This window comes from Rhinatrema bivittatum, chromosome 1 (assembly GCF_901001135.1).
Source record: "Rhinatrema bivittatum chromosome 1, aRhiBiv1.1, whole genome shotgun sequence".
Classification (NCBI taxonomy): domain Eukaryota; kingdom Metazoa; phylum Chordata; class Amphibia; order Gymnophiona; family Rhinatrematidae; genus Rhinatrema; species Rhinatrema bivittatum.
The window spans coordinates 349641885-349702832 of NC_042615.1; the positions used below are offsets into that span (position 1 = coordinate 349641885).

The window sequence follows — 60948 nt, forward strand, 5'->3', positions numbered from 1 at the left end:
TAGTATTTTAGCCATACAACTATTAGCCCTTCTATGTACTTTTATAGAGTGCTATCTTGTAGAATGGATATTAAACCACATTACTGCTGCTTACTTCAAGAAATGGATTACAGTTATGCTGGTTAGACCAAAATTGCCCTAATGAATGTGAGAGGCTCTTATCAGAAATATACAGAGCAGCCTGCATTTCTTATTTTCTTTGGATATATGTAATATGTTTTGTTGACCCTTTTTTCCTATCCTCTCCTTTTTCATCTCTGCATTAGGCAGATGTGCTTCTTAGTCTGAATGTCTAATTAATACTGAGATCTCTCTACAAGAAACAGGCGATAAGATTGAAAGTGCATGGTCCTGATCAACTACAGCAAATTTCCCCATCAGACCAGAACATCTGCTACATAAGACCCATTGTGTTCATAAGTTTCTTCTTGTTTTCTATTCCTATTACTGTTTTTTATTTAGTGAAAGAACCTGATGTTATTGCAGAATAAGATGCAGGATATTTTCCTAGAAAGCTACAGAGAGAGACTATAAGTTTAGTGATATGGAGCTGCCTTAGTTATTGGATAGGTGGTGGAGGAATAAATTAATCTGATAATAGTTATGTTGAAAAAGTGTTTAGAGCATGTGCTTAGAATATTGAATAAACAAGCCATTAGGCCCGTTCAAACGGGCGAGATTCCGTCGGTCAGACCAGCACGTCGGTCAAAGCCGCTCTCTTCTCCACAACTTCTTACCCTTCCCACTTACTCACTCATATCCTCTTCCCTTTTCCTTCCATTCCCTCTCATCTTCGCTTTCCTTCCCCTCCCACCTCCTCCACAACCCCTTCCCTCTCCCTCAGCCCTCCTCCACTCCCTCTTTTTCTCTTGTGCACTTCTTACCCTTCCCACTTATGCACTCATATCCTCTTCCCTTTTCCTTCCATCTCCCCTCATCTTCCCTTTCCTTCCCCTCTCACCTCATCCACAACCCCTTTCCTCTCCCTCAGCCCTCCTCTACTCCCTCTTTTTCTCTTCTACGGTGCCGGCTGTTGTCTCTTTGCGTGCCAGTTAAAACGGGCGAGATTTAGCTCTGCTCCGGCCGTCCCATCTCCCTCCCCCTTCCCCGGCGGCGGACAGATAGGCTCAGCGACTCTTCTGCCCTTTCCTCCTCCTGTCCCTGAGTGTGACGGTCCAGCCGTCCCTACTCCCTCCCCCCTTCCCCGGCGACGGAGGAACGGGTTCAGGCTGTTAACATGTCGGAGGAGCCGTTTCTCGGAGCGGCGGCTCGTCTGCCCTTTCCTCCTCCCCTCTGTGACACCCTGTTCCGATCTCTCTTCTTTGGGGCGTAACGTCAGCACGTCGCTCAGATCTCTCTGTGCCACACATGCGCAGTAGAGCTGCTCTGTACTGCGCATTTGCGGCACGTCAGTCAAGCCTCATTTATCTAGATTGATGTAGATCAGTACCATGTACAAAGAAACTGTTAGTGCTAAAGTTTGGATTTTTCATTCTGTACTTTTATCCGTACTGCAGATGTTGCAAAAGTCACTGCTGAAAGATAATGGGACACACTGTGAATTACTTGCCTGTTTTGGCATCAGAATGAATGTTTCTCCAGAAGCCCTGATGCAAGCCCAGAAGTACAAAAGATCATCTATGCCGCATGTTCATTTCTACTTCTTAGGAGTATAACCATGATTACAGTTATGAACATTTTATATAAAAGACTGTGTTTTGTTTGCTTTAACCTTTTTGAGTTTGTTAGGTTCTTATTTTTATGTTACATTTTACATGCTTAGCATTAGAATCATTCACTAATGTCACCTGCTATGATAATTATGGTAACAAATGCCATAAATATAAAATAAATCAATCAATCTAAACAGAGGATATATTCAATGTATTTTATTCTATTTTTGTTACTATTTTAATGTTTTAATAACAAATTAACAGGAACAACACCATCAGTAATAGGGCAACTGTAGTCTAATCCACCGCCTCTCGCCACGCAATGGGCCGCAGGCAATTTCAGCAGTTTGTCAAGCACTCTGTTTTTTTATCATTTGATGTTGTTCCTCATTTTACTCATAACATTTTATTCAATTTAATTAAAAACAATTTTTTGTTTTTTACCCCAAAACCAAAAATACTATTGTGTACTGAATCCTAAAATTTATAATTTAATGTCACTAATAACACTACGTTTTGATATCATTCAATCCTAAGATTTATGTATTCAACAGCCCTATAGATTTTACTTCCCAAAAACTGTCACTATCACAATCGCTGTAGATTTTTATCATATCGTCTTAGTCCCGAAGTATGTATACTTAGCCCCACTGTAGTTGTTAATTCAAAACTGTCCCGACATGGGCCATGTTTCGACTGTTTCCAGTCTTCTTCAGGGGATGCCTTGTATCTTAATCTCAGTTTCAAATTTTATTTTGCCTTTCCAGCACTTTAATCAATCAATTTGACAAGTTAAGTTCTGCCAGTTTTACACTTTTGCAGTGATGGCGCCTCGGCGTTCAAATCTACTGAAGGTGTTGTTCCTGTTAATTTGTTATTAAAACATTAAAATAGTAACAAAAATAGGATAAAATACATTGAATATATCCTCTCTGTTTAGATTGATTTAATTATTGGGTGAGGATACAGAGCTTCTGTGTGGTGATAAATATAAAATAGTAATCCTTCAGAATTTAGCTTTAGAGATATCATTGGCCCCTCTTAATATTTCTAATTTTACCACCTCATGTTTGGTATATCATAGAATGTTCCCATACCATTAGACATAAATGCTAACTGTATACATAGTAACACTAATCCCATATTATTTGTTCTGTGCCCATAAGCTAGACCTATAATTAATAATACCTTTCACTCCTGATATGTCTCTCTTTCTTACTCAGTCACACTTTGTTTCTACTGAACCCTCATTAGTGACCACTCAAACCCAAACCCACAATTTAGCCCACAGTTTTATTTAAGAATATTTCACCCCTCTCATGACAAGCTGCAACCGCCAATATTTTTGCTGGTGTCGTGCAATATCATAACCAGATATTCCAGCAGTACCAGGTAATCAGTGATAACTTTAATATCAGTGTTTCATACTAGACTCCCATCCCATAACAATGCCTCATATTTGCATTTGTGGGAAGAGTGGTTTATTATTAAAATTATTATTTTGGATATTCAGTCCTCATAGCCTATTTCCCATCCTAACCATGTTTCAACCCTTGTGTATTCCTCTTGTCAAAAGGATATAAAATTAAAGCTACTCTGTCTGTTGTTTGCACTGGAAAATATACCCTTGTGTATGCTTATTTACCTATTTCTGCTTTCCCCTGCACAAGTAGATATACAAGTCCCGTCATAAATAACAAACCTTAGAAGAACTCCCCCTCCCTGGATATCTCTGATAAAGACAGTCAGAATGCCTTACAATATACTCCTATTACTGTTGAGGAATGCCACAGATTAATGGGTTCTGCATGGTTCCCATTTTCCAACATACATGCTATTGGCCATCTCTCTACTGCTGTTCTGTGCTTACAAGCCTTAGTAGAAACCCTTAAGAATGCTAACGAGGATAATCTCTGTGCTCTAGCATATCAATTAGCTGAAACATTGTTATCGTATGGCATTAGATTTAATCCTGGCAGAAAAAGGGGGTGTTTGCCAAGTACTAAATGATGAACTCTGTGCCCAATGTTGCACAGAAATTATTGATCATACCCCACAGATACCAAACAGCACTAAATAGTTAATTGAACATTATAATCTTCTCCCAGGATGGGCTAAAGAACCTGATTGGGCTATTAGCATGTATGAATTGTGGGAACAAATTAAGGCATGGGAAAAGAAAATACTGATTTATGTTTGCATTAGCCTTGCTATTATACTTGGAACTGCTATTTTGAAATGTATTGTGAAAGCTAGTATGATTCATGTGTTTACCCTTCCTCTGTGTAAGATGGAAGTACATATGAACAACTATTATTAGTGATTACTCTGCTTCAAGATCTGGCAGGTGGAATGTGTGAAAATATTTTAAGCAGCTAGCTAGCTTAGGTGAAGAATATTGTACCGCTATAGTATTGAAGCAGAGAATCACTGATATTATTAGTGTAATTATTTGATATAATGCCTATAAATTCTGTGAATAAATATTCCATTTTTCTTAGTTTACTTGTAACAAAAAACACATCATGAGATTAGATATATTAAAGAGCAGTTACTCAGGAGGCTAACTGTGCAGATATCAGAGGAAAACAGGACAGTAGCTACTTGGCCACACCTAAGTGCTTGTTGATGTGATAAGAACAGATAGTTGGGGTCTCAAGAATACATGGGAGTAACCCAGACAAAAACTGAAACTAGGACAAAGGTCGGCAGAATCAACATAAAAAGATCTACTTCAAGCTAACTGTTTGAAATCAGATAAAGAACAGCTCAGAAGAAAGCTTTTGGATATTCCCAGTGGTTAATGAAGTGCCTGATGAACTGTTGCTGGTTTCCCGGCATGCTGGATTCTTGTCCATCCAAAGATATATCATAATCACATTGGAGAACTGTGAGGGGAAATATTTTTGTGTGTATATTCTTTAACGCAAACTCTAATCTTGTATGCTTTTATTGCTTATTCTCAGATTTATAAGTATAACTTCTATACTTATAACTGTTTTGTGTAATTTATGACAAAATATTCATCAATTTTCCTACCCACTACATTGATATGTTGCCTATAAAAATTACACCCTATGATTTCTAGTCGGAGGTTCTCTTTGGCACAATGCAAGAACTAAAAAGGGCATTAGCAATAAATTTGAGAAACTGAAAAGATTCCTATCATGCCATGACTTAGGAACTAGGTTCATTCCTATCAGGGTATGCACAAAATAAACCCATTTGGAGAAACTGCCCTCGTAGAATTGGGTAGAACTTGTGTTGTGATCCAAAGGAGGGTGGCATAGAGAGGCTTCATGGGGCTTCTCATTGCATGAACACCCTTGGTTGCAGAGGAGAGAGACCAGGGCTCATTGTTGACTTGTGGTAATAGAAAAAATCAGGAGCTGTGTGTTGACTTGTGGATAGATCAACAAATTACATGTGAAGTAGAGAACTGAGGAGGTGACAGCTTTGATATGAGAGCATTTTTTGCTTGTTATTTTTGCATTTTTTACAATGTAGTATATCCTGTTAAAAAAAAAAATCATTACCCATAATAACATCCAGTTTTGTACTCCCTCAGCTTACCATTTTGCAGGTCCAGCACACAAACATCTTTCAAGTGGAAGATTGAGAAGAACTTGATAATTGAGTTTAAATTATAAAGTCGGGGTGAGGAGGGTGGGGAGAAGAAGGCGGTGAGCAACTCAAGGGAAGCTTGCCAAGTGCATGCAGCCCTCTTCTCTGATGGGATGTTGTTGCTCAGCTGGCTATGCAGCTGAATGCTGTATCAGAAAGAGGACTGCATGGACAGAACAGGCATCTTTCGATTGAGGCAGAGAGAGAGAGAGAGCCAAGAGCCAGCATTTTTGGAGGGGAATCCCTCTTACACCTCACCTCCGGGTAGAGTTGCCAACTTTCAAAAACAGGTAAAGCAGCCATCTTCTACTCCCCTTCAACTTCCCCTTTACAGTCAACAGCCCCCTCCTTCGCAGGCCTTTTCTTGCTAAAGCAAAGGCAGACCAAAGCCCAACACAGTGATGGCAGTAGCAGCAGCAGCACACTGTAAAGGCACAGACTGAAGACTAACGTCATTTGTTCATCATTCCCAGGCCCAGCTCCCATATGAAACCCAAGAGAAGGTAGGGCCATCACGAGGCCTGGGAGCAGAGTATGCACTGGCTCAATCCATAGCCAGCATGCCTCTAACAACATGCTGCTGGCACCGCTGCAGTTGGGCTTTTTTGAGTACCTAGCAACGCCTCTGCTGTGAGGTATCTGAATGTTTGGTTTGTGATTATGTAATGACTGCTTTAAGCACCAAGCTACCAAACACGCAGCAAAAATGAACATGCCTGAAGCAGAAACAGACATTGTCAAGCAAGCAAATTTGCACGTTGCCTTGCTGAGTAATAGAGAATAACTCTGCTTTTTCAAAAATGTATTATGTCTTCTTTATAATGGAATCTTTTCACAAAAATGTGGAGTTTAATTGTTATGATTCTTCAAAGTTCGTGCACAGATGAATATGTATTCCTGTCCCCTTTCCTGAATTTCAGTGCAGCACAGATAGATTTAGAGAAGAATGAAAGGACCAATTATGGGTACCACCTGGATCCATGTCATAAGGAACAGGCTAATCTAGTCCTGGCGTTACCCCATTGATTTTATTGGGTAAATCAATGGAACAATCAGAATTACAAGTCCCTGCCTGCAATAAAGTAAAGCCAGGACTGGATTAACCTGTTCCTTATGGCATGGAGCTAGATGGCAACCGTAGGGCCAATGTACTAAAGTGTGTTAAGGATAAAACAGCATACAGGGGCAAAAGATGACCTAAAGTCAGCCAGCACTACTTTGGATATTGGTGCTGATGAGCCAAGAGGGCCCATGGCCCCCTTGAACTTCACCTTTTGATATGGAGTAGGCTGAGTAGGGGATACTTACTCTTGTCAGGGAGAGACATGGGGGATTGTGACAGAGCATGTATCCAAGAGCCCCAGAACACCTTAAGGACCAACTCCAGGTATCTGACCTGGCCCACCTTAAAGCTGAGTGCAGCAAGGGATTATGGTCCCAGGGAGGATCCCATACCACGGAATAAGAGTGCAGGCCAACAAGGAGGAAGATAGGGCCCCTGAAACTCCAGGAAAACGTAGATCCTGTAAGATTGCTGACGTGATTATTTTGAAGTTGTAATTACGTGAGTACAGAGGGACTAGGCAGTCCATGACAACAGCTAACCTGAGACTGTGGTACTGGAAGAGTGAAGATAAACTATGTGAGTGAGCAGGGTAAGGAAGCCCCATGAAATATAGCTGGCCTATTTCGTTTGATTAGCTGTGAAACACTGATATTTTAACACTGTAAATGAAAGCGCTTAAAGGAGAAAACCATGGCTGCTCATGTTTGTGCCACAGGGATCTTGACCTTGCCTGGGGGAGCCTGTGGGAAGTAGGGGAAAAGGGCAGTTTCATGCTAAGGTCTGCAGGGGGGAACCAAATGACCAAGCTGCATGTACATTACCGGCCTCTTTTACGCTTCCTGCCTGGTGTCCAGCATAGGACACCTCTGGGTGACATTTGACACACATGCCCGAGACATCTCCTTCTTCTCCGGAACCAAGGACACACTAACAAGCTTTAGTTTTACCTCAGTAGTGCTAAAGCCCCATCTGTCCTGCTCCTTACTGCTTGGCATCATCTGTTCTTCTTTTGAACCAAGGGAAATGGTGATTAGGTTACATATTTGAATTGTGTTTGTTAAAATGTTTTACATATTATATTTCTCTGAATCATTGACTCAGTGAGACTTTGGGAACCAAATTGATGGTAACTGAGTTTTGGGTGCTACAGAATTGTACCACATAAGGATGATTTTGGCAATACCCAGAATCCCGTTTTGAAGTCAGTCAGTTATTGCTGTTTTATGGCAGACATGTTAACGAAACACAAAGTAAATTTAAAAAAAAAGTCAAAAGTCCAGGACCCTGGTTTTAATACAGTTCAGATCAAAGGTTAATATTGAACTACACCAGACAATGACTAGACATTAAATTTTCCCTTACCAGAAGGTCGGTGACTCTGTCTCCATTCGTCAGTACCAGATCCAGTGAAGTCTCCCCCCACCCCCTGCTTCCACCAGTTCCCTGAGGAATGCCCTCTGTAGGGCATCCAGGATTTCTCTACTTCTAGCTGACAGCTGGTAGGCTTCAGTCCACATACGGTAGACTAAAGTCACCTACAAACATGACCTTTCTTTTGTACGCCATCCTGGAGATGTCTCTTACCATCTCTGAATCCACTTCTTTTCCCCTGGAGATCTGTATAATGCTCCCATGTATACTAAGCAGAATGTCTCTTTGTTTATTTCCAGGGCAACCCACAGTAATTCAGCTGCTCTCCCTTTACCTCAGCGACTACTGTTGTGTTCCCAATATAAAGAGCGCTACTCCTCCCCCACTTTTCTCTTCTCTGACTCTTCTGAAGAGATTGGAATCTGGGATGATCACCTTCCCAAACCTGATTCCCATTGCAATGATATCCTAAGCTGCTTCCACCTCAATAGCCTCCAGCTTTGTGATTTTTATTTATTTTATTTACATTTATTTATTGCCACTTCCCAACACAGCTTACAGAGATTAACAGCCCGTAAAATCATCACAACATTTAATAAAACATGGCCTCTATAATAACCCCCAACCCATCAAAATCACCCTCATCACCCTGCCACAGTCGCACAATGTAAAATACAATCATTATAATTCTGTGTAATAACAGTTTCACATATAACTACCCCTCCACTAGTAAACACCCCCTCCCAAAAGATAATAAACATGCAACACAAATGGGAAATTAAACAGGATTGGCATATGCCCCACTAAATAGCTAAGTCTTTATTTCTTGTCGGAACTGATGATAGGCCTTCTGGTGGTGCAACAAAGTTGGTAGCTCGTTCCAAAGGGCTGGAGACATTAGTAAGAAGATGCATTTCCTAGTTCTTTGTAAACAGATTGCTTGGGAATACACAAATACACTTCTTGAGCCCAGCAAAGATCCCTAACTAGAAGATAAGCATTCAAACAACTAGCCAGATATGAAAGGCATCGTTCATTTCCTGCTTTACAAGTCAGCATCATGATTTTGAAACAACAGTTGACATTCACTGGCAAGCCAGTGAAGTTTCATCCCTATAAGCAAGGCCCCCAAGGCTTTTGACCACAGCGTTTTGTACTAGCTGAAGTCCCCCATACTACAGACTGGGGCAGTCTTACATACAAAGCATGACAGTAATCCAGTCTGGATACAATGAATGACTGAAACACTATGCCAAAAATGCCTTCAAACTGGTGAATCATATGTAAATGAACGATATCTTAAACAAGGGTTTGTTAAAGACTGCAAGAGGATACCCGCTCTCTCTTGCTCTTTTCTTTCTGTGCTGTTCTTATTTCTCCATGTTTTGACTCGGCAGCTACTGGTGTTCTCTTTCTCCTGATTTATTATGGGCTTTTTTTCCTTTGAAGGCTTTCATTGTTTGACATACCTGTGTTTATTTATGGGAAGAACAGCCTGTGCCTTCCCCGCTCACTTAACCGAAATGTCAGTCTGAGCAGCACTTGAATCAATGGGGAAGGAACAGACTGCTCTTCTTCGGTGGAGGTCACGAGCTGAGGCTCCAAGGAGGAAGACTAAGAACCAATGTCAGGAAGAATTTCTTCACGGAGAGAGTGGTGGATGCCTGGAATGCCCTTCCGGAGGAAGTGGTGAAGTCCAAAACTGTGAAGCACTTCAAAGGGGCATGGGATAAATATTGTGGATCCATCAGGTCCAGAGGACGCATATAAAGAGCAGGTAGTAAAATACTGCACGGAGCGGCAGTAGCCACAGAGGCATTCACGGAGCGGGATGCCAGTGGCCAGTGGTAGGTGTCCACCTTCATGGAGCGGAAGGATGTAGGGCTGTCATCTCCCAATTAAATAAAAAACAAAAACAAAAAACAAAACAGGGATGGGATCCATCAGGTCTAGAGGACACATATAAAGAGCAGGTAGTAAAATACTGCACGGAGCAGCAGTAGCCACAGAGGCATTCACGGAGCGGGATGCCAGTGGCCAGTGGTAGGTGTCCATATAAAGAGCAGGTAGTAAAATACTGCACAGAGCGGCAGTAGCCACAGAGGCATTCACGGAGCGGGATGCCAGTGGCCAGTGGTAGGTGTCCACCGGTGTCCACCTTCACGGAGCGGAAGGATGGAGGGCTGTCATCTCCCAATTAAATAAATAATAAAAAAACCCAGGGATGGGATCCATCAGTTCTAGAGGACGCATATAAAGAGCAGGTAGTAAAACACTGCATGGAGCGGCAGTAGCCACAGAGGCATTAACGGAGCGGGATGCCAGTGGCCGGTGGTAGGTGTCCACCTTCACAGAGTAGAAGGATGAAGGGCATCCATCTCCCAATTAAAAAAAGAAAAGAAAAAAAGAAAAAAAAACAGGGATGGGTTCATGGGCTTATAGGTATTACCAATTATTAGGCTTTTCAATATTTGATGATAGTTAATGTGACTTTCAAGGCATTCTTCACTTTCGGTGCATGTCCGGCATGACTCCTTGCTTCAATGACAGGGGAAAAGAAAAACTGATACTTCACACATTTCCAGCATTGCCCTCTGCTTCATGGCAGAGAGCTATGCTGCCGCTTACCCAACTAATCAAACTTAATATTTCACTTGGAAGCAGCTCCAGCACTGCTCTCTACATTAATGGTGGGGGTGAAAAGGGAATTAGAACATAAGGTTACTAAGAGCCAAGAGAAACAGTTAAGTATGAGAACAAATGTGTGAAGCTTGCTGGGCAGACTGGATGGACCGGTTGGTCTTCTTCTGCCGTCATTTCTATGTTTCTATGTTTCTATGGATGTGAGCTTTCCCATTTTTTGAGCATCCTTACCGTCCCAGGTACCTCCCCAGCCTCCAGTATAACCGAACCCTCTTTCCCTGCACCAGTTTTTGAGCCATGAGATAAAGTACTTTGTGAGGATAATTCCTTTTGCTCCAGTATTGTAGACAGGAAGCCCTCCTGAGAAGGTTAACTGGTTTTGTTATCTAACACCCTTCCCTAATTCCTTAAACTTCTTTTGAATATTTACTAATGGATCGTTTGCCAAGTCATACATACACAGGTGTACAGTGACATCCAGATTTTGCATTTATTTAACTAATTTCTGGACTTTCTGACTATCCCTGATGACTGAGGCACCTGCAAGTCAAATTAGTTGTCTAATTTGTTACATCTGAACTCAAATATCCATCACGGTGGAGTCCCTTATCTGAATTTTTATTTATTTTTTTCTTTTGGGAACCTCTGCAATCTATTGTAAGGTCCAGACTATATTTGTCACTCTCGCTTACTTTAATCACTGTTTTAGGTGCCCTCAGAGGTTGCTGCTATACCATAAGTATTTGATGAATTATCTTAGAATTGTATCTTTATTTGCTATATACACTGCTTTGTAGTATAGTTTGTAAACCACTTACATAAGTCTCACAGCCTGGATCACTGTTCTATAAATTTTTAAATTACGTTTTGTAGAGAACCAGGACATGGCAGGCACCTGAAATCCACAGTCCCAAGTTTAGTTTCCCTGTGTTTGTACAAATAAAAGAAAAAAAGCTCTAGATTTTAGTTTCCTCTGTATTTGTACACGTAAAAGCACAAAGCCTTCATATCCAGGGGCAGAGAAGGATGGTGGACATATGCTGACTTGGCTCCCATGTGCTGAATCTATCTGCTTTTGTGCAATGGTGAAACGTAAGGGTAGAATTCATACCTGCCCAGCTGCTGAATCCTTGATGCCATGAGTGGGAGCCACTGAATGCTTTGTCAGTTGGGATGCTGCTATACCTGGGGCAACAACAGTGGCATGTGTGCCATTGGACCTCCCAGCCATCAGATTTAACTCTTAGCCTAGAGCGGAGGGAGTTCCTGGTCAATCCGGCTCAGGAATGCGGGATTGACGCAGGCGCTCAGGCACCTAATGATGACTTGCTGTTATTAAGTGGAAGAGCTGTTCTTCTGGCACTAATAGGGTCAATCATCAAATGGCACGATAGATGCGTTAGATGCGCGATTTTTAGTGTGTGGCATGTTGGTATGCAAATATGATAATGAGTATACAAAAGCTCAAATATGATGGAACTTAGGGGTTCCTACCACATTTAGCGGTGAAATGACGCAGCAGAACACAAGTTTTAAGGTTAGAAATAACAACACCTTTTTTTTTTTGTGATAGAGGGCCAAAAACGTTTTTATTGCAGGACAGCAGCCATTATTGCGGAACACGGCTATTATCGTGTGCGATAAAATGAGGCCTTCTATCAGACATACCTACCAAGGACTCCTGGGTACCTTACCTGGCCTGTCTTCCTAAAGCTACAATGTTAGGGGGAAGTTTACATGAGGCGGGATACTGGCTGTTTTGGGCAGCTCGGCAATGACAACAGCAACAAGAACAAGAACCACAACAACAGGCAAGGGAGGTTCAAACCCCTCCTAGGGAAATCCCAGCACCGGAACCAGAGCCACCGGGCCTACTGGTCAAGCATCCCTGCCCTCGGCAGCACTGGTCATGAAGGAGGGCATGACTGCGATACAGGGAGCACATCTTTCATCCACGAACCACATTGCTGGGCTGTACAGGGAGCAGAAATGAGTCACCTTCCTGTTGCAGGGGAATGAAAACAAGTCCACGTCTGGGTTCCCCCAGAGGCGGAAGAGCCAATTCGTCACCCCCTGGACAAGCGACCATTTGTGGGGTCTAAAGCTCGACTCCGTCCGCTATTACCTTCTCCAATCCAGCCAGATATATGGCCCGGAGCAGCATCCTGTGGGACAGAGCCCAGGATATGATCTGGACCGCTTCCTGACACAGGAAGTACAATCCAGTGCCACCCTGTTTGTTGACATTCCACATTGCTACTTGGTTGTCTGTCTGGATCAGGACAACTTTGTTGGACAGCCAATCTCTGAAACCCCATAAAGCATACCTGATCACCCGGAGCTCCAAGAAACTGATTTGATATTGTGCTTCCTGGCTGGACCACAGACCCTGGGTATGGACCCCTTTTACTTGAGCACTCCACCCCAGAGGGACGCATCCGTAGTAAGGACAATTTGCATAGGGAGAGTTTTGAAAGATACTCTCTGCTCCAAATTCAAGAGTACCTGTAGGCAGGTCGGGGGTGCAGGGGTCTGCCTGCTACAAGACACTGCCAGCTTCCCTCCCACCTTCCTTGCAATCCTAAGTCAGGGAAAAAACCAAAGTGTATGCTCCTCGGAAATAGACATTTATTAATCAGATTTGGCAGGACATAGCATTTAGATAATAACAACAACTCCTATCTTTAACATCTTGGCTACTAAACACCAGTTTTCCCTAAAGAAAGTTCTGAGTCATGGGTGGTAGCAAAACATGCCACAAACCTTAGCCTGCTTGAAATACTAACACTTATGACTAACTTACTTACTCCTGATTTGAACTTTCAGACGATTCCTCTGTTCACCTCTGAAGCAGGTTCCGGCTGGAGTGCTGGAGAGCGGGGGCGGGGGTGAGGTTTGCTTCCTGGCTTGATGCGGGCCAAGCTGTCTGGGCTGGTTCTCACCCATCAGGATAGCATGGAGATCCGGTCAGTCTCGGACCCTCCTCTCGCTTCCCAGGATCCCTCAACACAGGTTCTCACTCTCAGGGTTTTCTCCCTGGGTTTGCATTCAGGATTTGGGACTCTTCTTCCTCCGGGGATCCGTGCCTTGCCTCTCTGCTCCTTTTTTTGGCTTCCGGGCTGCTCTGCCAGGAGGTTCTTTTTTTTTCCTTCTTTCTGGCCTTTCTTCTCCTCCTTGCCCTCCTGTCTTATACTTCCTAGCTGATAAACATGCGTAAGCTCATGCATACCCTTGTGGTGGGGTGGAGGGTCTCTTGCCGCATTGCAGGTTTTTTTCTTCCCCTCCCTCCAATTTCTTCGGGAAGGGGTCCTGCCACGTTGAGTATCAGTACTGTCTCAGGCTGCCCCGCCCGCCTTTTATTTCCAAGAGCGGCGGGTCTCTGCTTGAATGTCCCTGACACCTGCTTAGGATCTTAAGTTGTAGTGTCTCTTCTGTCTGGTTTCTTTAGTTGCACAGAAACTGGCAATCAAGCACATCTGATAAGGCCTCCTATACTGCTTTAAAACAAGGCCTCTAGTTTCCACTGATGCAATGTAGTTTAAAGCTCACCTGGGTAAAATTCCTTCTATTGCTGTAGCAGGGTTTGGGCCTGTCAGAATTTATCCTGTACATGGCTATTATAATTTATAATTGGTGCATCAGTGGTAACCAGGAGATATCGCCTTATAAACCCACCACCAGGACAAAGAGTCCCCGAGAAATGGAGAGATGCAGATGCAAGCCTGGAGGTCCTGGTGCCACTGTGACCTCAAGGTCCATTGAGGTCTGCGCATGTGTAAACATGCCAAGGAAGTAACATGGATGATTATGGCCTCAACATGTGCCGAACTGATACCTGTTTTCTCTGTTGAATCACCTCCGCTATGGACACCAAAGTGATCGCACTGGAGCGTGGCAGGAAGGCTTTTGCCTGAGCTATGTCTAGCAGGGCTGCTATGAAGTCCAATTGAGGTGACGGTCTGAGATGAGACTTCGGGTAATTGATGATGAACCCTAGTAACTCCAACACCCAGATGGTCAAATGTAAAAACCGATCTGCACCTGCCTGAGAAGTGCCCTTGACCAGCCAATTGCCCAGATAGGGGAAAACATGCACTCCCAGTCTGTGGAGGTATGCCCCCCACCATGGCCAGGCACATGGAGCTGATGCTAGCCTGAACCGCAACATTATGTTCTGGAAGTGCTGTTTTCCCACCACATATCTGAGATACTTCCTGTGACTTGGGAAAATCTCGATGTGGGTGTACACATCCTTTAAATCTAGGGCGCAAAGTCAGTCTTCTTTCTGCAAGAGGGGAATCAGGGTGCCTAGGGAAACCATCTAGAACTTTTCTCTTTTTAGAAACCTGTTCAAGGCCCTCAGGTCTAGGATGGGTCAGAGCCCCCTGTTCTCTTTGGAATCAGGAAGTATCAAGAGTAGAATCCCTGCCCCCTTTGCCTTGGTGGGACAGGTTTGAACGCTCTGGCCGTTAAGAGGGCAGAGAGTTCCCTTAACAGTAATTCCTGATGCACTAGTGGCCCCCATAATGGGCATGGAGGAGAATCTGGCGGGACACCCAATAGATTTAATTGGTACCCTTGATGCACGATGGACAGAATCCACTGGTTTATACTGGGCCACCAATTCGCAAAGAACTGTAGCCTGCTCCTGATTGGTGTCTGAGGTATGGGTGGCTGGCTTATGCTCCCTATGATCTAGTCAAAACCCCATCCCTGGATTTGGCTGGGGTACCAGCTGGGGCTTGGGAGCTCGCTGCTGTCTGGGATGTCCGCGGGAGCTCATCCTTTGTGAACAGGCGCGAAAGGCTGATGGATAATATTTCCTCAGGTGATAGAAAGACCTCCTCTGACCTTGTCTCACATATTTCCCAGCTGAGGAGGGCCACCAAATCCCTCACCTTGTCTCCAAAGAGATTCTCTCCAGTAAATGGCAGGTCAACGAGTCTTTCCTGTACCTCCGGTCAGAGATCCTAGGCCTGCAGCCATGCCATCCTATGGGCACAAATTCCCACTGCAGAGACTCACTGCCATTTGGAAAACATTGTAGGTGGAATGTACCTTGTGTTTTCTGCACTCCAGGCCCTGATGCACCAGCGATAGAAATGTTTCTTGCTGCTGTTGAGGCAGCCGCTTGGCCACCTCCTGCACCTGCTTATACAGGTTTCAACAGTACTGGCTCATATAAAGCTGGTAGGAAGCAATGTGGATTTTAAGCTTTGCCCCCTGAAAGACCTTCCTCCCAAGGGAGCACAGAGGCATGGATCCAAGAGCATCTGGCCTTCTTGAAAGCAGATTTGACCACTACCGATTGATGTGCCAGCTGATGCTTTTTGAATCTGGTAGCCTGTTGGACAAGGTACACCCCATCTGCCTTCCTATTTACAGGAGGTACTGCGAGGGGGTGCTCCCAAATCCTCAACAGCAATTCCTTAAAGATCTCATGCACCGGGGACAACCACGATCTCTTTAGGAGCCTCCACAAACTGGAGAATTTCCAGCATCTTGTGTCTGGCATCCTCCTCCATCATCAACTAAAATGGGATGGACTCAGCCATCGCCCATACAAACTCTGTGAAGTTCAGGTCTTCTGGGGGAGACCTCCTCTCCTCAGGAGGATTTGGTTCTGAGGGGAGACCCTCCGAGTTCTCTGTGGAGGATTCTGCAGTGTCCTCTCCCTCATATGGAGCCTTACCCTCACTGAAATCTGCAGGGGATGGGGCCTTTGTCCAGAGGCGTAGGCATTGGTGTCGGCCCCGGCAAAGCTGGACAGGGGGCTTTAGGCCACAGTCAGTGCCGGCCTTGACAGAGCACAAACATCCCATCGGGCGGGGGGCTCATTGGTGCCTCGCCGGTCATCAATGGCCCCTCGGGGAACCAGCACCAGCTGGGTCAGTAACACCCCGATGAGCACATTGAGATGCTCCAGCAGCAGTTCCAACAGGGAGATAGCGGGCACCAGTGCCATCAGTGCCACTGGCTCAATGCCCCACAGCGCCCAATCGACCACCAGCTGGACTCTGCACTCCAACTCCTCCTCAAAACTTTCCAATGCCAAAATGGACTGGAAGGCAGGAGGGTTGGCCAGGTCCTTCTCGAAGCCCCAAGGTGGATCGGTGACTGACACCAGGACCAGGACATGGACCCCCAGCATCGATGGAGGATAGGAGTGGTCGCTTCAGGGGCATCATGGCAAGTGCTGATGCCAACCTGAGCCTCACATTGTGCATTGAAGAAGACCGGTATTGATGCTTCCTCGGCTTCCCTCAGTGCTCAGCCCGGTCGAATAGGTGCCAAGGTCGAAGACAAGGAATTCGAAGTCCTCGACTTGGAAGAGACCAACAGGGGCCGGTCCCCTGTGACCCTATGCACTGGCGGCATCGACGTAGAGGATGGTCCCACTGATGCCAATGGCTCAATGTCCATCGGTGTGCCTTCACAGTCCTTCGGTGTTGATGCCACCGATGCTGATGTTAATGGCTCAGACTTTCTTGCCCCAAAGAGCTTCTCCATGTTCTCAAGGCGAATGCGACATCCCTTCAGGGTCATTTGGTCACAAGAGCAGCACCCCCAGATGTCGTGCAATGCCCCCAGGCAGAGGATACACACATCATGTGGGTCCATGATGGACATAGTCCTCGGCCACTGAGGAAAACATGACGAGACCATGACGATATGAAATGAAAGATCGAAAAATAACAATGGAGGCAGTGGGCGAGTGATGCCGGTGGGCACCAAGGCATCATCGCCACAGGGGAATGGAAGCGAAAGAAAACTTACCGAACCACTGAAAATCCTGACTAGAATACAAGGGAACCAAGAGGGACCCACACAGGGGAAAAATCTGAAAAAGATCTGTGGAAAGCTTTCCAGATATTTTATTTAGAAAAACTAACATGAGCTCAGTAACTGTGAGACAAAAACTCTGCAGAAATAAAGAAAATGAAGAGGGACCCCATGTGGATGTGAGGTATAGGGCATGCTCAGTGTACCTAGTCAAAGTTCTCAAAACTTTGATATAAGTTTTCCATGCCGGGCTCCATCCGATGATGTCACCCATGTGTGAGGACTACCATCCTGCTTGTTCTAGGAGAATAAATTTATCTCCACACTAACCTCTAAACAAACTGCACAGAGTTAAGAGTTATAGCAGGGTTAGAAGTTATAGACATAGAAAGAAAAACATGTATGCTGAGAATTGTAATAACCTTTGCTCTACTTCAACTAAAGCTAATGTCCTAAACTGGTTCAGACCAGAAATGTTTTTCAATTAATAGTAGCATTCTTACAGAACAGGAGATTTCTCACATTTTCTAAATTGTTATTCATGAAGTTACTAAATCTGTTGAGTTACTAATAATTAAGTGTTTTTATTGGTCATGTTGTAATTAAGACTACCTAGAAGTGCAAGCTCCAATTAGTATTTGAGTACTAACTAATGAGATGATGCTCTCTGTTTACTGAATGATCTAAAAGGATATAAGGTTCTGTAATGTCTGAAATAATTAATTAGCATATAGATGTTTTGCTCTTTCCTTACATGTAAGAAATAAACTAAAATATTACTGGAGCTACTAGGGGTGTTTACTTGCTAATAAACCTAGTTTCAGATGAATGGTAATACTCCACGGAGTGCCCTAATAGTAACAATCCCCACACTACTCTCTTAGCAACTTTAAATATTTAACAACTCAGCAACAATATTGGCATGCAGATAGCAGTCCATCAACGAGATGGAGGCTATCCAGTATTTTGCACTGAGTGCCACATGTATGATTTTCTACTAGTTGGTGAGAGATTGTATGTGTGCACCAGGTGCAAAGAACTCCTGTCTCTCAGATAATGAGTCTGATCTCCGATAGCTAGAGTGGCAGATGTGGAGGAGCAGGGGCAGATTTAAAGGTTCATAGAGAGCTACAGGGACATAGTACTAAAGTCCCAACTTCAGCCTGGTAGCCTGCTATGCTGCCTTGGTGGAGCAAAGTCACTTGAAGGAGAGGATTGCTTTGGTATAGCAGGAAGTGATCCTGTAGCTAGGACCTGCTCTCCAGGAATGCAGTATCCTTTTGCACTGAGGATAGGAGGGAAGGATTAGGACAGCCATCTTTGCTGACAATTGAATCATCAGGAATATAGACTGCTAAGTGAATAGTAGCCATGAGTATTGTTTGGTATCCTGCCTGACTGGTGTGAAGGTGGAAGACCTTACACATCACCTAGATAAGATTATTTATAATGCTGAGGAAGAGCCAGGGGTCCCCATTCCTTGCACAAGACTCCAGAGACAGGCATAGCTCCAGAGTTTTAATGTATGGATGAGACAATGGTGCAGAGAAGAGGGCTTTATATTTGTTATGAACTGGGCAGCATTTTCAGAAGTGAGGGCTAATCTGAAAGTATGGGCAGTACCTTAACCAGGATGGAACCTGGCTGCTAGCGCTAACATGTAAAAGGAGATGGAGGAACTCTTAACTAGAACATATGGGAAAGCTGACAGCGCATGATTTGGAGATATCTTTATAGGATACTAACAAAACAGGAAAGTTAACACATTCCAATAGAGAGGTTCCAATAAAGGTAAAAGAAGCCCAAGTGCCTTTAAGTAACTAGCAGACTGAGTTAAAAGATTCCAAATGTCTGTAGGTATCTGCCAGAAGCCTAAAAAATATGATGGGAGTTAGAATGTATAGCATTGAATGAATGAAGTCAGTATCTCACATGTCTGGGTAGGTACCCACATGGGCACCAGTGATCATCAGATAATATGGATGGAGGTAATGGTCATGAGGCAGGAAATTCACACAAAGATCAAGGTCCTGGATTTCAAGCACACAGACTTTGGTAAAATGGCAAGTATAACTGGAGGAGCTAGAAGGCTGGGAGGAAATGTGTGAAGTAGAACAACAGTAGGCCAAATTAAAAGAAGCTAGAACAAAGGCAACCAAAATTTATGTAAATAAAGGAAATAAAGGAAGAGAAAAAGAAAACCAATATGGTTCTTAAATGTGGTGGCTGAGAAAATAAAGGCAAAAAGATCAGCATTAAGAAAGTACAAAGGAATTCAAAAATAGGAAAAGAGGGAAGAATACCTGATGAAGCTGAAGAAAACAAGGAGGAAATTAGGATTGTGAAAGATCAAGTGAAAGAAAAGATCGCCAAAAAGATGATGCATGGTGACAAAATATTTTCAGATATATCAGAGAAAAAAGGAAGACCAGACATGGCATGGTACGAGTCAAAGGAGATAAGGAGCAAGGCATGGAGAAAGATAAAGAAATAGCAGAAATACATTTGGTTTTCACTAAGGAAGACTGGAGGAGGACCATTGCTGGCTAGCCTGATTATGGATGTCAATATGGTAGATACATCCCTAATTTACTGAGGAGAGTGGTTGAAATTATGAAAACTGAAAGTGGATAAGGCCATGGAGCTGGATGAAATACGTCCTAGACTACTTAGGGAGCTCCAAGAAGTGCTGACAGGTCTGCTGAAAGACCTGTCGATAGATACCTGAAGATCGGAGTAATGCTGCAGGACTGGAGAAGGGCAATTGTGGTCCTGCTTCACAAAAGCAGCAGCAGAGAGCAGGCTGGAAACTAAAGGCCGGTTAGCCTCACCTCGGTGGTGGGAAAATTAGCAGAGATTCTGCTAAAAGAAAGGGCAATGATCTATCTGCAATACAATGGGTTACAGGATCCAAAACATGATTTTATCAGAGGAAGGTCCTGTCAAACGAATGATTGATTTTTTTTTTTTGATTGGGTGACTAACGAATTGGATTAAGAAAGTGTGCTCAATATAGTTTACTTGGATTTCAGAAAGGCTTTTAATACAGACCCGAATAGGAAGCTCATAAATAAAGTGAGAAACCAGGGAGTGTATCACAAGGTAGTGGAATGGATAAAAAAAATTGGCTGACTGAAAGACCTCTGCAAGTAGTGGTAAATGGAACCTACTGTGATGAAAGAAGAGTAATAGGAGGAGTTCTTCGGGGATTGTTTCTGTTCAATATCATAGTGAGCGATATTGCAGAGAGATTAGAAGGTAAAATTTGTCATTTTGCAGATGATACTAAGATCTGCAATAGAATGGACGCACCTGAAGGAGTAGAGAAAATGAGAGGTGACCTAGAAAAACTTGGTAAGTGCTCAAAGGTTTAGCAGTTTGAATTCAGTACCAAGAAGTGCGGTCATGCATTTTGATACATCAAACCGAAGGAGCTGAATGTGTTGGGAGGCGAGAAATGGAAGAGAGACCTCGGGCTGATTGTGTGTGTGATCTGAAGGTGGCAAAACATATCCTTTTCATATCAGACTCCCCTCGACTGGAATTCTTTCCCTTTTGACATCCAAGCACAACTGAATTTTTAAACATTTTGTAAAGCAACCAAAACCTATTTTCTCAACCAGGCATTCATTAGCAACACATGGCTTTTGCAGTATTTACTTTTCCTCATTCCAGGCATTGTTTGTTTGTCTCATTGTGCCTTTTGTTTTGTTCCTGTTTTATAATGATTGATCATTTTTATTAATTGCATCTATGTTTAACTTAATTTGTAAACTGCCTGATTAAACCTACTTGTACAGTAAAATAAATAAATGGGATGCATCAAAAAGCAGCATAACCAGCAGGAAAAATGAGATAATGTCCCTGTATAGATTCTTGGTGAGTTATCACCCGGAATACTATGTTCAGTTCTGGAGACCTCAACTCAAAAAAAATAAATATAGGACAGAATGGAAGCAGTCCAGAGAAAGGTGACCAAAATGGTGTGGAGTCTCTACTGCAAGCCATATAAGATGAGACCAAAGAAGTTTCTTATGTCTTCCCTGAAAGAGATAAGAGACAGGGAAGATTTGATACAGACTTTCAAATACCTGAAAGGAATTAATGATGCCCAAAAATCAAACCTTTTCCAATGGAAAGGAAGCTGTAAAAGTAGGAATCACGATATGAAACTCCAAGAAGGAAGACTTGGGAACAATTTCATGAAATATTTCTTTACAGAAAGGGTGGTGCCTACATAGAATACCTTGCTAGAAGAGGTGGTGAAGATGAGAATAGTAATAGAATTCAAAGGGCATGGGACAAATAGAGGTTCCCTGCTGGCTAGAGAATGGAAATTAAATGGAATAAGGTTTCTATTACATCTTGGGGTTAGCCTACACAGAGTGATGATTGCTACTACCCTTAACAGAAGGCTTGGGGGTAGCCTGCACGGAGAGACAGTTGCTACTACTCCAAAAAACCCTTGCTGGGCAGAATGGATGGACTGAATTTATGGTCTTTATCTGCCATCTTTCACTGTTACTATGAAGAATTAGACAAAATTGGCATCTCAGAGGTCAGTGGAAGGAGTATAGCCAGTGTAATACCGGGATACAAATTAGATCACAATTGTAGGGTGGAGAAAATTGGTGGTAGGGTGGCACTATATGTTAAGGATAGCATTGAGCAGTGTTTCTCAACTCTCTCCTGAAGGGATACTTATTAGCCTGTCAAGTTTTCAGGATTGGCCAATGAATATGCATACTATAGATTTGCATACCCTGGGTCCCCAATGTATGCAAATCTATCTCATGCATATTCATTACAGATATTCAGAAAACCTAACTGGTTAGGTGTGCCTCCAGGAGAAGGTTGGGAAACATTGGCATAGAGACAAACAGGATAAAGATCCTACAGGAGACCTAATGCACTGTAGAATCTTTATGGATAGAAATTCCACATATGATGGGGAAGAGTATATTCCATGCACTTGACCAACATGAACAGCCAGATTTGAAATGCTAACAGAAATTAGGAAAGTTAACAAATTTGGCAGGTTGATCCAGAACCAGTGGGTTATGCACCTCTACTAGCAGATGGAGACAGAGCAAAGCTGACGTCATGATATATATACCCCTGCACTGACATCAGACTGCCAGTATTCTCTGCAAAAGACAACTGTGGACAAACTAACAATAACTTGATTATTAACAAACAACCACTCCAGTACTCAGCCAACAAGAAACCACTGAGCTCAGACAAGGAGTGCAATAACACTAGTCTAGGGACGGATTGAAACTCACCAGTACTCCCTGAAACACGCAGCCATGCAGGAGGACCATAGCACAACCATTTGGCAGCCAAGCGAGGGAAGGTGAATCCACCCATCTGTACTAAAGAAAAGGAAATTATCAGGTAAGTAGTAATTTCACCTTTCTTGGCGTTCAGGCAGGTGGATCCATAACCAGTAGGATGTACCAAAGCTACTCCCGAACAGGGCGGGAGAGGCTGCCGCGGACGTCAAAACTGCACGTGCAAAGGCTGCGTCTTCCCAGGCCTGCACATCCAGGCGATAATGCCTGGAAAAGGTGTGTAAAGAGAACCACATCGCAGCTTGGCAAATGTTAATGGGAGACAACAATTTAACCTCCGTCCTTGACACTGCCTGAGCCCTAATGGAATGAGCCCTAACCTGACTAGGCAACGGCTACTCAGCATCCAGATGTGGCCGTGACTACCTCCTTAATCCAGCGGGCTATTGCAGCCTGCAACGTCGGCTTGCTTTGTTTACTTCCACCATGGAGAACAAACTGTTACGTGCCCTGACCGCGGCCGTCCCGTGCACAGGCCTGCTCACCTTTGTGGTCCCATGGCAGGTCCCAGGTCGGCCTCCCTAGCGGTAGTTGCCAGCTCCTCTAGGCCTCAGCGTCCCGTGGCAGTGGTCGCCGGGCCTTCCACTGCGTGCCAGGCCTCACGCTGAGTCTCGGTGTCCTCAGCGATGTTGGCCATGCCCCTACGCGTGCGCGGACCGCCCAGCCTCTTGTAGGGCCAAGGTCGGGCCTTAGCTCCGTGGTGTGCCCTGATTGATGCCCCGATATAAGGAAGTTCCTGTCTGTGCTTCCTTGCCTTGGCAATCGGGTCGGCTTGTATGCTAGATTGCCTCTGCATTTGTTCCTGCTCTTGTCTTGTTCCAAGTCTCGTTCCAGTCCTGTTCCTGCCTTGTTCCTGCTTGTCTTGTTCCTGTATTTGTCTGTACATTTCCCCAGGTAGTACCTTCGGACTGTCTAACTGGTACTGACCTCAGCTTGTTCCTCGACCTGCCTGCCACCTGCCTCAAGACCTCAGCTTATTCCTTGACCTGCCTGCCTGCCTCAAGACCTCAGCTTGTTCCTCGACCTGCCTGCCGTCTGTCTCAAGATCTCAGCTTGTTCCTTGACCTGCCTGCCTGCTTCCCGACTTCGGCCTGCCTATGACCTCATCTGACCTCTGCCATGTTGACCATCCCACGGACTGACCTCTGGACTCTGACCTTTGCTCCCCTGACCTCGTCCCTAGATGCTGGCTCTGTTCCTCGCCTTGTCATCACCTACGCTATTCTGGTCCTCCTTGCTCCATCGGACCTCTAGTCGCGAACCCAATCGCGCTCTCTCTGTGTCTGTGGGCACGCCGGACTTCTACTCTCCCAGGAGACCTTGCAAGGCCCACCTACGTTCAAGTGGCCTGGCTCCCTACGGGCTCCTCCCGGGGGGGACCTCAGGCTTCCAGTGGTGAAGCTCATCTGAGCCTCTGTCTCCTCCAGTGCTCCGCCCCCTGGGGGCAGTTGCCTTCTGTTCCCTACCAGGAGGTGTCTCTCCACTGCCCCAGGACAAGGGTCCACCTCCGAGCGCAACACAAACAGGCGAACCGTCTTCCTGAGAGGTTTAAAAACCTCCAAATACCTCAAGATATGCCTCTTGACATGCAAAGGACGAAACAAGCGATATTCCTCCACAATCTTTCCCTGTCCAGAGATGGCAGGAAAATGGACTGATTGAAGTGGAAAATCCGAGACCGCTTTTAGCAAAAAATAAGGAACAGTACACAAGTATATCACCCGGGAGGCTGTCTTCCAGACTGCCATCTGGGTCCCCAGATGGCATAGCAGCAGATCTAGGCATAATCCGATGCTTACCCGCAGCACCAGGCGTATGGGATTTCGTTGCCTGCTACCCTGAGCTGTTAAGATTGGCCAGGCCAAGGGCTGCGCCTGAAGAAAAGACTAGTCCTTGAAAAAATTCTACCCATGAAAAGGCAGAAGGATCCATGCTAAAACCAAAGGACATCTGACTTGTGCCCACTGAACTACCTTCCTCTGCTAATGAACCAGTTAGGGGAGCTCCAAAGTCAAGCAACCCTTCTGGCAGCTCTTTTCCCAGTCCCACATCAGGCTGGGAAGAGCCAGGCTTAGTAAAATCAGACGAAGGCAATTCCCCCTGAGCATTCAAGCAGTGCTGACACAGGTTAGAGGGAACACCAGGCTGAGATGCCCGAATATGACAAGCAACACAGAGGGTAAAGCGCTTAGGTTTCTTTGCTCTAGGCGCCATCAGTATGTCAGTACGCTTTAACAAGCGTCTCCAAAGTGTGTGTCCAGATGTATTCATGCTGCAAAAAAAACTAGGTATCCAAAATTTAGGCACTCAACTCTGTGCTTCAATGAGCATCCAAAAACTGAGCTCCCATGAGGCCGCTCAGATTGCAAGTGTAAAGAAGTGCTTGTGTGTGAATGCCAGGATAGACACCCCTAATCAAATAGATGCCCAACCAGGCACTCAATTAGGAACACAACTGCACACACAGCCAGACGCACTAGCATGATCCAACGAAAGTGAAGAGGGCAGCCTACTGCATAGGAAAAAACACGTGAAACACCACCGTGGCCTACCATGTGGCAAACAAGAAAAGCCTGAGAGCAGGATCTAGCCAAAAGGCTGCTCAATCCACCAGGCTGCCCACGCCCCCTAAACTCCCCCGGAGGCAGGAACACAGAGCATGGAGACTGGAGGGAGGAGGAATCCCTACAAAATTCCCATTCTCCTGGGTTTTGTTTTGGGTTTTTTTTTTACTCCTTACCGAGCTCTGCCCATCTCAGCTGAGTACAGAATTGGTCTTCAGCTGTCAAGGGAGAGGGCATATATATTCACCACCACGCTCAGCTTCCTGCACCCGCTTGCCTTTCAGCGCTTTTTTTTTTTTTAATAGCTAAGTCCCCAACAGTTGAAAGCCAGCTACCGGACTAAGGCACTCATCTGAGGGAGGGTTCCAAAAGGTATCACCTCAGGAATTTTCAACTGAAGGAGAGACCATAAGATATCATCACAGGAAAGCAGGGTAAATAAGTTTCCTTCTTTTTTCTTCCTTTTAACACTTGAAGGGAGAAGCACATCCATGATCTGCTGGAGGCAGAGAATACTGGCAAGCTGTCAGTGCAGGGGTATATTTATACCATAACGGTGGCTTTGTGCCACCTCCATTTGTGGATAGATGTGCATAATGCACTGGTTCTGGATCCACCTCTCTGAATGCTAGTCAATGGGAGATTTCAATTACTCCCATATTGACTAGGTAAATGTATCAGAACATACTAGGGGGATAAAGTTTCTAAATGAAATAAATGACTTCTTCATGGAGGAGCTACCTTAAACCTAATCCTTAGTGGAATGCAGGATTTGGTTCAAAAGGTAATGATAGTGGGGCCAGTTGGCAGTAACATCGTGATCAAAATTGATTTAATAACTGGAAGGACAACTACTACACTAGCATTTAACTTTCAAAAGGGAGATTATGATAAAATGAGGAAAATACAAAAAAAACTAAAAAAAAAAAGTACAACTGCAAAGGTTAAGTTTGCATGAGGTGTGGATAATGTTTAAAAATACCATTTTCGAAGGCCAGACCAGATGTATTCCATGCATTAAAAAAGGCAGAAAGAAGGCCAATATCTGCCAGCATGGTTAAAAGGTTAGGAGAAAGAGGCTATTATAACCAAAAGAACATCTTTCAAAAAATGGAGGATCCAACTGAAGAAAATAAGTTGGATACAAAACAATAAGGCCAGCAAAAAGAACATTTGAAAAGAAGCTTGCCAGGGAGGCAAAAACTCATAAGAAAAAACTTTTTCAAATACATCCGAAGCAGGAAGCCTGAGGGGGAATTGGTCAGACTGAGAGGATCAATGGCTAAAAGGGGTGCTTAGGGATGTTGGTGAGATATCCATGCCAGAAATTGTATTCAATGGTGATGATTTGGAGGAAATGAAACAAATTACGATGAACCCAAAAGCTGTTAATGGGGAAAATTGGCAAACTAAAGAGTAGAAAATCACCTGGATCAGACAATACCCAGGGCAAGTCTTGCCTCACAAATCTGCTTCACTTTTTTGAAGGAGTTAATAAACATATGGATAAAGGTGAACCGGTAGATATAGTATACTTGGATTTTCAGAAGGCGTTTGACAAAGTTCCTCATGAGAGGCTTCTAGGAAAAGTAAAAAGTCATGGGATAGGTGGCGATGTCCTTTCGTGGATTGCAAACTGGCTAAAAGACAGGAAACAGAGAGTAGGATCAAATGGGCAATTTTCTCAGTGGAAGGGAGTGGACAGTGGAGTGCCTCAGGGATCTGTATTGGGACCCTTACTGTTCAATATATTTATAAATGATCTGGAAAGAAATACGACGAGTGAGATAATCAAATTTGCAGATGACACAAAATTGTTCAGAGTAGTTAAATCACAAGCAGATTGTGATAAATTGCAGGAAGACCTTGTGAGACTGGAAAATTGGGCATCCAAATGGCAGATGAAATTTAATGTGGATAAGTGCAAGGTGATGCATATAGGGAAAAATAACCCATGCTATAATTACACAATGTTGGGTTCCATATTAGGTGCTACAACCCAAGAAAGAGATCTAGGTGTCATAGTGGATAACACATTGAAATCGTCGGTGCAGTGTGCTGCGGCAGTCAAAAAAGCAAACAGAATGTTGGGAATTATTAGAAAAGGAATGGTGAATAAAACGGAAAATGTCATAATGCCTCTGTATCGCTCCATGGTGAGACCGCACCTTGAATACTGTGTACAATTCTGGTCGCCACATCTCAAAAAAGATATAATTGCGATGGAGAAGGTACAGAGAAGGGCTACCAAAATGATAAGGGGAATGGAACAACTCCCCTATGAGGAAAGACTAAAGAGGTTAGGACTTTTCAGCTTGGAGAAGAGACGACTGAGGGGGGATATGATAGAGGTGTTTAAAATCATGAGAGGTCTAGAACAGGTAGATGTGAATCGGTTATTTACTCTTTCGGATAGTAGAAAGACTAGGGGGCACTCCATGAAGTTAGCATGGGGCACATTTAAAACTAATCGGAGAAAGTTCTTTTTTACTCAACGCACAATTAAACTCTGGAATTTGTTGCCAGAGAATGTGGTTAGTGCAGTTGGTATAGCTGTGTTTAAAAAAGGATTGGATAAGTTCTTGGAGGAGAAGTCCATTACCTGCTATTAAGTTCACTTAGAGAATAGCCACTGCCATTAGCAATGGTTACATGGAATAGACTTAGTTTTTGGGTACTTGCCAGGTTCTTATGGCCTGGATTGGCCACTGTTGGAAACAGGATGCTGGGCTTGATGGACCCTTGGTCTGACCCAGTATGGCATTTTCTTATGTTCTTAATATACACCCAAGTTCTGAAAGAACTTAAAAATTAAACTGCAGACCTTTTACTAGTAATTTGTAAACTATCTTTAAAATCTCCTATTGTACCTGAAGATTGGTGTTATAGTGGCTACCCTCCAATCTTTAAAAAAGGCTGATTCAGGAAACTGTAGCCGGGTGAACCTGATACCTGTGCTGAGAAAAATGGTAGAAAAAAATCAAGAACAAAATTACTGAACATGGTTTAATGGGTCAGAGCCATCATGGATTTACCCAAGGGAAATTTGTCTCACTAGTCTGCTACATTTTTTTTGAAGGGATTACTAATCATATGGATAAAGGTGACCCGGTAGATGTAGTGTATCTGAATTTTCAGAAGGCACATGACAAAGTCCCTCATGAGAGGCTCCTGAGAAAATTAAAAAGTCATGGGATAGGAGGGAACGTGAATTGCAACCGTGTTAAAAAATAGGAAACAGGAGAGAGAGGTGAGCAAGATGGCCGCTGCGTGAGGCAGATCGAAGGAACGCTTATTATTCTGGGAAAATATTTTCTTGAAGATGCCTGCAAAAAGAAAGGGCAGGGTGCGCTTATACCCCTCCGAAGCAGCCATGCCTTCTAACCAGAAATTGATAACAGCCTATCGATCGCTTTCAAGTCAAGAGGAGAGTGAAAACCCCGCTGTGATTTCCCTCGAGGGAGCGAGGGAATTACCTGGGGAAGTAACCTTGAGCCCTCCGTGTCTTCAACCACATCAGGCCCCGGGATTGACTGGCTCCTCTCCCTCGCCCCGGAACGCCGAAAGATGACGTCGGTCGAGCAGTTCCGGATGGTGGGGGCCAGAGGGAGGACTTGCCTGGATCTGGCGGTGTGCAGCCGAGCCTGGAGGAGCTGAACGGAGAAAGAGCAGGGATGGGATTCCTGACTTCGACACCGGGCGGCAAGCATGGAGCATTGGCTGGGGCTGCCGGAATTTCTGAGACAGCAACGGAGAGAGAAGATTCTGCCCAAATGGAGTTGGGTGAGTCTCTTCATATTCCTGCTAAACCTGAAGTGGTAACACTTGAAGCGTTGTGGGACTTAAGGCAGGCCTAGGCCAATGCCATAAGAAGCAAGGGGCAGAGTTAAAACACCTAAAAGAAAAAGTGGATTTACTGGAAGAAAAGGTGGAGAGGCAACCCCTTGAAATGAAACAACAGTTTGGGACAGTGGAAGTTTCGGTGGCTAAGAACTCTGACTGTGTTTTGAAAGTTATAAAGGACTATAATTATATGAATAGGAGAATAGAACAACTTGAGAACTATAATAGGAGATTGAATTTACGAATGCTTAATTTCCCCAAAGTTTTAGGACAGGATTTTCTTGTGACTTTAAAAAAATATATGTTGGAAGTATTGAAATTTGAAGAAAGAAATATTCCTGTAGTAAATAAGTTGAATTTCTTGCCTGTATTGATAAATACTAGGAATAATCAAATTCAGCCAGAGGCCTTAGAAAACGTAACGCAGTTTCTTGAAAATTCAACTGAGGAAGTTCTCGAATGTGGAACCCTGTTGGTAACTTTCTTTAATGAGGCTGATTTAAGCCTGATTATGCAGAGATACTTTAAAAATATATCAGTAAGTTTTCTTTCTCAGCAAGTCAGGATTATAACTATACCCTCTGTAATTAATTAACATCTAAACCTGAAGACACCTAGTTAAGTAAACTTGGACACGTAGCCAATGTTATATAATTATTCTAAATGTTCTCCCATTGTTTTTCCTTAGTCTCACCTCAATTCTTATTACGTTTATAGTGGTGGCACATAGATTTAAAAATTACCACAAGTTAATAGTGGAAAAATGCATGTTCAAATAATGATATTATTATATTTTTCTTTTTGTTTTTGTGATAGATAAAAAAAAATACATACTATGTGCATCTCAGTTTTTCTGGAAGTAAGAATGTTTACTTAAATGTATTTGAAACTGATAAAAATAAAATTAAAAAAAAAAGGAAACAGTAGTATTGGTCAGTCAGTTTTCTCAATGAAGAAAAATAAAAAGTGAAGTGCCCCAGGGACCTGTACTTTGTGATATATTTATAAATGATCTAGAAAAGTGAATGAGTGAGGTGATTTAATTTGCAGCTAACAAACAGGCCGATACAGCAAAGTCCGCGGGAGAGCGGGCGAACAGGCCACTCTCCTGTGTGCGCAATTCTCTATTCAAATGAGGCCCGGCAAAAGGAGGTGCTAGGGACACTAGCACGTCCCTAGCGCCTCCTTTTTGACAGGAGCGGCGGCTATCAGCAGGTTTGACAGCCGATGCTCAATTTTGCCGGCGTCGTTCTCGAGCCCGCTGACAGCCACGGGCTCGGAAACCGAACGCTGGCAAAATTGAGCATCCGGTTTTCGACCCGACAGCCGCGGGCCGACTTCAAATTTTTTTTTATTTTTGGAAACTTTCAGGACCTCCGACTTAATATTGCCATGATATTAAGTCGGAGGGTGCACAGAAAATCAGTTTTTACTGCTTTTCTGTGCACTTTCCCGGTGCCCGAAGAAATTAGCACCTACCTTTGGGTAGGCGCTAATTTCTGAAAGCAAAATGTGCAACTTGGCTGCATATTTTGTTTTCTGAAACCGCGCAGGAATACCTAATAGGACCATCAACATGCATTTGCATGTTGCGGGCGCTATTAGGTTCAGGGGGTTGGACACGCATTTTCGGCCCCTTACTGAATAAGGGGTAACGCCAGCACATCAAACGCGCATCCAATGACGGGTTAACAGTGTGCTCCATCGGAGCGCACTGTACTGTATTGGCCCAAAAGTTATTCCAAGTTGTTAAAGCACAAGCAGATTGTTAGATCTTGTAGGAAGCCCTTACAAGACTGGGAAACTGGACATCTAAATGGCAGATGAAATTTAAATGTGAACAAGTGCAAAGTGATGCAAATAGGGAGAAATAATCCAAAATGTAACTACATGAGGTTCCATGTTAGGAATCACCATTCAGGAAAAGGATCTAGGCATCATCCTGAACAATACATTGAAATCCTCTGCTCAGTGTGTGGTAGTGCCATTCAAAAAGCTAAAAATGTTAGGAATCCTTAGAAAGGGAATGGAGCATAAAATGGAGAATATCAAACCCTCTTTGTAATGTTCCATGTGCAAGCCTAGTCACCACGTCTCAAAAGAGATAGAGCAGTATTAGAAAAGGTGGTCACTAAAATGAAAGAGGGAATGGAATGACTCCCCTATAAAGAGGTTAGGGCTCTTCCACTCGAAGAGAGCACCGAGGAGAGATATGAGAGGCCTATAAAATCATGAGTGGAATAGATTGGGTAAACCCAAATTGGTTATTCTTTCCACAAATACAAAGATTAGGGGGACAGTAACTCCATGGAATAAATAACATTTAAAACAAATTTGAGAAAATGTTTCACTCAATGCACAATTAAGCTTTGGAATTTGTTGACATGATATGGTAAATGCAGTCAGCATAGCTCGGTGGTTTGAACAATTTCTTGGAGGAAAAGAAATCAAGGTGGCAGGGGAAACAAATTAACTTCTAGTCCAAGGAATTTGTTTGAAGTACTTAGGTCTTGCATTTGACCATGCACCCCCCATTGTGCTCTTTGGGCTCAGGAAATACTTTGAATAAAAAAGCCCACCGGCTGTCTTACTATTTCACCATCCAGAGCTGATAACTCCACAACAAAGAGCAAGGGTATGGGAAGCCCTCCCCAGGGACACTGAATAAGTTCTAGACCTATTGGCTTTGAGAGATTTGACACTTGACTGATAATGTAATTGTTTCTCAAATTCAGGAGACTTCTGGATGTGAAATTGTTTACTGCATACTAAGGGTGTTTTTGCATACTCTCATCCAGTTCTCTTGAAGGAAACTACAATAGTCTTAAGGGGATGCAATTCAAATCGGAATTGCCTCTTGCCATTCTCTTAATAAAATCACTACAATAGGTCCTGTTGAGGAGAGGGGGTGGGATCTGTTGACCCTTCCTGCTCAGAGAAGTCCCCAGATCCAGAGCCATACACAGGAATACTCCAAATGTAAGCCAGAGTGGACTGAGCCCACATACGACTAGCATACAAGCCCCCTGGAATGATTGCACTTGTCTGTGGGGGTCTACACCCCGATGAACATCTGTGCTGCAGGGGAAGCTTTCACTCCTGAGTCTCCAGTAGGGGTTGGACATCAGTGCCTGCCATCTTGCAATGTAAGGCCTCCCCAATCCTTCTGTCCAATTCCTCCTCAAAGACAGATACCAATACCATACCGTAAGCAGCAGAGGCCACAACTTCCTGGCTTACTTGAAGATTGGTGACTTTCAGCTGGACCCTTGGAAGCTGTTGTGACTAAGGCTAAGTGCTGCTTAACTCTGTCCTCAGCACATGACAAGAAAATGAAGATGGAAAAAGACCATTAAAATGAAGGCACATCAGAAGAAAGTTAGATGTAACGTAATTTGGAAGACTAAATAATTCAGTAGTAATTATACAGATACCTCCCTTCACAATATTCTCATGACAACTGAAGGTGGCCCACACCTTCAATTTTTTGCTGAGAATTTGAACTTACATTACTATCCAGTAATATTTACTTTAATCTTATATTCTGCCTCAACAAATTTGTCCTGGCCAGATTACAAACATAGTATTTTACATATATATGAGAATCTGGATGACTAATGTGGATATTCAGCATGAACACTGGCTGCAGATTCAACAGGGCATGCTGCCACAAAAAATAAATAAATAAAACCAACTTTAAGGTTATAGAAATTATAGCATCACCTTCAATTACAGCATCTATTACCATTGCCCTCCCAAACTAAACACCACTTTCCATTTTATTGCTACTGTTCTCTCACACTCCAAGGCCAACACAGCTGGTTGTTTGGAAGTATAGAAAATAGATGTCAGGAACTATTTTAGTCCTGGGGGAATTCTGTGCTACTGCGCAGTGCAGAATTGACAAATTCTGCACAGAAAATAGAGACCACCCCAGCATGCTGCGAACAGAGTGCACAAAGACCTGCGTGCGCTGCAGGATGCACTCTGAGGTGAAGATGAATTACCCCCGTGTGCCACAGAGTGTGCAATCACGGCAAAGATGGAAGGACCCCATGTGCTGCAGAACGTGCTCTACTCACGGCAAAGATAAAGGCCCTGGTGAGAATGTGTGTGTGAGAGCATGGGAGGTAAGGGGGGGGGGGGGGATGCTTGAGTGTGGGTTTCAGAGAGAGGGAACCTATATGTGGAGATTGTGAAGAAGTGTGTGTGTGTATGAAAAAGGATTGTGTGTATATGAGGGTGCTAGCCTGTGTGAAGGGATTGTGTATGTGTGAGAGGGAGCCTGTGTGAAGAGGTGCATGAGAGACAGGTAGCCTGTGTTAGGATGTGTATGAGAGAAAGGGAGCTTGTGTGGGTGTGTATGCAAGTATCCTGTATGAGGGGATGTGTGCGCGCATGAGTGAGGGAGCCTGTATGAGGATGTGTGTGTATTAGAGAGGGAGGGACGGAACTAAGAATGGGGTCAAGCTCTGGGACTGGCAATAGAGTGGAAGGGGTTCAGCCTAGAGGTGAGATACTGGCAGGTGGAGGAGTTAGGGCCTGAAAGGGCAAAGTAGCCGGGGGGTAGGGAAAGAGAGTGGAAGGGACATCTTTAAGTAATAACTTTTCTGTATTAATTTAAAATGTAATTACTTAAAGACTCATGTAAATTGTGTTATTTTGACCAATATAAAATTTGCAGAATTTTAAGTTTTTGTGCACAGAATTCCCCCAGGAGTACTATATACACACACCATGTATAACTTCTCTATATCTATTTTCCTACACTGGTTCTATTTTTCTTACTAACCCAAACAAAACAAACAGAATCTTTCACATTTAAAAAAAAAAGTTTCAAAGATGTTTTATTTTGATGTTGAACAGAGGCTTGCAATACAAAACAAGTCTTTGATATACAATATGCCACATGGCATATGCAATAAATTAATATCTACATGCTATGTACTTCATAGCAGATGAGGAAACAGACATGTTACATACAATGTAAAAAAATAAACCATACTTTTCTGTTCCTTTTACTTGGCTTAAAAATTTTTATGTACATTTTTTTTTAATTTACAATTTTTATGTACATTTTTTTTAAACAAAGTTTGTATACATTTTTACATTAAAAGTATATTTAAAAATTACTTCACTAGATTCTCCCATCTTTGACATCAAGGCTTTTTCACATTTTATACTTGGCATTTTTGTTTCTACCAGAAGAATAAGATCTGTTCATTTTCAGGATTTTTCAACATATGAAATCATGCAGCTAGGTATGCCTTTTAATAGAACTACAAAACTTGCGTCACACCATTACAATTTCCTAGTTTCACATTTACCTGGCTGTTCTATGCAACAATGGTCTTGCACTAAGCTACTTTCACAAATAAGGATGCAAATATCTGGTTATGAATTTTCTCTTGCTAGATGACTAAACATGTTACTTAAAATGTTAAGAGAAAAAAAAAAAACACACCAAGGAATGTTGTCTATGTACAATGCTGACAAATTCAGTAGGTTAAAATCTCTTCTGATTCGGTATCAATTCACACCAAGTCTTTTTAAGCACAAGTGATTAATTGTGTAGCAGTGGTAAGATTTTAGTGCTAATGTTTGCTTGCAGCATGCATAAAAACATAATAAATGAAAAAAAATGAACGGATGAATTAACCTATAAAATGAGCTGGTAACATGGGAGGGGGGAACATACTGTGCAGAAAGCTACTCTAACATATACATGCTAAAATACTGAAGTGAAACTCCAAGCATGGCACTCCTGCATTGTAAGTCTAATGAATGGAACAACTATTCTTTGGATTCAGATGACCATTTAAATCCCCCTTCTCTCACACAGATACAAGTTCTTTAGGACCTGGCATTATCTACATCTGAATATCAGATGGGGATCATTTGCCCCTTCCTGGATTGGACTTATCTATGCCTGACCTCTGCTAGTGCTGTGTACACTAAAAGTACTACAGAGAAATAAAGCTATGAACCTATCTATACCAAACACACGATACATACTATGAAGCTGGCCCCTAAGACATCTAACTAAACCAAATGAGCTGATGACGTCTGAACTTGTTTAGGAGTCACTTCATTACAGGAGTACAGTATTTGCATGGGCCAGAAAGTGAATGAGCACAACAAAGGAGAAACTGGTTTGCCCTTTCTGGAGAGAAAATAAGAGGGAATGCAACAAACACCAATACTTATAAGAATCGCTTGACAATTCAGTAAATGCTTTAGTACATGTAAAATGACTCTTATAGAGGTCTAAAAATAAAGAAAATTAAAAGTATAGGAAGCTAACAGTCAGCATTAACAGTCACTAAATTCCAGGGCAAAGTTAGCCAATGGAGGAAAGTGAACACTACTTCCTTAATCCTTTTTACACAAGGGAGCCATGAGCAGAAGCTGAAGCTCCCAGACCAGTTGACAGGAAATGTCTATGGCTGAAAACTGAGAGTATGCAGCTTGGATCTGGGTTTGAAACTATCGAAGAAGGATCCTTCTCCATCACTGGGTGGGGAACTGCTTAAGCTTTCTTCTCCACAGCTCATGTCTTCACACGAGTCCTCACTAAAACAAAAGCAGAAAAAACATTTTTATAGCTTTGCTGAAATAGAAAGACACACAATGGAAAGAGCACAGTCATTTTGCTTCATTTTATTTATTTATTTATTTATAATTTTTATATACCGACATTCTTACATTAAAATGCAAATCATACCGGTTTACATAACAGAAAAATTATTATATATTCAATAATGTTCCCTGTTACTTGTAAAGTGCTGTTGCTACCCTGTTACCATACAAATGTCTGTATTTATATACCTATAATAGTACTATAATAATGACCCAAGAACAAAGCTGGAAAATAGAAACAAATCACAATATGAAGATTCAGCTGTGTAAAGAACTTTATAGAAGTGTGCAATGCAACAGTCATAAAATGGCCACAGAATGCTTGTCGTCTTATGTTATGAAGCCCATAGAGCACTGGGCTTATCTAATCATAGGTTGCTGCAACACTTAATATGTGCCGTCCAGGGCTAAGTCTTGAGTGCAGACACTGTGTAAAGTAAAATAACTAGTGCTTGCACTTATCTTAATCCACATGACAACAAGTAGTGTAAACAATCCTGAAGTGCATCCTCCGACACCAGTGTTTCGGAGTCTATTACTCCTTCTTCAGGGAACTCCAGGTAATCACCAGTCGTCTGTGCAATTTTGAAAGTTATGTTTGGTCAGTCCACTGAACTAGAAACAGCATCTGCTTTATGCGGTGCGCTATCGGTTTGCAGCCTGCCAGCAGTCTTTACACAGCTGAATCTTCATATTGGTATTTATATACCGGCATTTGTATGGTAACATGGGAGTAATGATAACAGGGAACATTATTGAATATGTAATACAATGAAGCAAAAAACAATATTGCAGATATAATATAAAGGGGGGAATTGGGTGGGATATGGACATATGTACATGTTTACAATAGATTGGTAAAAATAGGAATAGTATAGATTATATTTAGGTTAATAGAGCAAAGTATGTAAGAGGGAAGGTAATGGGTTGAGTCAAGTGGCTGCGGGGGGGGGGGGGCACGGGAGAGCACAGGAGGGATGGATCAGGTGAAGACTTGCCTGAATAGCCAGGTTTTAAAAGCTTTTGCTTGAATTTTTTGGGCAAAGCTTTTGCTTGAATGTCTGTGGGCATGGCGTTCCAGGCTGCAGGTCCTCAATGGACAGGGTGTGTTCTTTGGTAGCAGCAAGGAGCGTAGATATGTGTAATGTGGCGGCACGTTACGATCTAGTAGGTCTATTGGATTTGTGGAAAAATAGGGAGTCATTGAACCAATGCATGTTATAAGTATGTAAGGTTTTGTGTATAATAGTGTCTTGTATCGTATCCGTGCAGAGATGGGTAGCCAATGTAATTCTCTGAGAACAGGGGTAATGTGTTCGGTTTTGTGTGTGTTGGTGATAATACGGGCTTTTGGAGAGGGAGGATAGTAGTTTTGGGGAGGCCGAGGAGGAGGGAATTGCAGTAGTTTATTTTCGTAAGGATAAGGGATTGCAGGACTGTATGAAAGGCACAGAGATGGAGGAGGGGTTGAAAAAAAAATTACTCACTTTTACAGGTTCAAGATATTTTAGTTAGGTAATTTCTTAAATTGCAAACCTACATTTTAAGTGAACACATTTTGAAACAGCCACCTTACAAGTTCCAGCAATAGGGAGCTGTTAGTCACAAATCCTCCCGCATTAAGTTAGGAAGATACATAGATTAGTCTCAAAATAAGATGTACAAAAAGTGACAGCCAAAGATTTCACTCACTCATTTACCATATAGAGACAGGCTACTAGAACAGCCTAAGGCAGCTAATCTTTCCTTTCTTCCCTCATAGAAATCTACAGCAGTGGTGCCCTCAGGTACACACTCTGCTGGTGGAATTTTCAGGATATCCACAATGAATGGATATATTTGCAGGTACTGCCTCCATTGTGTTTATATACAAATACATGTCATCCAGATTCGCTGTGGGATATTCTGAAACCAAAACTAGGGGAAACTGATAGGCTCGGAAATCACTGACTTGCACAATAGCTAAGATCTCCATGTCCAGTGTATCTCCTATGTAACAAAGAAGGCCTCATGTTCTTTGGCTAGCCACAGAGTATTTCACGCCAAGACCTAGATTCAGTGAAACTTGCTTAAAAAACAGCCACTACGAGAATAAAGTTAAAGAAGGCTGTAGGTATGCCACCTTACCTCTCACTCTCACTGAAGCAGCTACCCTCCGGGATAGTTGGTAACTCAGGAACACTGTAATAGCTATTGTGCAGATTCTGCGCTGTACGTCTTGAAACAATCCATACCAACTTTTTGTGATCAGGCTTACAGCATTCAGGAGAAGAATAATCTGCTAAGCATTTTGCAACCAATTCCCTCCAGTAGAATAAATCAGCATCATTCACCTAAAATATACAAGTGTTGAAGAAACCCTTAAATGAAGCCTTTCCAAAGCATATAATTTCTCTGTGGTTAAAACATTAAAAAACAATAAAAATTTAGAGTACTAGGCTACTTTGACAACCCCAGATCATTAGTCTCTGGTCTGAGAGGGAAAGCAGAGTTTAAGTACTAGAAAGGATGTTGAATCTGCATCATGTCATTTTAAATTTTAGCACTATTTTTTTTGTGTGTGACAGTTTACTTTTGTTTTATGAGGGAGACAAGAAATAGGCAGACAGGATCTGACTTCAGGTATGGATATGGGTTTTATATTTCAGTTACTCATTTGTTCCAAACCTGAGTTCAAGGAGAGTCAAATTCAGATACAGTGAGTTTATAACCCAGGATGATGATGTAATAAAGGTACACCCAGAGTGTAATTTTATCCAGAGTTGTGCACATTTTTCTGCTGATGCAGCAAGGAACTGTGATACAAAAATTTGTATGTAAAACTGGGTGCTTTGGCTGGCACCTTTGCATGTAAATCCTAAGCGAAAGCATTGGCTATCACCCCCTTCCACGCCTCAGCCCACATAGAGATACCTAGCCTGAATGTGTGTTTTCTTAATGCTAAAAACTTAACTCCTAGTCAGGAGGTGGCATAAGGTTTCTAGGGTTAATGTTAAAACCCAGCTTCTGCCCACTGACTTTAATTGGGAATTCTGAGACTTAAGTTGGCATTTCTGCACAAAAACAACCTGTGTGCACATAAAACAGGGAGAGAAAGGTGGTTTTTTCCTGTGGTGCCAAGGCCAGATATTACTTCCTCTCGGGGCAGGAGACTCCTCTGGGAGCCATCTTTGCCTCTGTGGGTGGCTGGCAACTCCTTGTATGCACATGATCACACCCCTCCCCCCAGAGTTAAGGAAAAAAAAGCTACATAAAAAACTGTGCATTTTAATCAAGTTTGCATGCTTTTTTACAATTTCTGATGGATAATATTTGTTTACTTCATTGAGCATTAAAGTTTTATTTACAAACCACATGGAAAAAAAACATATGCGCTGAATTTCAGCAGTTTCACAGCAGACCCTAAGTTTGTATGAAACAATAGAAGGTGAAGTTTAACACTGACCAGGGATCATCAGTGGGAGAAACAGGATATGAACCCTGGCTCTCACACGACTATGCTAATACAGTTTCCTACTATGTATAATATTTAAGAGGTGATAGTACTTTCACAATTGATATGTCAACCACAGTAGCTGCCTCAAGGCTAATGCATATGTTGATTGTTTCTCATCTAAATTATAATGGGATACAGTTAAGCTTTGCAAGCAGCATTTTCAGAGCAATTTGCAGCTTCAAAATAAAAGCATGTTTAGCAAGCGATACTTACTTTGGAGTGCTTTTGAACACGCAGAGCAATTTCAAATAGCTCAATTGATTTTAAAGTCTCTACTTCGAGAGTGAGAAGGCACAGGGCTAATACTGAGGGCTAGGAAAAAAGGAGAAAATTACTCTGTGCACTAATACAGCAATTGTTAAAATCATATACAAAATTAAAAAGTGTAGGAAAAGGTGTACATACTTTTGCCTTAGAAAACAATAATCGGCAACTACAAGCTTTCAACTGTGCTTCCAGTTTGTCCAGATTCAATACTTCTTTCCTGAAACAAAAAAAGGAAACCAGTATTTACACAAGAGAAAACAACTGAGTGCACAAGCAAAATCTTGTTACCCTGATTTCCCATACAGATGAGGCATTTCCAATACTTCAATCCTTTCAACATTTCTGAGCTAGAAATTTGATAGAGAAGTTCTCCATATTGACATTTACGGTGAACAGGTTACATAAATGAAGACAGCTTCAAAACCTGCCATATCTATTTCACTTAATGTAAAAACTACTTTCTGCCATGCAGTGAACCAACTGTACAAAATACCTGGGTCCATCTGTCATTTCTTCTTACAGATTAATTCTGTGTATGGGGGAAACTTTTATTAGAACAGGGTCCCTATTAGAGGGGAGGGCGCGCTTTACTAAAGCAAGCTTTGAGTGTATAAAAGGACCGAGATGCAGGTAGAAACCAGAATTCAGTATATCCTGAAGGTACTTAGAACTACCATTCTGAAAAACAACAAGATATACCATATTGTATCATACCAAGGTCCATCAAGGCCACCTTCCTGCCTCTGATCATGGCCAGATTGTGTCCCAAGTATCCAGATAACAAAATCAAGAGGCCCAACAAAAGATATTCTTGGACAAGAAACGAATCAGCCAAGTACCCAGAATCGCATAAAGGACATCCTTATTACATCTTCTCCTGGAGTCTCTAAACATTCAGACAAGTATCTAGGCTCTCTTTCAGTATTCAAGATTCCCATCCCCCTCAATAAAAGAAATATTCACTATTGAAGAGCCTTACAGTATTTATCAGAGTCCTCTAAATTAAAATGTAGGTCTAGACCAAGAGATTTGTTTTAAGCACAAAGTGGCTCATATTGAAAGCATTATCACATGCTGTGTACACCAACAGCAATAATTTGTTAGAAAGTCCCTGATACAATCAGCATGAGTTGGATAAGTGATTCAAGATCCATGAATCTTATTATAATGGAATCAAACTGGAACCCCTAAGCTTCATAATTGTGCTGAAAGCAGTAGCTGGGTAGAACAAGCCACAGCTAGTCTCCATGTCAAAAAATAAGGCCGACAAATGTTTAAAAGGTTGTGCTCTCTTAAGCTACACTCACCTTTTTGAAGTATGGCATAGCACAATACTGTGGTATAAGCGTAAAAATGTTAAGGCAGTGGTAGCTTTAAACTCAAAGTGCAGTTTGTCTGAAATGATGTTTTCCATCCTTTTCAGGTCAGATATGGTGCATTTACATTGGCTGATACGAATGACATCATGTGTGGATGGAATATTGCATTCTTCTTCAACTATTTGAGCAGCTAACTGAAAACAAGAGATCCCAATGCAAGCCAAATGTTTAGGCTTCACCTGAAAACCAAAAATAAAAATGTGGTACTACTAAAACAGTGAGAAATTAAAGCATAATTAAGAGTCCCATGATAATCATACAAAGACCATAATTATGTAGTCTGCCCTTCACCAAGGGACAAAGAAAGAAATCATTCACTAGGTAAAATGCAAGGCCAAGCAAATAAAAAATACCTTCATAAGAGCCAAAAACCTGTCCAGAATATTGACAGCTAGGACAAATGTTTCAGTCTGAAATCCAAAGAAGTTAGTTAAACTCCATAAATCTTCCACTTTGGTATCCCTCAGTTTAGGGCAGATAGTGTTTTCATTCTGCAAGAAAAAAAACCTAGTTCAGTGCTCTTCTATGACATCTTCAAGGAATATATTTAATCCTTCAAAGCTGTTGAAAATATTTCAATAGCTCTTTCAAGTGGAATAGACATTAACAGTGATTTATCAAGGCTTTTTGCCATATTCATGGAATGAGAGAAAAACGTTAGTGCATCCAGCCCTTTTGAGTCAAATCTTGAGACAGATTTCTCCAGTAACTAAAAATAAAAGGGCAACAACTACAATGTACACAAGATACCAACCATTCTCACAACATTCTGAAATGGTTAGTAATTACATAGATCCACAAAGGCGCTGAATAAAACTGGATTTACTACTCCAAGCTCACACCTCACATTATACATATCTGATTAATCATGTTATATAGCAAAAAGGGTCAAACAAGTTGTGATATTTTTATTGTACTCTTCCCTATAATTTTTTGACTACTCTTATTTCTACATACTCAGACCTACCACCCATAATACTTTTCTCATCAGAAATAGCTGAAACTGGTTCAAATAAAAGAGTCAGAATAAGCAATGCATCTATTTCAGGCATCTTTAAGGATCTGTGAATCATTAATCCACACTCTTTCAATAAAGAAATAAAATCACATTAGCATACTCCCAAAGCCCTTTCACGGTGGTTGGTGTACGGCTCCTGAACATATTGCCATTAAGCAAAAAAGGATTACAGTAACATTGTTAAAGAAATTATTCACAGGACTGAAGTATGCATACTACACAGTTTAACATGTAAGTGTAGAAATTCTGCCTACACTGCAAGTTGATACTGCCTAAAAGCCTTCTCTCACCTCAAGGGTGGACTCGATGAGATTTAGTCCCTTTTCCCGGGGTTGAAATTTCCATTCCTGCTCCAAATGAAGATTTAACTGTTTAAACAGTTGGAAGACTTCATTGCTGGTTTGTTCTACGGCTCCCAAATCCTTCATCTTACTCTAAATGAAAACAATAAGTTGTATAAAAAAAAGTGTGATTTTGATGGCTGGTTCCCAAACAATGCATCGCTAAAGTGGGGGTTTCTGAGACGTTGGGACCCTTGCTCATTACTGAAACCCTAACGCTCCCCTATTTGAGCACTAAAGCTGGAATAGGCGAACACTGGATATGCCCTGGGGAAGGGGGGGGGGGGGGGGGGGAGGGGGCCGAAGGCTGAATCTCCTCCTCTTAGGTTTCCCCATTTTGTTTTCGAGCTTTAAGTCACATCAACAATTAACGAGAGAAAACTATAGGGAGACAGAGGGGTAGTTTTCTCGTATCAGCAATCAACTTCAATTTCACAGATTTGAAGTCCACAGGGTTCACAACACGAAAATAAGCCCCCCCCCCCCAAAAAAAAGCCAGATTCCCCTTCCCCCCAATAAACACTAGATTCTTAAGGGGAAGATAAGGAGCAGATCCAAAACGGAAGGGTTTTTTTTTTTTGGGGGGGGGGGGGGGGGAGAACGCAGTCTGAACTCGCTCCTTCGCCCCAGGAGAGGACTGATCTAGCACGGCTGCGGCAGGCAGGGAAGAAAGAAAGAAAGAAAGAAAGATTTATTTACAACTGGGGAAAGAGACTTGATCGTCACCTAACCTCCCCCCCCCCCTACCCCGCCCACACCAGGGTCTGCACATATGCGCCCCTCCCTCTCTTTTATTTTTTTTTTTAAACAGAAACAAATCGTAACGTTAGAGCTATTCGTTGGACTAAACACAATGATATTACCTTATATTATTTTTGTCCGTTATCTTTTATTTCTGTGCGCTTTCAAATGGACTAAGAGGGGGGCAACAGTACCACTCCATCCTTGCTTGCTAAAAAACTAATAACGCCATGGCCACTCCCGACCCCGGATGGAGGAAAAAAAAAAAAAGATACAAACAAACAAACAGCAAGACTGTGAGAGGGTCCCACCACGCCTCCCCGTCCAGACATCGGGCGAAGGGCCCCGATCACTGCATTAGGAGACCGAAGAGCAGGGGGGGGAGGGGGCGCTCACCTGCTCCCACTGCCACTCTCCCGACTCTTTGACTTCCTCTCACCGCTCGTCCGAGAGCTTCAGCAAAGCCCAGCCCGACATGGGAGGAGGCCGCAGCCGCCCCGCTTCACCGACCCATCCCGCCAGGACTCGGGGGAGGGGAGGGGAGGGGGGTGGGGGAAGAAGGAACGACCGCCGTCAGCCAGGCAAAAAAAAAAAAATAAATAAATCACAGCAGCGGTGCCTCCGCCATGCCGACCCCGCCGGACTAACCGCCGCCGCGCGCGCCTTGCGCCCGTGACCCCGACAGACCAAACACTCGGTCTGCTGCTGCCTCTCTCTTTCTTTCTCTCTCTCTCTCAGTCTCTTGCTGCCTCTTCTCTTGTTTTTGTTTTAGTTTTCAACGCCCAAGCTACTGACGTCACCGCCGCGGAGCGATCCTGCCTCGGGGTGATGCGGCGCTCAAGTCTGTTGCCTTTATTCTTTTTTGTTCACTATCAACAAACCCCCTTGGATATTTTGTTTGCAAGCTCTCTCGGATTCCACGCCCGCCACGAACGCTGTGCTCGGTATTCTTATTCTCTTTTGTTAATTTTAAAGGACTATAGTCTGTCCCCTCCCCTCCCCCGTCAAGCGGGGGGGGCTCTGCATAATATTGGCGGAAGCGCACAGAGTCGCGTTACGTCTTTTAAAGGGCCCTAGCTCGCATTGTTGGTTTGAATAGGCCGCCCAAAATGTTTGCCTACTGATTGGTCATCCCGTAACCGGAGACGAACCGGGGCTTGTGATAGGCTAAGGCTTTTCGGCGTGTTCTGTTTGATTGGTCGGTGGTCGTGGAGCGACTCGCTGCTGAGATTGGCTGGTTGGAGCCTGTCACTAGTCAGATTAGGGCTGCAGGGAGGCGGTTGCTGGCAGGCAGGCAGTTGTAGTTGCAGTTCAGGTTAAGCGGATACGGTCGGTTGGCTGGTTGGTGTGTATGTGTAGGGCGCTGCTGGCAGGGCTGGTGCTAGCTGATTTGCTGCCCTGATCGAACAATTATTGTGTTGCCTCCCCCCCAGCAGCCTAAACATTATCCTCCCGCTCTTCACCCCCTGCCCTGGAACCCATTTCTGGTGCAAAGGTATAGGTGCCCTAGGCAAATCTTATACCCTTGCACCCTGCCTCCTGCTCTCTCCATGCACGCAGTTAAAAATTATGCATTCATTATTTAGGTTTTACATGAAAAAGAATATTCAAAGTACAGTCTTCTGAGGTAAAAATATATATCACAAGTATTAGCATGTATTTTGTTGGTGCCAACCAGAAAATCCTACAGAAAAAGACACTTGGAACCAATGTGGCATTAGGGCTACTGTAATGTGTGTTAGGTTGTGGGCTTGGCCCTCAAAAAGCCATGAGTAAATTACAATTAAAATATCATAAAGCCACACCAAAACAGCACTAACTGCCAGCACTAAAAAGCAAACAAACAACAACCCTACCTATGAAAAGGCAACAATGCAAATGTTACACCTCCTGTTAAGAAAACAAGAAACCAAGCTGCTATAGTTTCCTACACACTAGCAGAATACCTCTCCTCTGTCACACTTGCAGAACACAGGCAGACCCTTAACCTAATACAGAATAAAGAGACCATAAAGTATAAATAGAAATGTAGGCAAAAACTGAATAAGAAAACCACAACATGTCAGACTCTATGCTGTGCAAACATGGAAAAACAGAAACCACCACCAATCCTCAGACATTAAACAAGAAAATCAAGAAATATAATAAATACATTAACCATAATAGTATAAACATACTAATAAAAATAATATTTCAAAACAGCCAATGAATAGAAAATCCAATAATTAAAAACTCAAACAATTTGTTTTAAATTTCTCAAACAATAACATTTTTCAAAATAGCAGACACATCAATTAGCATCCAAAAATTAAAACTAATAAGGATAAAATAATTCACGCTGTCCATATCTGGAAACATTTGATTTCCAGTCACTCTGAAAGTGTAGTGGATTGGGGGTAAATGGCTTTTGTGCATGGAGCAAGAGAGGGACCTGGGGATGATCTGAAGTTGGCGAAGCAATGTGAGAAGGCGATAGCTACAGCCAGAAGAATGCTGGACTGCTAGAGAGAAGAAAAAGGAAGTGATAGTCCCCTTGTACAGGTCCTTGGTGAGGCTTCACCTGGAGTATTGTGTTCAGTTCTGGAGACTGTATCTCCAAAGGGACAGAGACAGGATGGAGGCGGTCTAGATAAGGGCGACAAAAATGGTGGTGGGGGTCTCCATCAAATGAATTATGAGAAGAGGTTGAAGGACCTAACTATGTACACCCTGGAGGAGAGGAGGTGCAGGGGAGGATATGATACACACCTTCAGATACCTGAAAGGTTTTAATGATACACATTTGACAAATTTTTTCCATTGGAAAGAAATCAGTAGAACTAGGGGTCATGTAATGAAACTCCAGGGAGGACGACTCAGAACGAACATCAGGAAATTTTTCTTCACAGAGAGGGTAGTGGATGCCTGGAATGCCCATTCGGAGGAGGTGATGAAGACAAAAACGGCGAAAGATTTCAAAGGGGCATGAGATAAACACTGTAGATCCCTAAAGGCCAGAGAATGGAAATGAGTAAAAGAGTACACGGGGGTAACTTGCTGATGTGGCGGTTACTACCCTTAACCGTCAAACCTTCATACTGTTGATTCAACTCATTATTGTTCTCTGCTTTAATGGCAGGGAAAAAGAGGAAAAGGAGAATTAATTTCACACAGCAGCCAACAAGGACATGATTTTTACGATCTGGGAAAACAAGCATGGGGGTAACTTGCTCATGCGGCTGTTACTACCCTTAACCAATAAGCCGTATACTTGTGATGTAACTTCAACATTGCTCTCTGCTTCAACGGCAAGCGATGAAGGGGAACTGGACTCAGACAGAAACCAGCAAGGACCCTGATTTTAACAGTTTGGGAAAATAAGTATGGGGGGTAACTTACAAGGCAGATGCCATCCCCTGATGATACCTTTATGGGGGGAGACCTGTATGGCATGGCTGGTGCTACCATGAGCTTGCTGGGCAGACTGGATGGAGCATTTGGTCCTTTTCTGTCAACATTTCTATGTTTCTATGTGTAAATTTCTATGTAGTGAGAGCAGGAGGCATAAACTTTCTCCTCTCTCTCATATATATCTATACATGCACATACATACATATGCTCTCTGCCTCATATATGTACATGCTTCCTCTTGCATACACATGCTCACATGCACATGCTCCCTCTCTCACACACATGTGCTCAGACACACATACACACCACATGCTGAGACACACACACACCCACCACACATGCTCAGACACACACATGCTTCCACCAAGGCCTCTCCCAACAGTCCAGGCCATCCACTTCTGCTGCGAGGCAGATTGGGAACTGCCTTGCTGTTTTTTTAACTTCTGGTCGCCTGGGAACCATGTGATCCTGCAAGCTGCAGCTCCTCATCATGGGCGTGCGGCTCTCCAACTCATCTGACGTCGTGGCCCTGCAACTCCTCCTCATCTTCACCACGTGGCATGCTTGAAACCACCATGCAGCCCTGCAACTTTCTTATCTTTGCCTCTTGGTGGGTGCGAACCGCCACGCGGCCTTACAGCTCCTCCCCTTCTTCTCCTTGTGTGGCCCTGCAGCTCTTCATCTTCGTCGTGTCGTCATGCAGCCCTGCCACTCCCTTCTCTTCACTGCGGGGCCTTGCAGATCCTCCTCCTTGCGGCGGTGCCAGCTGCTCAATCATCTCGTGGCAACCCTCAGGCCGCTGCCCTGTAGCTTGCATAGTGGGTTGCGCCGGCCCTGGCTGCTGGGTCAGTGCGAAATTAGGGTATTTTTTTTTAAACAAATGGAATAGTACTGGTGACTTCATTGCCTCAGGGTAAAAAAAGTAATGGAAATGAGTAAGAGAAAAGTGCAGAGAAAGACCGTGGCTCGGTATTATTCCCCAGGCTATGGAAGCCTGCAGGTTCAAGCAAAAGAACCGTGCTTTATTGAGGGTCTTAGTTTATAGTTTATATTTTATTTTTAATGGTAATATATCAATGTTTATTATAAGAAAAGAATGGAGAAAATCAGTGGAAAAAATGATAGATTACTAGGGATGTGCAGCAGGGACGGATTCTTCCCATTTGGTATTCGTATTCGTCGGGACCCAAATCCGTTGCATCCGTTCTCGGGGGACCCCGATCCGTTCATTAGTTACATATGTATTCGTTTCCCAAAAAAACCCCCATCCCAACCCTTTAAATTTAATTTATTACAACCCCCCACCTTCCTGACCCCCCCCCAAGACTTGCCAAAAGTCCCTGGTGGTCCAGCGGGGGTCCTGGAGCGATCTCCTGCACTCGGGCCGTCAGCTGCTGGTATTCAAAACGGCGCCGATAGCCTTTGCCCTTACTATGTCACAGGGGCTACCAGTGCCATTGGTCGGCCCCTGTCACATGGTAGGAGCAATGGACGGCCGGCGCCATCATGTGCTCCTACCATGTGACAGGGGCCGAGCAATGGTACCGGTAGCCCCTGTGACATAGTAAGGGCAAAGGCTATCGGCGCCATTTTGAATACCGGCAGATGACGGCCCAATTGCAGGAGATCGCTCCAGGACCCCCACTGGTTCACCAGGGACTTTTGGCAAGTCTTGGGGGGGGGGGGGGTCAGGAGGGTGGGGGTTTATTCATTAGTGATACGTTGTATTTGTGGGGGTTCACCATATGTTTCGTGACCCCACGAATACAACGAATATGGCATATATATTGCGGATTGCCAATATGTTGCAAACAAATACACACCCCTATAGATTACCTTGACAGAGTAAATAAGACCACTTACCCCCACCAAAAGTGTGAAATGCAAATAGGTATGAACCTTCATTTTCAGGGTTGTTGTTTGTTTTTTTTTTTTATTTTCATGGGAATTTATCAGGGTTTATTTTAACAAGAACAAAAACTGAAGGAAATCAGTGGGAAAATGTGACTCATTTTTCTGTCCACCAAAATAAACTCAATATCAGAGTTTATTTTGGTGGACAGAAGCCAGGACAATAAAAGAATATTAAGCAGATTCTCCCACTCAGCAGCATCCCTAGCTCTACCCTCAACCCTTGCCTGGCATGTCCCTTTCATTCCCTCTACTCCCAACGAGAACCTCCCTCTTTTCCCCCAATTGCAACAACTTTTATCCTCACTAGTGATGGCTCCAGATTTCTCCTCTCTTCTTTGGCAGCAGGCTTGTTGAAGCTCCTGCCTCTGCAGCACTGCACTTCTTTTTTGTGGGGCCAGGGAGCCTGCTGGGAAGTGCTTCTGGTGAGCGTGGCCCACTTCAAATGCTGTATTAACAAGTAGCAGGCACTTTGGCTGCTTGGTGGGAGGGGGAGGCAGGATTTGAAACAGCACCTCAGCAGCACTGGAGGGAGAGCGCTTACACTGGTGGGGGTCCGGGACTTGAAACACTACAGGTGTTTTGGCTCACTGTTGAGATTGTGGCATATTGTGGACTCTTGGTCGAAGTGGTGATGAGTCCTCCCACGGGGAGGGGCTCTGTGGGGGACCACAACGATTGGCTACACTCTAGTAAGCAGACACTGAGGAAAGAAAGCTTTATTGTACTGCTGATGTAAGTTGAATCTTGCTTCAAGGAAGGGATAGTACTGTAGGCTAGCGATATCACACTAAGCTCAGACAGTCTCTATAGATGATGGTCTCACCCGGATGTAGCAAGGTTGGGCAATGTTCCGCAGCGCGGGATAAGCCAAACCTGAAGGGTGGAATAAGAAGAGCTGGAGCGTAGCGATACTCACAAGGTGGCAGTGCTGGTAACTTCCTTGGTAGAAGAATGGAGAGAGGGACCCCGAGGTCCGAGGTGCAGGATACCCTGAGCAGGATAGGCCCTCGAGGAGCGAGTATCTCCGGGTATTTAAACCTCTGCTCCGCTCCAATACAACGAGTTAGCAAGGACTTCGGTTTTGCTACTCTGACCGCTTCTAAGCTGCTCGCTTGGACTCCTCACTACCCTCTGGGGTATCTCGCTCCTACGGAAGCTCTGGGTACCCGCTCCTCGGGGGCCTCTCCCTTCTATCTGCCCTTCGGGGCTTCAACTACCTAACCTAAGGACACTCACTCCTCGAGGGCCTATCCTGCTTAGGGTATCCTGCTCCTCGGACCTCGGGTCCCTCTCTCCATTCTTCAACCAAGGAAGTTACCAGCACTGCCACCTTGTGAGTATCGCTACGCTCCAGCTCTCCTTATTCCAACCTTCAGGTTCGGCTTATCCCGTGCTGCAGAACACTACCCAACTTTGCTACATCCGGGTGAGACCATCATCTGTAGAGACTGTCTGAGCTTAGTGTGATATCGCGTGCCTAGGAGGCCTCAGGAAGAAGCATGGCGGACGGGGACGCCCATGCTGTGTCGGAGATGTCGAGGGTTTTGGCAATCAGCACCGGAGGCAGCCATCCTTCCCAGGGAGGAGGAAAAGGGTAGAAGAGAGGTGAGGCAGAGCAGTCGCAGCCGTCTGCGACCGACGGACGCAACACTCACACTGGCTTCCAGCAGTTGCTGAAGGCCTTGAGACTCTGCATTTATAGTTCTGAGCTGCTCTTTAATCAGCCTAAAATTAGGGTGAAAATCAATTTAAACCAACTGTCACTTTTGGAAAAATCCAGGAATTTATGGGTGAAAATCAATTTAAACTGAAAACGAAGGACCCTGTAGGGAGATACCAGAAGTTTTACTGCTATATGCAGCCAAATATGAACACTGACTCCACAAAAGGGATGCTGACATGTATTTCAGCAGAAATACAAAGATCAGAAACTTTGGCCAAAATAACAATATGTGACTAAGTTATCTGATCTGCCTGTTTAACTTAAAGGATATAGCTTCTTTCCGCAAACAATGACCTAAGAACTGCCCAGATATGTGTCAGGGACAGGTCCCAGATCTTCCTGGAAATGAGAACAACCAATCAGAATGAGTTTATCAGGCAGGTGAACTGCTGTGACCAGGTCAACTCTCTGGTCCAAATGACAGAGGATAATTCATTCTGGCCAGGAATTGCCAAATTCTGCGCAGAAAATAGCAAAGGAGACCTCGGCATGCTGCGGACGGAGCGCGTCCCGTGGCACACGCTCCGTTTGCAGCGAAGATGAAGGCCCGGCACACCGTTTGCGGCGAAAAGGGAAGGCCCTCGTGTGCTGCGGGACGCGCTCCATTCGCGGCGAAGATGAAGGCCCGGCGCACCGTTTGCAGCATACAGGGGCCTTCCCTTTTTGCTGTGAACGGCGTGCCGGGCCTTCATCTTCGCCGCGAACAGAGCGCATCCCACAGCATGCTGGTGAGAAAGAATGTGTGTCGGGGAGGGTGAGAGAGAGCAGGAGGGTGTGAGAGAGAGTATGAGGGGGGATGCCGGTGAGAGAGAATGTGTATGTGAGAGAGGGGAGGGTGACAGAGAGCATGGTTGGTAAGAGGGGGGTGCGGAGGGTGAGAGAGCAGGAGGGTGTGAGAGAGAGCATGGGAGGTAAGAGTGTGGGTTTCAGAGAGAGGGAGCCTATATGAGGGGAGGGGGATGCCAGTGAGAAAGAATGTGTGTGAGAGGAGAGGGGGTGTGGGGGAAAGTGAGAGACAGCTTGGTTGGTAAGAGGGGGAGTGAGGGGATGCTTGAGTGTAGGTTTCAGAGAGGAAGCCTATTTGAGGAGAGGGGGTGTGGGGGAGGGTGAGAGACAACTTGGTTGGTAAGAGGGGGAGTGGGGGGGATGCTTGAGTGTGGGTTTCAGAGAGAGGGAGCCTATATGAGGAGATTGTGAAGGAGTGTGTATGTGTGTGAGAGATTGGGAGCTCGTGTGTATGAAAAAGGGATTGTGTGTATGTGAGGGTGCTAGCCTGTGTGAAGGGATTGTGTATGTGTGAGACAGAGCCTGTGTGAAGAGGTGCATGAGAGAGAGACATAGGTAGCCTGTGTGAGGATGTATGTGTGAAAGAGAAAGGGAGCTTGTGTGGGTGTGTATGCAAAAGAGAGGGCCCTGATGAGGGGATGTGTGTGTATGGGAGAGAGTGAGGAAGCCTGTATGAGGATGTGTGTATGTGGAAGGGACACTCTTATAGTGAATTTGTAGGGAAATTCTGCTCAAAATATTAAAAATTCTGCAACTTTAAATAATAACTTTTTCTGTAATAATTTAAAATGTAATTATTTAGACTATCATGTAAATTGTGTTATTTTGACCAATATAAAGTTTGCAGAGTTTTGCAGAATTTTCAGTTTTTGTGCAGAGAATTTTAATTTTTTTTGCGCAGAATCCCCCCAGCTACCACTCAGGAAAAAGATCTAGGCATCACAGTGGATAATACATTGAAATGGTCAGCTCAGCATGCTGCAGCGGTCAAAAAAGCAAACAATGTTAGGAATTATTAGGAAGGGAATGGTGAATAAAATGGAAAATATCATAATGCCTCTATATCGCTCCATGGTGAGACTACACTTTGAATACTGTGTGCAGTTCTGGTCACCGCATCTCAAAAAAGATATAGTTGCGATGGAGAAGGTACAGAGAAGGGCAACCAAAATGATAAAGGGGATGGAACAGCTCCCCTATGAGGAAAGGCTGAAGAGGTTGGGGCTGTTCAGCTTGGAGAAGAGACGGCTGAGGGGGGGGATATGATAGAGGTCTACAAAATCATGAAAGGACTTGAACGGGTAAGTGTGAATTGGTTATTTACTCTTTTGGATAATACAAGGACTAGGGGGCACTCCATGAGTTAGCAAGTAGCACATTTAAAACAAATCGGAGAAAATTCTTTTTCACTCATCGCATAATTAAGCTCTGGAATTCATTGCCAGAGGATGTGGCTGCAGCAATTATTGTAACTAGGTTTAAAAAAAGGTTTGGATAAGTTCCTAGAGCAGCAGTCCATAAACTGCTATTAATCAATAAAGATTAGTAGCTTGGGATCTGTTCATTTAATGTTTGAGTTCTTGCCAGGTTCTTGTGGCCTGGTTTGGCCTCTGTTGGAAACAGGATGCTGGGCTTGATGGACCCTTGGTCTGACCCAGTATGGCATTTTCTTATGTTCTTATTCTTTATGAGGAGGAAGTATGCGACAGTCTATACTCCACAACCAAGGCATTAGGTCAGGGCTTCCCAAACTTTTAGACAATGTGACCTCATTTTAGCACTTGAAAATTCACATGACCCCAAAGGATGACTAAAACAAATTAGCAGGAGTGCAGTTCTTCTTCAATAATTACTCCACTCCACTCTGACCCTCCACCCTCTCCAGTCGATCCTTTCTCTCAACCTCTGTCCCCTCTAGCTCAGCAACTCTTGCATCCCCCATCCCCTCTCTCACCTTCACACCACATCCAACTCTTTTCATATTTTCCCAGCTGATCCTATCTCACCTCCCAGACATTTTTATAACCCCCAGTTGATACTCTGTCGTTCTTTCCCTCTTACCTTCCAGCCTCACCTCCTCTCCTCCAACCTTTCCCTCACATCTCTCTCGTTTGATCCCCTGACACCTCCAGCTCCTCTTACATCCCCCAGCTGATCAGCTATCATTCTTCCCTCACTCTTCACAGCAAACTCCTCTCCAGCTGATCCAACCTTCAAACTCATTCTGCATCTAATATTTCCCTTCAAACAGCCCTTAACACCTCCCTGGTCAAAGTCAGTGGCAACATTGTCCTGTTGTTCCTGGGCTAAAAGTAGATGACATCTGCTGGGAAGAAAGAACAGGTTGCTGATGGGGGCAATTGTTTTCTCTTGGGTAGGTTCAGTGGTAGGGTAAGAAGAGAGGAGCAGTGGCAAATTCCCTGTGCACACTCAGCCAACCCTTCTAATCATGGCTGGTCCCAAACCAAACCGTAATCTGCAAATGGCAGCAGCATTAGTATTGAAAGTCAGCATTAAGCCTGTGAGCCAAAGCAAGCTCACAGACCCTGTTGCAAGTGGTCCTGATTCTCTCCTCATACACGGCTTCCTGTTATCATTGAAACTCATGCAAGGGCAGGGTCACCACAGGGCCTGTGAGTGTGCACTGGCTCAAAGGCCCCATGGCCCACTACTGATGCTGCTTTTGGTGTCTAAAGAATTCTGCCCTTTTGAGGCACTTATGACCCCAGCTAAAGGTTTTTTGACCCTATTTGGGGTCCTGACTCACAGATTGGGAAGCCCTGCATTAAGGAGCATGAGGAAAACTCCCAGAGATGAGAATAAGAGGTCCCCAGCGGGGTGCTCAATTTAAGAAAGCAAAGGGCCCTGGGAATTGGAGTCCTAGTAAGATGGTGGGCCAGAATTCCAAACCCTATCCTGGAAGGGTGAGTCAAATGAAGAGGGTCAGGAATCAGGAAGCTACAAGAAAATATTTACAGTAGAGACCTTGGCCTTTGATAGCACTTCTCTAGGCAGATACAGGTGAAAAAGAAAGCGGGAGAAGCTGAAATCCAGACATCAAGCAAGAGAGAACCCTTCATTGTCAGGTGGGGAGTCTAGGTAATCCTTTTCTCTCTAAATAAATTGCCATATTGGAAAGTAGAAGTGGTTCTGGTGATTTCAGGGTTATCACAGGAGCCCAGGCAAGCTTGGCATGCACAGCCATTGTGAAACCGTGATTCCCACTAACTGGGCTTGGATTATAACATAACATATTAATATAGTAAATGAACCACAGAGAAAGACCAGCTGGCTCTTCCATTCTGCCCAGTTATTCTGGTCCATACTGCTAAGGATATAATATCCCAGCTGCCAGCCAAAGAAGCTTGACCAATTTTAGGATATTGCTTCTTATCCAAGTCAGTTTTCCTTGTCTTTTTTTTTTTTTAGTAGAGAAGTTGCCACACTCAGTCCAGGGAATTACTCTTTTCTTATCTGTCTGCTTCATTTGCAGTTCAATGGAATCGCCAGACAGGAAGAAGACTTTGTTTTTCTTTTCTTACTCTGTGCACTTCCCTTTTGTGGAATTCCCCATCTTTACCTGCCCATCATACATTTACAGTCCTTCTCACTCTGAAGCACAGAATCTGCAGTCGGGATCCCAGTGCTTGATAGCAGCCTTTCCTGAAGGGCCAGCCCTCCATGCCTCGGGCAATAGTGCTGCTCTCCATCAGGGCCAGTTGGGTCTGGTTGTGTCCCCTGAAAGGAGGGAAGCCTGCTACTGTGGCAGCCTCTGCCAGCCAAAGGGGTGACACTGAGGTCCTAACTCGGAGGAGGCGCCTCTCCAGCCCTCAGGTTGGCAAAGGTCCCCTGAGTCATCCATGCAATACTATCCGGGGAAGAATAGCAGAGACCACCGGGGGCGGGGTAAGGGAAAAACTCTTCTCCCCCCCCCCCCCCCCCCCCCCCACACACACACACAGCTGAAGCATCTCTCCACCATTATTTTCTGAAACTGTTTCCCATCCGACATTGACCACTCCAAGCGGAGAGGTTTCGACCTGATATTGATCACTTTCGGATGAGTGTGATGACCCTCCCCTCCGTAACCTTTCCTATCCTAGCCCACAGGGTTCAAGCCTAGGGCCTTGCTAGGATTAGGAAATATAGTGGAGGCGGGAGGGGTGAGCCAGTTCTGAGCAGTTCCTCCACTGAGGTTGCTGGAAGGGCCAGCCCCCTGCTGCTTATAAAAGCAGGCTGCAGCAGTTCTAGGGGTAGCATTTTGCTTATGAGTTAGAGTAGGAGTGTTTTCCTTGGCTTGTTCCCCTGACTGGGGACCGGGTTGCATAGTCTTGGGTACTGGGTTACAATAGCCTGTTTGGAAGAGGATCAGTGCCTGCCTGGATGCTGGTTTGATTTTTGGATGTTTTTGACTTTTGGGGTTTTCTGTGAGAACCCTGGTTGGAGGAAATTGGGGTGTCCACCAGCTAGGTTAGATCAGGAAGCATGGGAGATTGCAAACGGTGACCCGCTGCAGGGGAATTCTAGATTTTCTACCATTGTGTGAAGATTTTTTTTCTAAGTTCCCAGGAGGACATTTTTGGCCTCCCTTCCTGCCTGAAGAAGGAGTATCTGTCGAGAGATGCTGTGTTCCCTGCTACTGGACTTTTCCTACAAAAATATCCTATTCAGACAAATAAGGAGGAGAAGAAGAGAATTGTGAGTGAAGACCTAAATTTCTGTCCTGAAGGCACACAACAGAGTCTTCACCCTGGGAGAGAGACACTTGGGGGAAATTGTTCAGGGACTAATCTTTTTTGCCATCAGTATTTTGGAAGGGGTTTCCCGTCCCAGCTAAAGATACCCTCACAGACTGGGGACCCCTGCTTGTCTAAATCCCAGAGAGTGAGAGTTTCCCTGCCCAGTACTGAAAGACACTTGCACATATAAATTGGAGAAATGTACATTTCATCTTATCACGACATGAACTGTGATAAAAGTGCCAGATTGCTATTTCAGAACTCTGACAGTAAAGATTTAATTTCTGACACTCAGTCTGAGCCTCCAGAGTCTTTTATGGCACTCACATACTTTAGAGCTGATTGAGACCTGTTACCCCCCTCCCCAGGGCAATAACCCGAGAGTCACCCCAACCATCTTGGGTACTGGAGGATTTTGACCTCCCCCCATTAGAAAAAGAACCCTGTTCTGGGGCTCTTGGAAAGGATTGTCCCCAGGACCCTCGTGTGCCCCTGCCCTCCTGGACCTTAAACTGGAGAGGGGGTTACATAGGTTTTACACTGTGCCCTGATGCACTTGGTATGTGAAACACCAGCTAGTGTTGGGACGTTATGCTGAGATCGTGACCTTTGACTTTTTAGAAGATACTCACACGTGGGGGATGATTTGGAAAGCCATAAAAAATGTTTCTGTAAGTGCACTTTAGCATTAAAAATACTAACAAAAAAGTGATCTTAGGGGTTAATGATAGAGAGGTCTGGTATCAGGCTGCATTAGTTGGCCAGACAGTGTTTACCGGCTTGCTGAAACCAATTTATTAATCAAATATTTTGGATTGCATTGTTACGCAATGGAGTCGCAGCATTTTCAATACAGTGGCTTTGTTAAAGATTTTGTAGTTCCTTGTCTCTCCTCACTTATACAGTTATTGAATAAAACATGTAAGCACAGACATTTTCAGATTTGTCAATTTCGGTGATATATATAATCTGTTTACTCTATTCAGTTTGTTTTCATTTAGGAAGCTATTTTGAGCAAAACCTTTTGGGACCAATTCAATAACAAAATCTCAGAACATTTCTTATCCTGTGGAAGTCTATTGATTCATCAGATGTAGATTTTTTTTTTCAAGTAGATGAGTAAATTAATCTGTAATTTTCCACCTACACTTCTCTCCACTGTGGACCAGGTAGTGGAAGCATGTATACTAACTTTATTTATGCATGCAGTGATACCCTGTTTTTACTGAACTAACCTAACGCATTTGTGACTAGCATTCCATGGCTATACTTTCTTCATTAAATTAGTGCAGGATGAGGTATAGGATGATGTTGCCCAAGGGGTAAAGTTTAAAAAGAGTTGCTCATGTTAAAAAGGCCCATATACGCAAGTACCTGGGCCAAGCGAGAGCAACTCGTATTGTAAAATTGCCCACTTATGTGCAGGTGCTAACAACACAATCTGGCCAATGCAATGTAGTGCATTCGGCCAAGCGCACAGCTTTACAGGCGCTTGGACGTGCGTCTAAAACCCCACATGCAATAAGGGGCTTAGCATGTTCAAAACATGCGTCCAAACCAGCGCGAAGCTAATAGCACTCATCACATGTAAATCCATGTTGATGAGGCCCGAGACAGAGAATGAATGAAGTGTGGTGGTGGTGGGGAAACAATAATTGTTGCACAGGGCAGCGAAAAAAGCAAGCACTGGCCCTGCTTACCCAGTCATTCTTTTTTCCCCTTTCCTCCATCTTCCTCCAAATGTTTTTCTGATATATGGTTCTAACCTTTACTTGATTTATTTATGTTCTTAAGATACTGGAACTTTTACCTCTTGCACTATTTCCTTGAGTTCTACCACTTTTTCCTTTGGGCTTTTTGTTACCATATGTCCAATACATGTGGACAGATTTTATCGGTGTACCAAGGAAAGAAATTACACCAGGGCTTCCCAGACTGAGTCGGGACCCCACATGGTGTTCACAAAACCTTCAGCTGGGGTCCAAATGCCTCAAATGGTAGTGTTCTTCAGGTGCCACCAGCAGCAGCATTAGTAGTGGAAGTCAGCATGAGGCCTATGAACCAGCATGCATTCACAGGCCCTGCTGAGGTGACGTCCTTACATAAGTTTCTGTGCTAATAGGAAGCCCTGCATGAGGAGGGATCAGAGCTGCTGTTGGGGCTTCGGCAAACTGTTATGGCTAGAGTCAGTCTCGAGCAAGCACTCGAGGTTTGGCATATCTAGGCTCTCTCGGTGGAAGAGAAGTGAGGTGTGCCCTTGCAGTGGTGAAGACGGTCCAAGTCCCGGCCACTCCGCCGACCTACACGCCCCGGGAGACCACACTATTACCTCTGACCGTTCCCAGCCCTTTTGGACCTGTCGCAGGGAGCAGCAGAGGCGGCAGGCTGGACAGAGGTCAGGCTGGCACAGGACTGAAGCGGATAAGGCAAGGCCTTGGAACTAGGAGCAAAGCACAGAGGAGTTCAGGACGAAGACAGGAACAAGAGGGATGAGCAGGACCCTCAGGTGCCCTACCATTCCATTGCCAATGGGCGGCCCCAAAGGACGGTTGTGGACCACACTGTCTCCTTCGCGCCCTACACAGCCCAGAGGCTGGTCGCGGACCACTAGAAGAGCGGGAGAAGCTCGGGAAGTCACTCAGCACAGGGTAGTGGAAACCCCTCAGGTCCTCCAGAGTCGGAACTAGGAATCAGAAACAAGAATCTAGGAACTCAGAACACAAGCAGGAACTCTCGGAGGCATGGTCCCACATCCTGGAGCATCAGGACTGGAACATCAGGAACAAGCAGGGACATCAGGAAGTCCAAGGGAGACATAGCCTAGGTAGGCTAACCCCATTGCCAAAGCAAGGACTGAGAGCAGAGGAAGTCCCTTTATAGGACAGGAAACAAGCAACTCCCTGGGAGGAGTTCAGATGAGCCACACCTGGCTGGCCCTATAACTGGAGAGAAGAGCTGCAGGCCAGACTCTAGGGAGAAGGGCGGGGCCCAAACCAGGAAGTCCAGGCGAAGACTGAAACAGGCCTCAGGACATCGAAGGCCTCACAGGTCATGGTGCAAGACCTGGGCAACCAGATTAGTTGAGACCCCGGCTTCGGAGTGGCCTCCAAAGAAAGGGAGAGGCCTCCCGTAGCTCCAGTTACGGGAGGAATCGTAACAGCTGCTGCAGGACCTGGGAGCTTCCATTAACCCACAGACCCCCTCAAGGGCAGATTGTAGGAAAATATTGGCCCGGGGAAATTCTTTCAAAACAGGCCCACGGATTATATCTCTGACACCATTGTGAGTTTTCTGTGCAGCACATGTTTCAACCACTCCCAAAAGCATGCCAAGCCAACTCATGACAGGTCCATCATATGATCTGAACTAAAATATCTCTATCATAAATTTCACATTTTTCCCTAAATAACTAAGAAATAGAGCACACCCTAGACCAGGGATGAGCAAACTGAACTTCAGTTCCCCTTCCACCCATTCAATTAGTTAGCCCTATACCTATTTGGTTACATCTTTCATGTATATATATATATCCTGGATTTGTGCCCTGGTGTTGCCAACCAACCTGCTCTTGAACCAGTTGACAAGCAATGAGGCAATTACACTGCCAACCAGTAGCTCAGATACACACACACACACTCTCTCTCTCTCTTTCTCTTTCAGACATATACACACATTCTGCTGCTGTGCTGCTGCTAATGTGCTCACTTAGTGAATGTCTTCCGCATCATCATGCAGGAGACATTAATTTTGCTTACTGCCAGCCTTTCCCCAGTCTGCAGCACCCCTTCCTTTTCCCTTCCTTTTCCCTTTCCCACCCCTTCTCTGCACCCTGTCTCTCCAGGAGACTCACTGGTTCCACATTCAGTTCAGAGCTCAACCCAGCCACCTCAAACAGAATTCTCACTAATAATACAAGGCATTTCCTCCTGGCTCACCCCTTCCCTTTCTATAACTGTAGTTTGCTTCCACTTCTCTGGTCCCTTCAACAGTGCATTCCAATTGACTATGTGCTACAGAGTCTGCTGCTTTTACAGTTATGATTCTCCAGGCTCTGATCTGCCTACCTACTTTAGGGGAACGTAAGAACATGCCATACTGGGTCAGACCAAGGTTCCATCAAGCCCAGCATCCTGACTCCAACAGTGGCCAATCCAGGCCATAAGAACCTGGCAAGTTCCCAAAAATTAAGTCTATCCCATGTTACTGTTGCTAGTAATAGCAGTGGCTATTTTCTAAGTCAACTTAATTAATAGCAGGTAATGGACTTCTCCTCCAAGAACATATCCAATCCTTTTTTAAACCCACCTACACTAACTGCACTAACCATATCCCCTGGCAACAAATTCCAGAGTTTAATTGTGCATTGAGTGAAAAAGAACTTTCTCTGATTTGTTTTAAATGAGCAACATGCTAACTTCATGGAGTGCCCCCTAGTCCTTCTATTAATCGAAAGAGTAAATAACTGATTCACATTTACCTGTTCTATACCTCTCATGATTTTAAACACCTCTATCATATCCCCCCTCAGCCGTCTCTTCTCCAAGCTGAATAGTCCTAACCTCTTTAGACTTTCCTCATAGGGGAGCTGTTCCATTCCTCTTATCATTTTGGTCGCCCTTCTCTGTACCTTCTCCATTTCAATTATTTCTTTTTTGAGATGTGGTGACCAGAATTGTACACAGTATTCAAGGTGGGTCTCACCATGGAGTGATACAGAGGCATTATGACATTTTCTGTTTTATTCACCATTCCCTTTCTAATAATTCCCAACATTCTGTTTGCTTTTTTTGTTACGCATGCCGCCTGCGGCAGACCAGCAGCGTGACTCTCTCACCTTCTTGTGTGGACTCCAGCTCCTGGTTCCTCTTTACCGGCGGCGGTGGGCCTCCAGCTCCGACCTCGGGTCGTCTCCGGTGCCTCTGGCTCTGCCATGATCTCCAGTGTTTCCAGCCAAGATGTCCCTGCTCATCGGGTCTCTCTGCGGGCCGCACCCTCCCTAGACACAATCGCATCACTGATTCTTTTAAAGGGCCCGCGGCGGGAACCTGGCCATGGCCCCGGATGCTGATGTCAGACTTTTCAGCGTATATAAGCTCAGGCCTCGCTCGTTAGCATTGCCTTTGCAATAGGTCTCCTCGTATTCTGAGTACTCATTGCTGATAGAGAATTTTCTCTACGTCGTGTTCTTGTCTCCTGTGGTTCCCGGTTCCTGTCTTCCACATTCCTGCCCTGCCTATGTGTTGGACTGACTTTCTGGATTTCGACTCAGCTTTGTTTGATGACTCCTTGGCTTATCTCCAACCCCGGACCCTTGCTACATCTGACTACTCTTCAGCCTGTCTCCAACCCCAGACCTTTGCTACGATTGACCTTGCCTGCCTTCTCCGTGTGCTGACCATTGCCTTGATTGACTATGCCTGCTTTTTCCGTGCGCTGACCATTGCCTTGATTGACTATGCCTGCCTTCTCTGTGCCCTGACCATTGCCTTGATCGACTATGCTACAGATTACTCCGTGTCCAGAGTTCTACATTGCTTGCCACGACCTTCGCTTGTCGTCAGCCTGGATTCCAGCCTGTCAGTGATGCCTCTTCT

General features: G+C 44.1%; 1 protein-coding gene across 2 annotated transcripts; it reads right to left on the minus strand.

Annotated features, from left to right (window-relative positions):
• Positions 1 to 33744: 33744 nt before the first annotated feature.
• Positions 33745 to 43807, minus strand: CCNG2 (cyclin G2). Of its 2 annotated transcripts, none has more exons than XM_029599709.1 (8): positions 43199 to 43807; positions 42011 to 42154; positions 41056 to 41193; positions 40631 to 40881; positions 39462 to 39540; positions 39270 to 39368; positions 37688 to 37893; positions 33745 to 35494 (listed from the first exon to the last, which is right to left on the minus strand). In XM_029599709.1, exons 2-8 carry the CDS (start codon positions 42146 to 42148, stop codon positions 35362 to 35364), a joined length of 1044 nt encoding a protein of 347 aa, XP_029455569.1. In that variant the 5' UTR covers positions 42149 to 42154; positions 43199 to 43807; the 3' UTR covers positions 33745 to 35361. The 2 variants fall into 2 exon arrangements, with proteins under 2 accessions (XP_029455569.1, XP_029455576.1); XM_029599716.1 differs by lacking the exon at positions 43199 to 43807 and adding an exon at positions 42925 to 43158.
• Between the last annotated feature and the right edge of the window lie 17141 nt (positions 43808 to 60948).

Coding starts and splice junctions, on each gene's coding strand:
- CCNG2 (XM_029599709.1), bottom strand. CDS start 42,148: ATGAAGGATTTGGGAGCCGTAGAACAAACCAGCAATGAAGTCTTCCAA. Junction 40,882..41,055: donor GGTTTTTGGCTCTTATGAAG/GTATTTTTTATT, acceptor TTTGGTTTTCAG/GTGAAGCCTAAACATTTGGC. Junction 35,495..37,687: donor TGCTTCAGTGAGAGTGAGAG/GTAAGGTGGCAT, acceptor CTTTTGTTTTAG/TGAGGACTCGTGTGAAGACA.